Consider the following 72089-nt stretch of genomic DNA (forward strand, 5'->3'; position numbering starts at 1 on the left):
TGTGTCCTTTTCTAAGATTTAAATGGTATGTCATCTTAAAAGCAGTAACTTTTTATACATTACTGTTAAGTGGATCGCTTACATGTTTACTTTTCCTATTAGAGCTGGCTCTACCTATACACTACTGGCCAATAAAATTGCTACACCAAGAAGAAATGCAGATGATAAACGGGTATTCATTGACAAATATATTATACTAGAACTGACATGGGATTACATTTTCACGCAATTTGGGTGCATAGATCCTGAGAAATCAGTACCCAGAACAACCACCTCCGGCCGTAATAACGGCCTTTATACGCCTGGGCATTGAGTGAAACAGAGATTGCATGGCGTGTACAGGTACAGCTGCCCATGCAGCTTCAACACGATACCACAGTTCATCAAGAGTAGTGACTGGCGTATTGTGACGAGCCAGTTGCTCGACCACCATTGACCATACGTTTTCAATTGGTGAGAGATCTGGAGAATGTGCTGGCCAGGGCAGCAGTCGAACATTTTCTGTATCGAGAAAGGTCCGTACAGGACCTGCAACATGTGGTCGTGCATTATCATGCTGAAATGTAGGGTTTCGCAGGGATCGAATGAAGGGTAGACCCACGGGTCGTAACACATCTGAAATGTAACGTCCACTGTTCAAAGTGCCGTCAATGCGAATAAGAGGTGACCGAGACGTGTAACCAATGGCACCCCATACCATCACGCCGGGTTATACGCCAGTATGGCGATAACGAATACACGCTTCCAATGTGCGTTCACCGCGATGTCTCCAAACACCGATGCGACCATCATGATTCTGTAAACAGAACCTGGATTCATCCGGAAAAATGACGTTTTGTCGTTGAGTACACCATCGCAGGCGCTCCTGTCTGTGATGCAGCGTCAAGGGTAACCACAGCCATGGTGTCCGAGCTGATAGTCCATGCTGCTGCAAACGTCGTCGAACTGTTCGTGCAGATGGTTGTCGTCTTGCAAACGTCCCCATCTGTTGACTCAGGCATCGAGACGTGGCTGCACGATTCGTTACAGCCCTGCGGATAAGATGCCTGTCATCTCGACTGCAAGTGATACGAGGCCGTTGGGATCCAGCACGGCGTTTCGTATTACCCTCATGAACCCACCGATTCCATATTTTGCTAACAGTCTCGACCAACCGAGCAGCAGTGTCGTGATACGATAAACCGCAATCGCGATAGGCTACAATCCGACCTTTATCAAAGTCTGAAACGTGATGGTACGCATTTCTCCTGCTTACACGAGGCATCACATCAATGCTTCACCAGGGAACGCCGGTCAACTGCTGTTTGTGTATGAGAAACCGGTTGGAAACTTTCCTCATGTCAGCACGTTGTAAGTGTCGCCACCGGCGCCAACTTGTGTGAATGCTCTGAAAAGCTAATCACTTGCATATCACAGCATCTTCTTCCTATCGGTTAAATTTCGCGTCTGTAGCACATCATCTTCGTGGTGTAGTAATTTTAATGGCTAGTAGTGTATAATTTTTTCAGTGGTTATTCATTGTTTTGCATTCTACTTTATTCTACGTTATTTTCTTAGACTACTTTTCCTCCATTTGTTTACAGATCTGGAGATAGTTTTAAAAAATAACCGAAGCTAGTAGTAGTGTTGTAATTTTTTTCACTGAAAATTGCGGTTTTACATTTTTAAAAAAATTTGTCCAATAAATAAAAATGGATTCATTCATTTTCACATAGAAGGACTTGGCAGTACCTTTTGGGAAAGAGAACAAAGAGACAATAATAATGATTTCCTCCGCTCTTGTAGTGTGAGAAAAGTTTTTGGAGCAGTGTTATGTGAAATGTATGTAACAGTAGCAGTATTTGCTTCATATCCCTGTAAAATGCAGGATGGACCTGGATAACATATAAACTGCTACGAAGTTGGCTCCATAGAGGGACTATAGCATTGAAGAAGGAGGAGGAGAACGTAGATTGTTTCGTGGAAAGTTATGGCCAGAATAATAGGCACATTGCAGGAAGTCAGCATGCTTTTACTGCCTTTGGTGTTACCCAACTTCGAAATATGTGGCGTTTGCTTCATGTTAAGCACAGCCGTGACGTATATGTGGAATTGATGACGGTCTTTATTGTCACTGTTTAGAATGTTAAAAAAAAAGGGGGAGAGCGGAGTGACGAAAGGCGGACAATGAAACAACCCTCGCCGTGGCTCGTGATGCCGTTGTTGTTGCATCCAGCTCCCGGTTGTCGGTTGCTGGTTGTACCAGACAGGGAGGCAGTCAGCGAGCACAGAGTCCCGCCGTGTTTTGTTACGGGATAATGGCGCCGCCCCTGGACGTTGAGTGATGAACGCACTGCGTGCTCGCCGGGGCCATTCAAAGCCATTACGCGCGCGTTCGATACGGCGAGCTGCAGGCAAGGCGGATGGCGTAATATTACATCCCGGCGGGCGCTCGCTACGGGCCCAAAGCTCGCCGCCTATGTCTGCAGCTTTAATCCACTCTCGCCGAAATGAACCGAGCCGGGCGCGTGCACGTTTCAAATGCGCGTATTGAGACTACGACTCCCTCTGTCTCCGTTTGAGTCTTTTATGTGAGCGAATGTGTGTGTGTGTGTGTGTGTGTGTGTGTGTGTGTGTGGGAGGGAGGGGGGCGGGGGGTGGCGCCCGCGCTGGAATTAAAGCTCGGAGATGAACGCGTCTCATTCTCGAAAACTCTCCAAACGTTTTACCATTTTCTTCTATTTTTGTACACTATTAACTATTCCCAGTAAAAGGAAAAAGAAATACGAATGAAGTATACTTTTAACAATTACAAAAAAGACAATACTGTCTTAGCTATAATTTCAACTTCATCTTCTCTTTCAAATATTAGGGATGAAAGTATAGGATGCCTCAAAAGTCCGTTAACGTAAGTAGTAGGAGAAAGCTTCTGTCACCCCACATTGCTGGTTGCCAACATCAGGGGCAAGTATACATTCAGGGGCAAACCCTTTGTTCTCATCTGATTGACAGGTCCTTAACCTATCGTTCTGCTAAGAGGATTAAGACCACCCTGGGGATAATCCATCCTTTTGATTGACAGGTCCTTAATGTATTGTTCTGCTAAAAGGATTTAGACTCTCACATCTCAAATGAGAACAATAGGTTTGTCCCCTGTATGTATATGTGCCCCTGATGTAGGCAACCCGCATTGTGGTGTTACACAAAGTTTGTCCTACTACCAACATATTCACAGAATAATGTAGGTGGACATGTAAAACCTGACACACATGCCTGAAAACTGTGAGGGATTTTAGTGAAAAGAAAAATGGTTGCAAAAACCAGCCAACAGATAGGGTTGCACAGCATGTCAGTGACGTGCACAGAAACATGCACAACTACGGAATTTGAGCTACCGAAAATCCTATAACTGTCATACAAACCCCATTGCACGTCGAGAAAGTCACGGTGTTGTATGATTTACCACATCAGTTGTGATCGGACCCTTTTTCTTAGATGAAATATGAGGTGATGCCTTTCGAACTGTCAGGATGAGACGTGCAAGGTATGCTGATATGTTACAGAATCTCATCACCCCCAGGCCTGGTTGATAAACATGTGGTGGAAGGCACGACTTTTGTACATGATGGCACTCAACGCCATATTGCTACATGTGCGAAACAAGGAATGCAGCGGCTTTTGGAACAACAGAAGTGAAAATATTATACATTTAGTTTGTACCAAGGATGTGATTTTTCATAGTATGCTGACCTTACTTTTCCTCAGTTTCTCACTTAATAAACTTAATCAACCACTGTTTCAGAATTATTTCAGGCTGCATCTACACAACATGTCAGTGAGGTGACACTGTGTAAACTTGGCTGTGTTTTCGGAAAAGAATCAACTTTTAATGTGGCAACATTAGAATTGAGTAAGTTTTTCTCAAAATTCGCCACTCGTGATCCTCCTCTGAAAGTTAAAAATAATTAACAAGCCAGGTGTAAGCAAATTGCTGCATTTTCGGCGGAATTCCTTTTAGATGCTAATCAAATCAGATCACCTTGCAAGGTGGAGGGGCTCCACTTAATATTTACAAGAAATGTGGATGTAGGTTTCAGTTTGGAGCAGCACTTCCCCTCTAGCGCTTGGCATTTCCCCTACATTGCCTGCTCATAACCCCACTACTACCGCTCTCCCCACGCATGCCCTGCCGCCTGTGCATCTGCTGGCCACGGTGTTTTGTGTGCTCTCTAACTCTTTACCTACATTATTTCGTGAAGTATTAAATTTCCGATTGTTAGCGGACTTTTGGGTCACCTTGTATACTTCGCTGTCCATATTGATAGAAACTGTACTCTTTGGGCGTTTGTTGTGAAGACAACGTACCATTCAGTTGATTTAGCTAGCGCCTGTTTCCTGAGCAAATCAGAAACCACCAAAAAAAAAAAAAAAAGTTTGTTAACATCAAATACACAACGCTCCTTTAGCCACCTAATCACCACGGAAGAAAGCTGGGCCTATTACCATGAACCCAAGGCAAGTGGGTAAATCAAGCAGTAGAAACATGTAACTGATGATGATAAACAGAAGGCCGAAATTCTAAACCTAGCTTTCAAAAACTCATTTACGATAGAGGACTGCAGCACTATTCCCACTTTCAACTATCGAACAAACGAAAGGATGGCTGACATAGTGTTTAGCGTATCTAGAATTGTAAAACAGTTAAGATCCTTAGACGCCAGAAAGGCGTCTGGCTCAGACGATATCCCCATAAGATTTTATGTTGACTATGTTGCAAATATAGCACCATTCTTATCCGTCATCTATCAGAGATCATTGGAACGGCGGGAAGTTCCGCGGGATTTGGAAGAAGGCCCAGGTCATAGAAATCTATAAAAAGGATAGAAAATCGGATGCACGTAATTACCGCTCAATTTCACTGACATCGATTTGTTGTAGAAACAAGAAACATATTTTGTGTTCAGACATAATGACCTTTCTAGACTCTGAGAAGCTCATCTGCAGAAACCAGCACGGTTTTAGGAAACAGCGGTCATGCGAGAGACAGCTGGCCCTCTTTGTGCATGATATACAACAGGCTCTAGATACCGGCTCCCAGGTTGATGCCATATTTCTCGACTTTCGAAAGGCGTTCGACTCAGTTCCGCACTGTCGATTGCTACAAAAAAAGCGCGCTTAAGGTCTATCCAATGACATATGCGGTTGCCTAAAATATTTTCCAATAGACAGGGAGCAGTATGTCGTCCTGAACTGGGTAACTTCAACAGAAAGAAGATTAAATTCAGGAGTGTTCCAGGGCAGCGTCATAGGTCCTCTGCTTTTTACGATTTACATAAATGATCTGGTTGATGGTACTGACAGCGGCCTTAGATTGTTTGCCGATGATGCTGTAGTCTATAGGAAAGAAGTATCACACGAAAGTTGTGAACAAATCAATGAGGATTTGCAGACAATAAATGCGTGGTGTAATGACTGGCAGTTATCTCTCAATATTAGTAAGTGTAATCTACTGCGTATAACAAGGCGAAAATCCCCATTAATGTATGAGTGCAAAATAAATGATCAGCCTTTGGAAACGGTAACATCTGTCAAGTATCTGGGTGTGACCATTCGAAATGATCTCAAATGGAATGATCAGATTACACAAGTAACGGGTAACGCGAACTTTAGATTGCGCTTTATTGGTAGAATCCTGAAGCGATGCAGTCCTTCAACAAAGGAAATAGCGTACAATACGTAGGTTCGTCTGTATGGGACCCTTACCAGTTGGGTCTGTTTCAAGAGATTGAGAAGGTCCAAATAACAGCGGCAAAATTCGTGACTGGTACATTTAGCCATCGCGAGAGCGTTACAAATCTCATAGAAAGTTTGGACACACTTGCAGACAGACGACGCGCTAAACAGAAGGGGCTGCTCTCTAAATTCCGAAATCCAATCTTCACCGAGGATGTAGAGCATATATTATTACCACCAACTTTCAGATCGCGTAATGATCATCATTCAAAGATAAGGGAAATAAGAGCTTGTACTGAGGCGTTCAGACAGTCGTTTTCCCTCCCGCGATCCGCGAGTGGAACAGAGGGGGGGTTAATAAGACTTTGGCGCGAATTGTGCCCTCCGCCACATACTGCTTGATGGCTAGAGGAGTATATATGTAGATATGTAGATCTGGATTCACCACCTCCGAAAGAACCGAAGGCGCAACCGACAACGACCAAGGTAACGCAGGAAGTTTTTTTGGGACTCCCGTAATGTGCTAACAGGACATGTGATGTAAAGGACATACCGTCGAAATGTACTGTCAAAGTTATGGCAAGCTGCCTAGACGAAGCTTAGCGAGAAGCTATCTAAAGCCATCCACTGACAGGGTGTCAAAAGGCACGTGGATGAGTAACTGGTGACATCACAGCGTGGAGACCCACGTTCCACTACACTGTGTGCTGTGTAATGAAGAGTCCAGTCTGTCAGATTTCTGCCTGTTGGAGAGCAACTTGGGCAATGAAATGTGACATCATTTTATGTTACAAGCAGAATATAGGAGCCGCCGTTCTGTACGGCGTTACACACCAAATACGGTTTGTTTTCTTTCTCGTAGAGTACATGCCATGAATATAATCTGTCTCAGGGCATCATCAAATTGAGCTCTCGAAAACTCATCATGTTATTTACGACTTGTTACAATACATTCCAGTGAACTACATATCTGTAGGGGAAGACTTCTTGTAGTTGATGTTTTTAGTGTTAAAACTTGTGTGCTACGAATATCGTTTCACTGCTTCAGCAACGCCTTTGTGGTACAATGTGCATATTAAATACCAAATAATGACAACTGCAGATGCAGTCTTTAGACATTGTATGCAGTACACGAAGACGCGATCGTCAGCTTGTGGTTTTAATGCAGTGGATTGTGTCGCGGGCTCTGAGTTATGGAAACCGAGATAGCTCTTTCGCGTTCGCTATCTTCCAAACATTTTTTTACTAAACTTTTTTTTCTAAGAGCTTCTCGGTCTGTCTTATTCATTTCATAGAAGTATTATCTCAAAAATCGATGGAATTTATTGTAAATAACGTATTTTCGGTAGTTTTGTTGCAAAGGCCAACGACCGGAATTTTTCCTCAGTGATCAGAAATCTTGTCGTGACTGCCAGTCTACGTCTGAAATAAACACAAGCTACACACTGGAAGTTTTTGCTGTTGTGAAACTTGCTGTAAAATATATGTACCTATCTCGGGGTCAATGGGCTGGCTAATGTTTGCATCTTGCCGGTAAATATCTGTTTCAATGTGGTGAGCAACTTCGAAAAAATCTCTTCTATTGGAATGAAATTACGAAATGAATCTTGAAACCTATGTGATGAAACACATTATTTCAGAGTGTTGGTAGTAAATGCAACGTCGAGAATACGAGGTGCGGCTAGAAAAAACCGGACTGATGCTGGAAAAAACATTTATTTACAATTATTTACAATTTCATGTTATCTCCTTCAATGTACTCTCCTCCTCGGTCTCTACACCGCTCCATACGAATTTTCCACTGTTCATAGCAATGCTGCAGATCATTTTCGGTAAGTCCATACATTACTTCCGTCGCTTTTTCTTTTATTGCTTCAACAGTCTCAAATCTAGTTCCTTTCAAAGCTGACTTGACTTTAGGGAAAAGAAAAAAGTCACAGGGGGCCAAATCAGGTGAGTAGGGTGGATGATCTAAGATGGGAATGTTGTGTTTTGCCAAAAACGTCTTCACTGACAACGCACTGTGAGCTGGGGCATTGTCTTGGTGAAGGATCCATGACTTTTTTCTCCACAAATCGTTCCGTTTTCTCCGTACTCGCTCACGTAGGGTAGCGAGGACGCTAATATAGTAATGCTGATTCACTGTTTGTCCCTCTGGTACCCAATCAATGTGCACAATCCCATTGATGTCAAAAAAAAAACAATCATCATTGCCTTGAATTTCGATTTTGACATTAGTGCTTTTTTTTGTCGTGGAGAACCAGGAGTTTTCCAATGCATCGATTGGCGTTTAGTTTCGGGATCGTAAGTAAAAAACCACGATTCATCGCAAGTGATTACATTTTGTAAAAAGGTGGGATCACTTTCAATGTTTTCCAGGATGTCAGAACAAATCATTCTTCGGCGTTCCTTCTGTTCAATTGTGAGACACTTTGGAACCATTTTTGAACACACTTTGTTCATGTTGAAACTTTCATGAAGAATCTGCCTAACACTTTCCTTGTCAACTCCTGTTAACTCAGACACTGCTCTGATTGTTAAACGGCGATCTTGTCGAACAAGTTTACCGATTTTTTCAATGTTTGCATCAGTTTTTGCTGACAATGGTCTGCCAGTGCGAGTGTCATCACTGGTGTCTTCGCGGCCATCTTTAAATCGTTTAAACCACTCAAACACTTGTGTTCGCGATAAACAATCATCGCCGTACACTTGTTGTAACATTACAAACGTTTCACTTGCAGATTTTCCTAGTTTGAAACAAAATTTGATGTTAACACGCTGTTCTTTCTTTTCCGACGCACAGACAAAACGTCAACTACTTAAAACAGACGCCACGGACAGACTGAGTGCAGGAGGCAGATGAAACTCGAGCAGTAGGCGGAGCGAGAGTCACGTGACAGGCCACGCGACTTTCAGCCATATTGCATTCGTTTTATTGTTTCACCAGTACTAGTCCGGTTTTTTTCTAGCCACACCTCGTATGAATACTATCCACGCGCTTACTGACATTAGACTCTGTATGTAACTCCAGGTTAGAGAAAAATTGAGTCACGAAATTTTAACCCTGGATAGCTGATTCCAGTAAGAGCCAAAATTACTAATGCTGTGTAGGTGGACAACGCACAGTTTTTAAACTACGGAAACTTGGCGCCACGCGCTTTAATTGGCCGTGGGATTGGCCTGTTGCCGTTCGTCGGTTGACGGACAGCGCTATGGTTGTGAGTTCACAAATACAGACGTCCCTCGCCCCGTCACTGCCCCAACATGATACGCACACGTGTCGAATTGGTCTCGCTGTTTGTTTCCACATCACGTCAGAGGCGTTCACACGTAAGCTTCGCTTCGGAGCACACACGCGTCACCAGAGATTTGGTCATACAGTAAGCATGGCGGCACAGTTTTCGTTTGAAGAACAACGAGATGAGGTTGTTGTTTACGGACTGGCCGACGGTAATGCGCAAGAAGGTCGACGGTTTTATGGAGAACGGCACCCAGCAAGACGCTACCCACACGCGCAAACGTTTACAGCAATTCACCAGCGGTGTTGGTGGTGGTGGTGGTTAGTGTTTAAAGTCCCGTCGACAACGAGGTCATTAGAGACGGAGCGCAAGCTCGGATTAGGGAAGGATTGGGAAGGAAATCGGCCGTGCCCTGTCAAAGGAACCATCCCGGCATTTGCCTGAAACGATTTAGGGAAATCACGGAAAATCTAAATCAGGATGGCCGGAGACGGGATTGAACCGTCGTCCTCCCGAATGCGAGTCCAGTGTGCTAACCACTGCGCCACCTCGCTCGGTTATTCACCAGCGATTTGGCGAAACAGGCTCGTTAGCGGGATATCATGGTGATGCCAAAAGACACGACGAGATGCTGCATTTGAAGAGACAGTTCTCGAGCGCTTCGAGGAAGCACCTACGACAAGTACTCCACCGGTTGGACAAGGTGATTCATCGGTTAGTCTGCTGCGTGGAGTGGTCGCGCTGTTTCAGGCTCCATGTAACGGAATGCGCAGCCCCTCCCACCGGAAGCTCGAATCCTCCCTCGGGTATGGGTGTGTGTGTTGTTGTTAACATAAGTTAGCTTAAGTAGGGTGTAAGTCTAGGGACCGATGACCTCAGCAGTTTGGTACCTTAGGAATTCACACACCTTTGAACATTTGAACATCGGTTACTCTGGGAGGTTTTGAGGGATGACCTCCAGCGTCCATTTACTTTCCACTCTGTCAAAGACCTAAATCCTGTGGGGGACAATGAACACAGGCTAGGGTTTTGCTGGTGGTTTCTGCGACGTGTTCCACGAGATTCCTAACTTCTCTGCCATTGTGTTGTTAACCGATGAGTACACTGTTGTGGATTGGCAAGACAGCCAACCCACTATGAGAGGAGGTTCCTAACTTCTCTGCCATTGTGTTGTTAACCGATGAGTACACTGTTGTGGATTGGCAAGACAGCCAACCCACTATGAGAGGAAGTCGAAAGGCACGCGTTTTAGGTCACGCAGGGTGGCCTGAGGTCTGGAACAGGACAAGGAAATGAGACTAACAAAAAACGTACGTAGCGGCTGGAATACTTAACTTTAATCCATAATTGGTGAACATCGCTCTTTTCTGTACATTATTTACAATATCAATAGCAACTGATAATGGCGCCTCGCGAGGTCGTGGCAAATGACGTAGCTGAAGGCAATTGAGAGCGTATTTTGTCAGTGAACCATCGCTAGCAAAGTCGGTTGTACAACTGGAGCGAGTGCTAGGACGTCTCTCTAGACCTGCCGTGTGGCGGCGCTCGGTCTGCAATCTCTGATAGTGGCGACACGCGGGTCCGACGTATACTAACGGACCGCGGCCGATTTAAAGGCTACCATCTAGCAAGTGTGGTGTCTGGCGGTGACACCACATACACCTACCATCGTGATGGCCTTTACGTTCATTACTGGGCAAGGGGAAATCTTCAAGTCACGTACTTCCACGGAGACCAGGAACGACTTACGTTCAACGTATGGGCAGGCATTGTGGGTGACCATCTGACTGGGCCGATCCGTCTACCTCCTCGACTTATCGGGGGAAATTACCTTCACTTTTTGCAAGAAACCTGCCTGCTGGAAGATGTTTCCTTGGACATACGGCTATGCATGTGCTTACAGCATGATGGGGCGCCCGCACGTAGCAGTCGTGCTGTGGGCGTATATTTGAATGACCTCTTCGACGGCCGGGTAATTGGCAGAGATGTTCGTCTGACATGGTCCCCGCAATCACCAGACCTCAGGCCACCGGACTTTTTCCTGTGGGAATTCTTCAAGTTTCTAGTTCACGCACGTGGACGCGAAGCGCCTAGAAACTTGGAGGAATTAATGTATAGCATTCAACTCGCCCCCAATCACATCAGGACAATGCCAGGCATCTTTGAAAGAGTTTGGAAAAACACCGTTCGACGTTACCAAGCTTGTGTCGCTTCAGATGGTCGCCAGTTCGAGCAGCTGCTTTAGGTCAACAATGTCCTAGCTACAAAAAAGGCCCTTTTCAGGGCCGACACAATTTGTAAAAGACTATCTGTGAGCAATCTAATAGACGTGGACAGGTTTGTTCCCTGTATGTCTTATTATGAAACTACAATGGATGTGTCGGGACTCCGGCGGATTCGCTCCCAGAGTGGAAGGCTGGCGCGCCACCACCGAGCGTGTGGGCCGCCTTGCATACATCGCGATCTTTGGCAGGCAAAAGCATTCGCAGTCATGCGTTGTCCAGAGTATCCGGCAAATGGGCAATCCCGCGGCCAATCGGAGCTCGTGGCACCAAGTTTCCGTAGTTTAAAAATTGTGCTTTGTCAAAGTACACAACATTAGTGATTCCAACTGGCATCAGCTATCCAGCGTTAAAAATCCGTGACACAGCTTTTCTCCACTCTGTATATAAAATTTAAAATCGAAAAGGGATGAAAATCCAACTGAGTCAACGAACAAATTCTACTAATATGTATTGCAAATAGCTATACGGCATTATGTCATGTTCCTCTACCAGCCATTTGCTGTTGAAGCCACCGACGAGTCAAGAATCTCATTCGCGATTTTCTACGCCCTTCTTCGACAGTAGCTAACAGAGTTAACACGTGATTTTTTTTTCATTACGCGTGTCCATTTTTGTAAGCAAACTGTGTGGTCTGCGAGCCAATTAAACACAGCAACGGCCGCTGGAGAGCGCTGAGAGCGCAAACCACGTTATCCAGCTCGTCCCAAGTGCTGCAGGCCGCTGTCTCTCGCGAGGTTGGATGTTCCGTCCACACGAGCGGTTCTAGGCGGTTCAGTCGCAGGTTCGAATCCTGCCTCGGGCATGGATGTGTGTGATGTCCTTAGGTTAGTTAGGTTTAAGTAGTTCCAAGTTCTAGGGGACTGATGACCTTAGATGTTAAATCCCATACTGCTCACAGCCATTTGAACCATTTTGTCCCGCCCACGTCAACGTTAGCTGTCTCGTCTGGTCTGAGGACGGCTTAAGGGGGGTGTTGCTTTTCGATTGCAGCGCTTCAGCTCATGTCATTGTGCACAGGACACAGTGGCACAGATTGAATCTTTGGGGTACCTCCTGACATAGCAACCGGGATTCCTTCCCTTTTCTCTGATTAAGACACCATTGAATGCCTGGCTTTTCCAGAACGACAACTAGGTGATATTCGAAATGTAACTTTTCCCTAACAGCCAGCATGCAGACTTCTGCAAGTAGTGTCTCCAAAAAGTGATTCATCACTCGGAACAAAAAGTGAGAATAAATATTTTCAACATTTTGCGGCCCTGTCTGCAACTGTATAAATATTAATTTTAATAATCAACAGCCTCAGTTGCACCTTTTACCTAGAATTTACCTAGGTTTCAGTCAGGATAACTCAACCTTCTTCAGAATAACAGTAACTACCGTTTGTCCATAGTGCTTGACGATATCCACTATGGACAAACGGTAGTTACTGTTATTCTAAAGAAGACTGGGTTATCCCGACTGAAACCTAGGTAAATTCTAGATAAAAGGTGCAACTCAGGCAGTACATTATTAAAATTAATAAAAAGTGAGGATCATCTATGTGTACAGGATTAATACCTTCACTATGTTCCACTGGAGTAGTTTAATTATTCGAGGTGGTGGGAAAAACTTTATGATGAACTGTCTTAGTACCGAAAACTGCTCAACGAGCAAGAAACACAAAGACCATTCGGAAGCAACAGAAATGAGGAGTCCCAGGAAAGTAGCGAAATGCCTCTGGACATTCAGAAATCCAGTGTAGAAACCTGTAAACAGACAGGAGAAAAAGAAGGAGCAGAGCAGTACAAAACTGATAGGCCATGCTGTCAAACCCAAAATCATCCATTCAGGCAAATTATGTACAAAACATCAGAAGATGATGAGATTGAGGATATACCAGGAAATGAAGTTTCAGTCAAAAGACAGAAGACAATGACTCGCTTTTGGAACATATTATGGCAAGTTGATTTTATTAATGTTTAAATTTTCCCATTTAGGTAATGGTACTTGTAGATGCATGATGCAGTCAGCCGTTTCATAACATACGGTCTACTTTTACATCTACGTTTACAAATATGTACGTACTCGAAAGTCACGGCGCGTGGAGGAGGTTACCCTGCACGAATACTAACCATTTCCTTCCCTTTTCAACACGCAAGTGCAGCCGGTCCCGGCGGAGGTTCGAGTCCTCCCTCGGGCATGGGTGTGTGGGTTTGTCCTTAGGATAATTGAGGTTAAGTAGTGTGTAAGCTTAGGGGCTGATGACCTTAGCAGTTAAGTCCCATAAGATTTCACACACATTTGAACTTTTTTTTCCACACGCAAATAGAACTAGGGAAAAACAAGTATCTGTATGCCTCTGTATGAGCCCTAATTTCTCATATATTATCTTCGTGGTTCTTATGTGAAATGTACGTTGGTGACAGCAGAATCGTCCTGCAGTCAGCTTGAAATGCCTGTTCTCTGAATTTTTTCAATAATGTTATTAAAATACAACTTCGCATTTCTTCCAGCGATTCAAATTTGTATTCCGCGAGCATCTACATAATACTTGCCCGGTGTTCGAACCAACTGGTAACAGACCTGGCTGCCCGCATCTGAATTGCTTCGATGTCTTCCTTTAATCCGACCTGGTGCGGATCCAAAACACTCGAACGGTACTCAGCGGTCTTCTTTATAGATGAACCACACTCTGCCGAAATTCTCCCAGTAATCCGAACTAGACCATTCGCCTTTCCTGTCACAATCCTCACATGCGTGTTCCATTTCATATTGCGTTGCAACGTTCCGCCAATATATGCAGCCAACGTGACTGTGTGAAGCAGGACATTACTAATTCTGCATCTTATCTTTATGGGATTGTTTTTCCTATTCATCCGCGTTACGTCACATTAAGAGCTAGCTGCGATTCATCCACTCCAATTAGAAATTTTAACTAAGTTATCTATCTTCCTACAGTCACTCAATTTAGACGCCTTCCCGCATACCACAGCATCATCAGCTAAAAGTCGCAATTTCTGCCCATCCTAACTGCCAGATCATTTATGTATAGCGAAAAAATGTCGGTCCTGCCACACTTCCCTCATGGCCTACTCATGATACTCTTGTCTCTGATGAACACTCGCCGTCGAGGACAACATACTGGCTTCTATCGCTTAAGAAGTCTTTGAGCCACTCACATTTCTCGCACCCTGATCCATACTCTCGTACCGTAACAGCCTGCAGTGAGACACCGTGTCGCTCTTAGGAAATCTAAAAATATGGAACCTGCCTGTTGCCCTTCATGCGTAGCTCGCAGTATATCATGTAAGATAAGGGCAAGCTGAGTGAATGGTGAATACCGGGTTGGTTGACCTTTGGAACGATATACAGCAGCAATTCTGCACGGCACAAATGCGACAAGCCCTTAGTTAATTTCCGGTGGTGTTTTCTACCACGTCTACATACAAGTCACGCAGTTCCCGTAAATTACGGGCAGGTGTTTTGCAGGCGCGGAGCTGTGCGCCTGATATCGTCCCAGATGTGTTGTATCGGCTTCACATCAGGCCGATTTTGTATCCAAACTGTCACATTCAGCAAAACACCGTAGCACTGTTCCGGCCATGACACAAGGGCAGTTATCCTCATAGACGACGCCATCGTCGTTGGGGAAGATTTCAAGCATCAAGCAATGTAGGTAGTCCACAGTTATAATCGTGTAGTCGATAAATGTCGTAGTGCCTCACATTACTAACATAGGTCCGACGAAAGCTAAGGTGAATGTTCCTGTACCATAATACTGCCTCCACAGAATGACGACGTATCTGGACATAACTATCGACCTAGTGTAACAAGAAACGTGGTTCAACCGACCAGGCGATATGATTCACTGGTCTGCAGTCCAGTCTCCACGATCTAATGTCCGTAGAAATCAGAATGGACAGTGTCGTTGGGTCAACATAGGAATAGATTGCGAGTGCTATGCCATCAAAACTTGTGCCAAAGACAGGGAATCGTGTGGCATTGATCTGGATGTCATGTCCGAAAATTACCTTGAGCAGATAGTTAGAGACCCAACTCGTGAGGGTAACGTATTAGACCTCCTGGCAACAAACAGACCTGAACTTACCTAATCAGTTAACGTAGAGGAAGGTATCAGTGATCCTAAGGCTGTAACAGCACCTATGACGAGAGGTCCTACAAGGAACGTTAAGAAAGGTAGGAAAATATATTTGCTCAGCAGGGGTGACAGGACACAAATTTTCAGAATATTTAGCAGTCAGCATCAAATATTCGGTGATGAGGACGAAGATGTGGAGAACAAATGGAAAAAATTCAAAGGCATCGTTCAATATGCCCTGGGCAAGTATGTTCCGAGTAAGGTTTTAAGGGATGGGAAAGATCCAGCATGGTTTAATAGCCATGTTAGAAAAGCGCTACGTAAACAAAGAGCACTACATCTCAGATTCAAGAGAAGTAAAAACCTAGCTGGCAAACAAAAGCTGAACGAAGTGAAAATGAGCTTAAGGAGAGCAGTGAGACAAGCGTTCAATGATTTTGAAAGTAAGACGTTGTCAAACGACCTGAGTAAAAACCCTAAGAGATTGTGGTCGTATGTAAAATCAGTAAGTGGGTCAAAATCATCTATTCACTCTCTCAGCAACCACATCGGCACCGAAACGGAAGATAACAGAGAGAAGGCCGAAATACTGAATTCGGTCTTCCGAAGTTGTTTCACTGCGGAAGATTGTAACACTGTCCCTCCTTCCAATCGTTGCGCAAACGTCGAAATGGCAGATATTGAGATAACTGAAAAGCAGCTACAATCGCTTAATAGTGGAAAGGCTTCAGGACCGAATGAGATACTTGTAAGATTCTATAAAGATTATGCGAAAGCACTTGATTCCATTCTAGCAGTAATTTATCGTAGATCGCTTGAGCAACGAAAGGTACCTAATGACTGCCAAAGAGCGCAGATTATTCCCGTTTTTAAGAAAGGCCGTAAGACAGATCCACACAGTTATAGACAATTATAGACCTGTATCGTTGACGTCAATCTGTTGTAAAATTATGGAACATGTTCTATGCTCAAGAACTATGACGTTCTTGGCAAAATGAACAGCTCCTATATAAAAATCAACATGAATTCCATAAACAGAGATCGTGCGAAATTCAGCACGCTCTGTTCCTCCATGAGATCCACAGCGCAGTGGACAACGGCGCTCAGGTTGATGCCGTGTTCCTTGGTTTCAGTGAGGCATCTGACACCGTCCCGCATTGCCGTGTAATGAAAAAAATTCGAGCTTACGAGTATCGGAGCAGACCTGCGATTGGATTCAAGACTTTCTTGCAGGTAGAACTCAACATGTCACTCTTAACGTAACTAAATCGACAGATGTAAGGGCAATATCAGTAGTACCACAGGGAAGTGTGATAGGACCGTTGCTGTTTACAATATATATAAATGATCTAGCAGAAAGCGTCGGACACTCTTTAAGGCTATTCGCAGATGATGCTGTTGTCTATACCAAAATAGTAACGCCAGAAGATATTAAGAATTTGCAGAACAACCTGCAGAGAATTGATGAATGGTGCAGGCTCTGGCAATTGACCCTGAACGTAAATAAATGTAACACATTTCGCGTACATAGGAAAAGAAACCCACTACTGTACAACTACACTATTGATGACAAACAGCTGGAGACAGCGTCCGCCGTAACTATCCAGAGAGACCTTGAGTGGAATGACCGTATAAAACAGATAGTGGAAGCAACAGACACCAGACTCAGCTTCATCGGAAGAATTTTAAGGAAATGTTACTCATCCACGAAAGACGTGGCTTATAAGACGCTTGTTCGCCCGATTCTTGAGTATTTTTCATCTATCTGGGATTCCTATCAGATAGGACTGACAGAGGAGATACAGAAGATTCAACGAAGAGCGGCGCCTTTCGTCACGGAGTAGTTTAGCTAGCGTGATAATGTTACGGAGATGCTAAACAAAAGTCCACTGGCAGGCGTTACAAGAGAGGCGTTGTGCATCACGGAGAGATTTAGTACTGAAATTTCGGGGCAGCACTTTTCAGGAGGAGTCGGGAAACATATTACTTCTCCCCACGTACATCTCTCGTATTGACCACTAGGAGAAAATTCGAGAAACTAGAGCCACTACAGAGGCTTACCGACAATCATTCTTCCCACGCACTATTCGCGAGTGGAACATGGTTGGAGGGATCAGATAGTGATACTGAATGTACCCTCCTCCACACGCCATTAGATGGCTTGCGGAGTATGATGTAGATGAACACGTAGGGGGTACCAGCTGCTGAGTCCCATGTTCAACATTGTGCTCGGAACAGCGAGCGACGGAACGTTTGTGCATTCACTGCAATTGTATTCTGACATCACATATGCTACAAATCACAGCCTATCCTGGTTCACTAGTAGACTTCTACGTTTAGTGACCTACCACAGCTTTCCACACATATTTAGGCCACTAGCTCGCGAACACCCACCAGCTTCTACGTTCGCTAGATGCTTGTTGCGTGGCCACAGCAATCTGCCCTTTGTCAAAGTCGCTTACGCCAGTGAATTTCGCATTTTAGACTTTCCTTACTAGGATGCTTGCCCAAAGCGCCACCATGTTGCTCCCAATCTCGCAGCGGGCTGTGGTTGTATTGTTTTGGCTCGATGGTAAATTTTGAGATGGAGTGACGAAACTTCCGTAGCCTAGAAACGATCTGCTTGATGGCTTGTATGCTCCCTGCACTCAGACGATAGTTACATTGTTCTAGATACAGCCTCTCGAATTTCCATTGTCATTTCTATTTCCATTCCAAAATAGTTTAACGGCTTGGATGAGCAAATCAGTGGACTAAAAAAACTGACAGGATTCGCATAACTAGATTGAGATCGTAACCCAAGTTTCTCTACAATTCCGAAATTAAGGGCAGTACCAGATGAAGAACTTCGTCCTGAAAAACTTCGTTCGGAAGCCGCTTTGAACATATTAACTTTTTGCACAGGTCCCCCAATAGCGGGACCCAACCCAGTGAAGCATGTAGGTTTTAGAGCCCTAAATCAGAAAGGATCACAGTATTACACCCTAAGACACAAAAGACAGGCATCACGAAGAATGGTCAATGGGTTAATAATCCCATTTGCACATGCACGATTTTTTCGCTAACCTGACCCCAGGATTTTATTCGCTTCTTGTAATTTTTCCTAACAGCTTCTGGCTCTCTCCTCTTTCGTCACCCCATTGTTGATATGGATATAACCATTCCGCTCTGCCATACCTTTGCCCTTTTTCCTCGTTTCATTTAGGGCTGGTATGTCCGTATTACATTTCATGAAATACGTTCTAAGACAAAAATGATGTACGACGAAGGAATTATCTGATTGGAACGGAAATCGTTACATACGATGTACATGTACAGACCAACAAATGATTACAGTTTTAGAAAAATTGGATGTTTTGTTCAAGAGAAAGAGCTTCACAAATTTAGCAAGTTAATAACGCGTTGATCCACCTCTGGTGCTTATTCAGTCCTCCCTACGGCACCGTGCCAAATATTGTCCAATTGGCGCGTAAGATCGTCAGAATCCCGAGCTGGTTTGAAGACTCTGCTCATAAAGCTCCTAATGTTGTTCAAATGGGGAGAGATCCGGCGCCCTTGTTGGCCATGGAAGGTTTTGGCAAGCACAAAGACAAACAGCAGAAACTGTCGCCGTATATAGGTGGGCATTATCATGCTGTAATTTATGTCCAGAATGGCTAGCCATGCCGGTAAACATAATGGGGTGTACAGTTTCGTCGCCGTACCATTGTGTCGTAAGAGTGTCGTGAACGACAACCAAAGTAGTCCTCGTATGCGATAAAAGGACACCACAGACCATCACTCTTGGCTGTCGGGCAGTATAGCGGACGACAGTCAAGTTCGTATCCCACAGCCGTCTAGAGCGTCTTCAGATACGTCTCTGGCCTGGAATCTCACTGAGTGGAGTATAATACTCTCAATGGAGAGTTCGACTTCGAACTGAACCCTTTGACCAGCAGACATGTTTGAAGCTATCCTGGAGAGTGTTTGGATACCAGCCTGTCACCCTCCATACTGTCCATCAACCAGGAATAGTCTGGAGTGCCATAGCAGGACTCCTATGGTTTCGGAGGAAGACAATGACAAACGACCTCCACTAGGACCTTGCCTAGTACAGCGGTGCAGGTCTGCCGCATCGTCCCCTACGCCCCTCGGAGTATGGGACCTCACCATCATCATCACTCCTTTGGCTATCATACGCGGCACTCTTACGATAGAGCGGTGCGTCGATGATACTCTACGCCCCGTTTTGTTGCCCTTCATGGCAAGCCATCTTGGGCTTACTTTTCAGCAAGGTAATTCCCGCTCGCACACGGTGAGAGTTTCTACTGCTTGCCTTCGTGTTTGCCAAAACCTATCATAGCCATCAGGGTTGCCAGCTATCTTCCCAATTGAGGAAGTTTTGGAAGATTGAGGGCAGGGCGCCTCAACAAGGTCAGGATTTTGACGATCTAGCGCACCAGTCGAACAGAATATGGAAAGATATCCCTGAGCAGGACATCCAATAACTCTTTCATTATACGAATCTGAATAACTGCTTTAATAGGGGCCGAAGGTGATCACATATTGTAATCATTTGTCTCTACATGTACATCGCATCCATCAATTTCCGTCCCATTCGCATAATTCCTTCGTGGTTCGTCTTTGTTTCTGTCTTAGACTGTGTGTATATAGTTTCCTTACCATAAGAAAGCCTTATGGTTAAAGCAACAGGTCACGATAAAAAGGAGAGTCAGGTCCGAACCTGCTCTGTCAGAAACATATTTACATTTATTCTGGTTTAGGAACTCTCGTTGTGCTCTTTTTTCCGGTAATCCGTTCAGCAAATTTTCATTTCATACTTTACATACCTATTTCAGTTTGGCCGGCCGGGGTGGCCGATCAGTTCTAGGCGCTACAGTCTGGAACCGCGCGACCGCTACGGTGCAGGTTCGAATCCTCCCTCGGGCATGGATCTGTGTGGTGTCCTTATGGTAGTTAGGTTTAAGTAGTTCTAAGTTCTAGGGGACTAATGACCACAGCAGTTAAGTCCCATAGTGCTCAGAGCGATTTGAACCATTTGATCCTATTTCAGTTTTCATGTCTTCTTTACCATTTATTCAAAAAAAAAAAAAAAAAAAAAAAAGGTTCAAATGGCTCTGAGCACTATGGGACTCAACATCTTAGGTCATAAGTCCCCTAGAACTTAGAACTACTTAAACCTAACTAACCTAAGGACATCACACACACCCATGCCCGAGGCAGGATTCGAACCTGCGACCGTAGCAGTCCCGCGGTTCCGGACTGCAGCGCCAGAACCGCACGGCCACCGCGGCCGACACCATTTATTCCATCTCACACATTAATATACAAATAATTCGGACTTAGTTCAAGCAATCTACTCCCAAATGCAGACCAATGTTGTTAGAATATTATCTCTTAAACTGCTCACTTCTCTGCACTAGCCAACATTCTACACATTTTCTCTTGTATGTCATTTCGCTTGGTTCTCTTTCTAAATCTAGGTTTAATTTATACTATATGCTAGTCTTCTTGTTGCTGTTGTAATTATTATCATTTCCTTTAATTCCATTCGTAATCGTAATTTTGGGGCTTCGAAACATACTTTTAACGTTAATATTTATGTCTATGTACCTTAAAATTTCATTGTTACGTAGTATGTTTTTTAAAAAAAATGCTTATAGTTGCTTGAACGACAAATTAGATGATTTAAAAACTATCCATTTCACACACCAGCTCCAATACAAATGAACATTGGAAAGGTAACCCTGGTGGGAATATTTAAATAAATGTGAATGTAGGCAAAAGTTAGTGTACTAACAACATTTATTTTCCCAAAACAGATATAAATTATGCTGAACAAGTTATTGATTGAATACTGTAAACAACTAACAGGTGATTTAAGACTACACTGGACAAGGATCCTGGGTGGCAGAGACAGTTTAACTAGGTGATCAGTGAGTCAAATACTCTGGCCCTAAAAATGTGGATCACCCACGCTGAATTGATCGGACGCCGAGAAGACTTTGATTGATCAAATCTACTGACGTTTCTCTACGTAGGTGCAGCTGGGAGCAAGTGGTGATTCAGATCTGTACGCTCTGACTGTGCCAGAGCGGCAGTACGTTACCCTGTCTGGTTCATGGGTACCACGTGACTTGCAGCTGGCGAGAAGTGTGCGGCGGAGGAGGTGAGACATGGAGGCGGCACCTGTGAATCGATCTCGGCCACGAAATAAAAGCAAAAATCTCATGGTATAGCGATCAGTCAGACAGATCGCAATTTACTGTCTACCAGAGCCCTAAAATTGCAGTACATTTCAATGTGTGATACACCCATTTCCTAGTCATATCGCCTGCCGGGGTGGCCGAGCGGTTCTAAGCGCTACAGTCTGGAACCGCACGACCGCTACGGACGCAGGTTCGAATCCTGCCTCGGGCATGGATGTGCGTGACGTCCTTAGGTTAGTTAGGTTTAAGTAGTTCTAAGTTCTAGGGGACTGATGACCTCAGCAGTTAAGTCCCATAGTGCTCAGAGGCATTTGAGCCTAGTCATATCAAGGACCAATATGGCTCACATATACGACAGAGCGCACAAGGATACCAAACGTCAAGACTGGTAAACCAAAAATGAATAAGTGTGCCCTCGGCAAACGAGTAGTCTGAGACGTTTGAAGCCACACTGTCGGTAGAGTAAGAACTTCACCACAGGCTCCCCAGTCTAAACTACTCACAAGTGAAATCAGTCTCAGGACAGGCCCCACATAGCAACCAGACATGCCATAGCTTCGAACAGAAGTGCTTGCCAGACCAAAGCCCCACACCTGAGTGCTTCGCACCTCCCCAGGAAAAAAAGCCACCATCCTGCAAAGTACACCAACGACACTGACTTCACGCCGTCTTGAGCCAATCACAGAGCTCTAGAGGCGCTAAATCTCCCCTCGCACACGACAGCACAAACTCATGTCAAACCAGGGCAAGAGTTAAGAAACCTGCATCTCTGACAAAAAAGAAAAAAAGGCTCTTTTAAGCTTTTACTGAGGGGAACGAGATGAAGTTTTTCCAAAGTCGTATCTCTTCCCATGGCAACAAGCAAACAGTTAACAATCTCAAAGATCTTTATCTAAATCGCCTCTGACTTGGAGCTTGTTAGTCCTAGCTATGAGATGTAATAAGATTCTGTCTCTAAACCTTTCTCAGACGCCGGATTTTTCTTATACAACTGAGGCAGCTGGGCGAAGTGGTTCACTGGCCTATTTGCACTGTTGGCGAACACAAACACTTGTGAATTTTTATTAGCCGTGGCTCTGCACACAATGCCCGGTTTACTACTCCACTGTGTAGACCCGTTCCTTTAGACTGTCGCCCCCAGCCCAGGCCTCTTCTGGGGCTGTGACAGGTAGTGGGGCATTGTTCTGCTGGAATTCTGCCTCAACAACGGGCTGCCCTGTCTGCCATGTATGGTTGTTGGCGTGTCCTGCAAGATTTACTATGGGCTCGCTGCCAGTTGCTTTCAACTCCCAACATCCCATTTCTATGAGCTAAGAATCATAAAAATACCTGATGCTTTTAGCGCGCTACCAGGCTCCATTAACGTCTGCTCAGGCTGTTAACTTTCTAGAGTCTCGCTCAAGGTGCGTCAGGTTGTAATGAAATCTCTAGTAATTGTCCATGTGCGAAAAATAGGTGAGAGAGTAATTTGTTCTCTCTCACATTGGCTGATTGTACATTAGTATTGCACCCTTGTTTTTATAAATGATTTAAAATAGTCACCTCAATTTATTTTTGGATTTGTCCTTTACCATTAGTCAGCATAACGTGTTATCCTGTGCACCTTTAATTTTATTAATGTATCAGTGGTAATTCAGCTCAAGAGTACCATGTAACAACGGAAGGCCGACGATCAAATGCGTAATTTAAGTTAAGGTCTGGCTGGTAAATTTTTTAACTGGCATACCATGATAATGTCTACAGTTTACACAATCGCAGCACAGTTAGGTTGAGCTCAGTGGATGTGAACGAAAGAAAGAACATTTTCAGGAATGTAAAATGCACATGTGTAAAAATATAATATCGAATATTCTCAATGAATGGTACTACAAGAATTAAATTTTGTTCACATACTATAAGTACAGTGAAGTATATGTTATTCGGGTAACAGGGTCACACAAATTATTTTCGACAAGAAGTCAGTGCCATGTTGAGTGACCAGGAGCAATATTGTGCTTCTTCAGTAGGGCACGGAGATGGTCTAACGTGTCGCGAATACCAGCCCGTTAGCACTCGCCAAGAGCAGAGGTCACATCCTCCGCTGGCCATCAAAATTTAGATATTCCGTGATTTTCCGAAACTGCTTAAGACGAACGGTTTCTTTCAACAAAAAACGAGACAGATTTACTTCTCAATAGTTCACCTGCCATGGTCTGTGCTATATGTCTAAAGACAGATTTGATATCGACCAGTCATGAGCCTTTAATCTTGCTTCATTTCTCGAGTTTCCAAACGCATATACTCGTTTTTCCCTCACAATTTTTGTACTTGCTGAGCTACACGGTCACGTTCCGCGACTTACCTCACACTCTTGATCAGTCGGTATCCTACAGCTTGATGGAAGTATTGGAAGATGTGAGGTGTGCATGACGCTCACTGAGAAGATCAGTAGCTAGAGCCTTGTCTGCAGAAGACGATGGCTTGACTTCGAGTTCCGACCTGGCACATCATATGATCTTTCTGTTAGTTTCATTACTTAGTAAGCCCAACTTCAGCTACAGAGTGAAAGATTTTGATTCTGAAAAGAATGCCAGACTCAGAAGGCAATACCGTATTCGTTCACGAATGTTCAAAAATGTCCAAATGTGTGTGAAATCTCATGGGAATTAACTGCTAAGGTCATCAGTCCCTAAGCTTACACACTACTTAACCTAAATTATCCTAAGGACAAACACACACACCCATGCCCGAGGGAGGACTCGAACCTCCGCCGGGACCAGCCGCATAGTCTATGACTGAAGTGCCTTAGACCGCTCGGCTAACGTTCACGAATCGAGCAACTTTATACTATTGGATAATTCGTTTCGTATTTATGTTTTAGAATGGATGCACACTGAAGTGACAAAAGTCATGTGGTACCTCCTAATATCTTGTTGGACCTCCTCTTGCCCGGCGTAGTGCAGCAACTCGACGTCCATTGTACCCAAAAAGTCTTTGGAAGTCCCCTGCACAAATACTTATCCACGCTTCCTCTGCAGCCGTTCACATTTGCGACAGTATTGTCAGTGCAGGCTTGTGTGCACGAACTGACATCTAGACTGAATAAAATGTTCTCGGGTTTCCAACAGTGTCAATTGCTTAAAACTACACGAGCTTTCGGCCAAGCACTCCTTGGCAATTTTCAAGTGATATGACTGCCAGTGGACTGTTAGTGCGCCCTTATATACGCTAGCTGCCGGCTGTGACGTCACTAGCGCCCGTGACGTTGCCATATATGGGCATGTTTTGAATCGGCGTTCGATGTGCCGTCTTCAACCGCGCGATCGCTGGATCCCACGCAGCGCTGAGCTGCAAGCCACCGTCCCTATTCAGGGTATTTGCGGTAATCTTCAGGCCTCCAACGAAAATCCGTCAATTACTGAAACCAATTAAAGACGCAGTATGTCTCAGAACACCTGCAGTCTACGAAATACCTTGTGAGTGTGGCCAGAAGTACATCGGACAAAGAGTGCGCACTGCGGAACAACGCAGGAAAGAACATTAGAGGTATTATTGTCTACGCCATCCAGAGAAATCTGTGTTAGCTGAGCATGCGTTAGAAAACGGTCACCACATAGAATTTGACGATACCTCTGTCATGGCTCGCACTAACGGCTTCTGGGACAGTTTAATAAAGGAAGCTATTGAAATAAAACTTACCACAAACACCCTTGAATAGAGCCGGTGCCTTGCAGTTCAGCGCTGCGTGGGATCCAGCGATCGTGCGGTTGAAGAGGGCACATCGAACGCCGACTCAAAACATGCCCATATATGGAAATGTCACGGCCACTAGTGACGTCAGAGCCGGCATCTAGCGTATATAAGGGTGCACCAGCAGCCCACTGGCATTCATCCCACTTGTCAATGGCCAAGGAGTGCTTGGCCGAAAGCTCGTTACTTCTAAGCAATTGACGCGGTTGGAAACCCGAGAACATATTCAATGTTATCGCCACGAGACTCTGCATTCATACATGCCATCTAGATTATGTCCTATAAATGTTCGATGGAATTCACGCCGAGCGATGTGGGTGGCGAAATCATTCGCTCGAATTGCCCAGAATGTGCTTCAAACCGGTCGCAAACAGTTGTCGCCCGGTGACATGGCGCATTGTCATCCATAAGCATTCCATAGTCGTTTGGGAACATGACGTCCAAGAATGGCTGCAAATGGTCTCCAAGTAGCCGAACATGCAGAGGACCCAGTCAGTACATGTAAACAGAGAAGACACCATTATGAAGCCACCACCAGCTTGCACAGTACTGCCACGCGCGATTAGCCGAGCGGTCTAGGGGCGCTGAAGTCATGGACAGTGCGGCTGGTCCCGGCGGAGGTTCGTGTCCTCCCTAAATTGTCCTTAGGATAATTTAGGTTAAGTAGTGTGTAAGCTTAGGGACTGATGACCTTAGCAGTTAAGTTCCATAAGATTTCACACACATTTGAACATTTTTTGCACAGCACTTTGTTGACAACTTGTGTCTGTGGCGTCGTGTGGTCTCCGTCACCCTCGAACACTATCATCAGCTCTTACCAACTGAAATCGTAACTCATTTGACCAGACCACAGTTTTCCAATCGTCTAGGTTCCGACCGATATGGTCGCGTACCCGGGAGAGGCGCTGCATGCGATATCGTGTTGTTAGCAAAGGCACTCGCGTCGGTCGTCTGCTGCCATAGACCATTAACGCCAAATTTCGCCGCTCTCTCAAACGGATACTCTCCTCATTCGGCCGACATTCATTTCTAGCCGGATGGATTGGTCGCCCGGTTTGAGGCGGCACATCACGGATTGCGCGATCCCTCTCGCCCGAGGTTCCAGTCCTCCCTCGGGCATGGGTGTGTGTGTTGTTCTTAGCATTAGTTAGTTTTAAGTTGTATGTTGTATGTTGACTGGGGACCTAGAAACGACGGATAGGCTCCGTACTCGCCGCAGTCGCAGCGGTCCCCAACCCCAGAACGACTACAGCAGTCCACTCCCCCCCCCCTCCCCCACCGCCGCCCCACACCGAACCCATGGTTATTGTGCGGTCCCCCCCCCCCCCCTCCCTTTCCAGGGAACATCTCACATGAGACGAGTGTTTGCATGGTAGAGTAATGGTGGTGTACGCGTGCGTGGAGACCCTGTTTGCGCAGCAATCGCCGACATAGTGTAGCTGAGGCGGAATAAGGGGAACTAGCCCGCATTCGCCGAGGCAGATGGAAAACCGCCTAAAAACCATCCACAAACTGGCCGGCTCACCGGACTTCGACACAAGTCCGCCGGGCGGATTCCTGCCGGGGACCAGGCACTCCTTCCCGCTCTGGAAAGCCGTACGTTAGACCGCTCGGCTAACCGGGCGACCTCAGCAGTTTGGTCCCTTAGCAATTCCCACACACTTTTTCATTCCTACTGTTATTTCACTTGGTGTTGGTTGTCTGTTAGCACTGACAACTTTACGCAAAAGCCGCTGCTCTCGGTCATTAATTGAAACGATCCGACCGCTGCTTTGTCCCAGGTGAGAGGCAATGCCTGAAATGTGGTAGGTTGGCACACTCTTGACACCGTGGATCGGCGGAATATTAAGTTCTACGATGATTTCCGAAATGAAATTCCCATGTGCCCACCTGCAGTGCCAAGTCTGTTAAATTCCCGTCGTGCGGCCGTATCACGCCGTCAGCCTTCCCATGTGAATCAGCCGCCTACATATGACAGCTCCGCCAATATACTGCTGCTTCATACCCTGTGTACGCGATACCTAGCACAATCTGTATATGTGCATATCGTTATCCCACGGCTTTTTGGTTCAAATGGCTCTGAGCACTATGGGACTTAACTTCTGAGGTCATCAGTCCCCTAGAATTTAGAACTACTTAAACCTAACTAACCTAAGGACATCACACACATCCATGCCCGAGGCAGGATTCGAACCTGCGACCGTAGCGGTTGCCCCGTTCCAGACTGAAACACCTAGAACCGCTCGGCCGCCACGGCCGGCCCCACGGCTTTAATCACCACCTAGAAAATGACGTGTCATAAATCAGCACAATCTGCGTAAGTGCTCATCGTTGCGGTATAGAGAAAAAATTATGCAACAGTTTCTTTAGAGCTTTCCAGGAAGCTATTCGTTAATGCAGGATACTTTAAGTAGTAACATCAAGGGACTGAGTACTGATAAGTGAGAGGCGTCAAGTATAGTTACGGCATAACTGATATCGTGCGGCTGTGTACACACATGATCACTTACACTAGAGAGACGTAAACAATGTGATCAAAAGTATCCGGACACCTGGCTGAAAACGACTTAGAAGTTAGTGACGTCCTAAATCGGTTATTTTGCAACTCAATATGAAATCAAAGTTTTCTCAACTCCCGCCTAACTGTCATAGTACTTGGAGTGGATCCTGATGCAGTTTGGAATTCCTGGGTGAAGGTCTGGATAGATGTCTGCCTATTAGACATTACGACCCTCTTCAACTGTCGGCGGTGTCTGTCAGTCAACAGATGAGGTCTGCCTGTACGCTTTTGTGCTGTACATGTCCCTTCACGCTTCCACTTCACTATCACATCGGAAACAGTAGACCTAGGGATGTTTAGGAGTGTGGAAATCAGAAGTATGACACAGGTAACACCCAATGACCTGACCACATTCGAAGACCGTGAGTTCTGTGGAGCGCCCAATTCTGCTCTCTCACGACGTCTATTGACATCTGAGCTCACTGATATGGAGTACCTGCCAGTAGGTGTCAGTAAAATCAACCTAACATGAAAAACGTATGTTTTGGCGGTGTCCGGATACTTTTGATCACATAGTGTAGCTACAGTGTGGCTAAAATAAAACTGATCCAGGAATTTCACAGCAAGCAATTAACTTTACATCGTCGAACGGCTGTTCATCATATTGGCGATGTTTGCAGCAGGAAAATAAAGTCCACCATGTTATAAGCACTCCGTCTTCAGACCACAAGTGGCCCATCGGGACCATCCGACCGCCATGTCATCGTGAATTGAGGATGCGGGTAGGAGGGCCGTGTGGTCAGCACACCTCTCTCCCGTTCGTGATGATAGGTTTCGTCGACTGGAGCCGATACCATTCGGTCGACTAGATCCTCAATTGGGATCATGAAGATGAGTGCACCTCGAAAGATCACAACAGCCCATGGCGGCTGGATGGTCACCCATCCAAGTGTCGGCCACACCCGACAGCGCTTAACTTCACTGATCTCACGGGAACTGGTGTATCCACTGCGAAAAGGCCGTTGCCATGTTATAAACTAGTTTCAAAATATTAGACGGTCATTTGATGTGCAATAAATTCATATATTCTTCTATCAAAATCATCTTGGCAGCCTTTAGCGGACAGTAATAACGAATGACGAGATACGTTTGAAGTTCTCTAACGCTATAGATACAGCAATAAGGAATAGCGCAGTAGGCAGTACGGTTGAAGAGGAGTGGACATCTCTAAAAAGGGCCATCACAGAAGTTGGGAAGGAAAACATAGGTACAAAGAAGGTAGCTGCGAAGAAACCATGGGTAACAGAAGAAATACTTCAGTTGATTGATGAAAGGAGGAAGTACACACATGTTCGGGGAAAATCAGGAATACAGAAATACAAGTCGCTGAGGAATGAAATAAATAGGAAGTGCAGGGAAGCTAAGACGAAATGGCTGCAGGAAAAATGTGAAGACATCGAAAAAGATATGATTGTCGGAAGAACAGACTCAGCATACAGGAAAGTCAAAACAACCTTTTGTGACATTAAAAGCAACGGTGGTAACATTAAGAGTGCAACTGGAATTCCACTGTTAAATGCAGAGGAGAGAGCAGATAGGTGGAAAGAATACATTGAAAGCCTCTATGAGGGTGAAGATTTGTCTGATGTGATAGAAGAAGAAACAGGAGTCGATTTAGAAGAGATAGGGGATCCACTATTAGAATCGGAATTTAAAAGAGCTTTGGAGGACTTACGGTCAAATAAGGCAGAAGGGATAGATAACATTCCATTAGAATTTCTAAAATCATTGGGGGAAGTGGCACCAAAACGACTATTCACGTTGGTGTGTAGAATATATGAGTCTGGCGATATACCATCTGACTTTCGGAAAAGCATCATCCACACAATTCCGAAGACGGCAAGAGCTGACAAGTGCGAGAATTATCGCACAATCAGCTTAACAGCTCATGCATCGAAGCTGCTTACAAGAATAATATACAGAAGAATGGAAAAGAAAATTGAGAATGCGCTAGGTGACGATCAGTTTGGCTTTAGGAAAAGTAAAGGGACGAGAGAGGCAATTCTGACGTTACGGCTAATAATGGAAGCAAGGCTAAAGAAAAGTCAAGACACTTTCATAGGATTTGTCGACCTGGAGAAAGCGTTCGACAATATAAAATGGTGCAAGCTGTTTGAGATTCTGAAAAAAGTAGGGGTAAGCTATAGGGAGAAACGGGCCATATACAATATATACAACAACCGAGAGGGAATAATAAGAGTGGACGATCAAGAATGAAGTGCTCGTATTAAGAAGGGTGTAAGACAAGGCTGCAGCCTTTCGCCCCTACTCTTCAATCTGTACATCGAGGAAGCAATGATGGAAATAAAAGAAAGGTTCAGGAGTGGAATTAAAATACAAGGTGAAAGGATATCAATGATACGATTCGCTGATGACATTGCTATCCTGAGTGAAAGTGAAGAAGAATTAAATGATCTACTGAACGGAATGAACAGTCTAATGAGTACACAGTATGGTTTGAGAGTAAATCGGAGAAAGACGAAGGTAATGAGAAGTAGTAGAAACGAGGACAGCGTGAAACTTAACATCAGGATTGATTGTCACGAAGTCAATGAAGTTAAGGAATTCTGCTACCTAGGCAGTAAAATAACAAATGACGGACGGAGCAAGGAGGACATCAAAAGCAGACTCGCTATGGCAAAAATGGCATTTCTGGCCAAGATAAGTTTACTAATATCAAATACCGGCCTTAATTTGAGGAAGAAATTTCTGAGGATGTACGTTTGGAGTACAGCATTGTATGGTAGTGAAACATGGACTGTGGGAAAACCGGAACAGAAGAGAATCGAAGCATTTGAGATGTGGTGCTATAGACGAATGTTGAAAATTAGGTGGACTGATAAGGTAAGGAATGAGGAGGTTCTACGCAGAATCGGAGAGGAAAGGAATATGTGGAAAACACTGATAAGGAGAAGGGACAGGATGACAGGACATCTGCTAAGACGTGAGGGAATGACTTCCATGGTATTACAGGGAGCTGTAGAGGGCAAAAACTGTAGAGGAAGACAGAGATTGGAATACGTCAAGCAAATAATTGATGACGTAGGTTGCAAGTGCTACTCTGAGATGAAGAGGTTAGCACAGAAAAGGAATTCGTGGCGGGCCGCATCAAACCAGTCAGTAGACTGATGACAAAAAAAAAAAAAAAAAACCAAACAAAAGAGTCTATTCACTCTTCTCCTTTATGACGGCTTGACCTGTGTTCGGTATTCTTTTAGTGAGGTGGGTGAGTGTCTGTGAAAGGACGGCAGCCCTTTATTCCTCAATAGCGCAAGCTAAAGAGGGTTTTGAGGGTGGACGTCGGCATGTGAAGGAAAGTCGGCATTCTAACTCACCCCAAGGGTGTTCCGTTGTGTCCAGTTTAATACTCTTGGCAGAACAGTCCATTTCGCAGATGTTACTGTCCACAAAGGACTGTCTAAACAGCTGCTTTACGGCGGAATGCTTGTCATTTGCATGCAGTAATTGTTTCCAAACTGTTCGTCTGCTGCACGCGTGGACAATGTCGTGAAATGTGATTATATCCTTCTACATTTTGTGTATCCTGAAGCGCAGGAAGCGGGCCACCGAAAACGCCCGCATATCGTAAAACCACCTCATTTGCACTGCCCCTGATGACACGTAACGTTCTCGAGGCACGGGACAAACCCAAAAACTTCCATTCGATTGTCTTAGGGTACAACTTGACTCACCACTCCAAGCCATTCGTTTCTAATCATCCGCCGTCCATTGGCGTCACTGAGCCTGATTACAGAAATGTTTGGCGTATGATAGGCTGCTCAACCGTTGTACTCCAATCCTTTTAACTCCGTAAGCACAATCATTGTTCCAGCTGGATTGCTGGTAACAATTTCGAACTCACGAGGAACCTCTTCCGCTCACTTCATGCTATTTATTACAACCACCCTCCGGATTGCTCGATTGTCCTTGTCCGTCAGTATACGAAGTTCGATTTCCTTTAATTTAGCTATCGTTGTTCCTTCGCGTCTCCACTTGGCAGTCACAACATTCGGCTTGGGAAGCTTTAGAAGGTTGAAATGTCGCTGATGGATTTGTAACTCTGGATCCTTTTACCGACCTCCCAATTCAGATACTACCACTGCTGAAAGTTTCAAAGGAAACTTGAGTTTAATCTCAAACATGAGCCCTACTCGTGCAGTTGTAGTTGCTGGTCACTTTAATTTACCCTCGATATTTTGTCGAAAACACATGTTTAAATCCGAAGGTACGCATCATCCGAAATTCTGCTAAATACATTCTCTGTAAATTATTTGGAGCAGTTAGTCCATGAGCCCACACGAATCATAATCGGTTCTGAAAACACACTTGACATCCTCTTAGCAACAAATAATCCTGAGCTAATAACAAGCATCAAAACGGATGCAGGGATTAGTGTGTATGTGTGTGTGTGTGTGTGTGTGTGTATGTGTGTGTGTGTGTGTGTGTGTGTGAAATCTTATGGGTTTTAACTGCTAAGGTCATCAGTCCCTGCAGGGATTAGTGAACACACGGTTGTCGTAGCGAGATTGAATACTGTAACCCCCAAATCCTCCAAAAATAAACGAAAAGTACATCTATTCAAAAAAAGCGGATAAAAATTCGCTTGACGCCTTTCTCAAAGACAATCTGCGCTCCTTCCTAATTCATAATATAAGTGTAGACCAGGTGTGGCTTGAATTCAAAGAAACAGTATAGGCAGCAATTGAGTGACTTACGCCAAATAAATTAACAAACGACGGAGCTGATCTTCCCTGGTACACTAAGCGGGTCAGAACACTCTTGGACCAACAATGAAAAAAGCATCCCAAATTTAAATGAACACAGAATCTCCACGATTGCTCGAATTTTAGGGCGGACTTCATGCGAGATACTTATAATACTTTTCGCAACGAAGCTTAGTATCAAAACCTGTCAGAAAATCCAGATTCTGGTTGTACGCGACATATGCTAGCGGCTAGACACAATCAGTGTCATATCTGCACGACAACAATGGAATTACTACCGACGACAGTGCTGCAAAAGCAGAGTTACTAAGCACAGCCTTCCGAAATTCCTTCACCAAAGAAGACGAAGTAAATATTCCAGAATTCTAATCAAGAAAAACTGCCAACATGAGTCACGTAGAAGTAGATATCCTCGTAGTAGTGAAGCAACTTAAATCACTTAAAGAAAGCAAGTCTTCCGGTCCAGACTGCATACCAATTGGGTTCCCTTCGGAGTATGCTGATGCAATAGCTCCATACTTAACAATCATATACGACCGTTCGCTCGACGAAAGATCCGTACCCAAAAACTGGAAAGTTGCACAGGTTACACCAACATTTAAGAAAGGTAGTAGGAGTAATCCAATTAATTACAAGCCCATATCGTTAACATCGACATGCAGCAGAATTTTGGAACATATATTGTCTTCAAACATTATGAATTACCTAGAAGACGCCGATTTATTGACAAACAGTCAACACGACCTTAGAAAACACCGTTCTTGTGTCGAGTGCTGTTGACAAGGGATTTCAGATCGATTCCGTATTTCTAGGTCTCCAGATGGCTATTGACGCTGTACCACACAAGCGGTTTGTAGTGAAATTGCATTTGTATGGAACATCGTCTCAGTTGTCGGACTGGATTCGTGATTTCCTGTCAGAGAAGTCACAGTTCGTAGCAATTGACGGAAAGTCGTCGAGTAAAACAGAAGCGCTTTCTGGCGTTCCCCAAGGTACGCTTATAGGCCTTTTGGTGTTTCTCATCTACATAAATGATTACGGAAACAATCTGAACAGTCGTCTTCGGCTGTTTGCAGATAGCGCTGTCGTTTATCGACTAGTAAAGTCATCAGAAGATCAAAACGAATTGCAAAACGGTTTAGGAAAGATATCTGATGGTGCAAAAACTAGCAATTGATCCTAAATAACGAAAATCGTGAGGTCATAAGCGCTAAAAGAAATCTGTTAAGCTTTAGTTACACATTTAAGGAGATTCCGATTCGCCGTGTGTATAACCTTAATCTTCATTCTGCGACAGATGCTATCAGATAAACTGGGCGAAGAACACACGTGAGTAAATTTCAAGGATTCCGCTTTCTGATCCTAATTTGTGTCTCGGTTCTATTCTGCCAAGTTTCATTCAGGCATTATGCAAAAAATTTGAACTAATGGGTGCGTAACAACCTATAGCTCATATATAAATGTTTTCTTTCCTTCCGGCAGTCAGTGTATGTGCATTAATAACTGTGAGAAACTAGCACAATATGATTTATCAGTTTTCATGCTTCATCTTGTTTACTCTTACATATGTGTCAGGGATAGAGGATTTATTGACGGCTCAGTTCTTCTAATAATAGATACACCTTAGCGGTGTTCTTCTCTAACGTTTGTTCTGTTTGTCGTTCAAGAAGTAAATGATGAGGAAAGAACAGTGCTTGGTGCTGGGGAGGAAGCAATGACGGTTCTTGATGGGAAATCTAAAGCATGCTGCTCCGAGAGTATAATGAACCTAAAGCGGTCTTAATTAGTCAGCCTTCTAACTGACCACCACGATTTTTGCCAGATAGTTTAAGACGCTTTGATGAAAGGTTGTGGAGCCTGTAGCTCTTTGATGTTCTCCACAACACCTTCGATTTTAGCCAACAAGCATGAGGCAAACCAATATCATTCCCCACTGTATATTTAAACTCTGACAGCAGAACTCTCGCAAAAACGCAATGACTTCGAATACAACGCGGCCACAACGACACCTAGATGACTAAATATAACGTAGGGTGCCATGCTATTTCTGTCAAAATCCACTTAATTTGGAAAGCTTGCAATCTGAACGAATGAATGAAAATATCTGGCAGTTAGGTTTTTTCTTACTTCTGACTGAAGTGATCAACACTGCACACATTCACACCCAAATCACGGTTACAAAACGATGAATACAACGAAACACATAAATAGTAATAATTGAATAAATACAGGTATAATAGGTGCTGATGTAGTGGTATTCGCTGTCAGATAACTGTTAGCTATGGAAAGTGAATATCTGGGCAACTTTCTCAAATAAGTGTTGCACAGGATAAGTGAATAGAGTAGATTTTCTAACACTTGTTAACAGACCAGTGTAGCAAAAGCTAGATCGATCGTAAAGAGCAAATGTCGCTCTCAGCATGCGAACCGTAACTGACTAGTACGTGCATAGAATGTTTAACAATGATACTACTGTATGAAGTCTCTTATGATTGTAGCTGAATGCAGACTATTGTAATGGTTCACAACAGACGCTCTTTTTAACTCACAAGTTACAGTAGATTAATATCGTTTGTAGTCATGTTTACAAATTCATTCAAAAGAAACACCTAACAAACTGTAATCCCGTGATGATTATCGTCGCTACAAGTGAGCAAACAGAAGTTACTCAAAGCATAAATTCTAGCGCTCAAAACGTTCTGTTATGCCTTCTTATTACAGAATTACCACTGAGAGAGAATGCTAATTACAGTTATCGTAGTTAACGTTCTGCACAAAAGTTGTAAGTTATTTGTCGCAATACACATTATGAAAGTGAATTAATGACTATGGGAATCGTTATCTTTGCTCTTTGAATGTGTCCACGTTAACATAATACTAGGTCTGCTGTTTGTTCATAGAGCATTCAGATGCGCAAAATTGATTTTCTGTCCTCATCATACATTACCACTAAGATCACGTAATCTCGGGGCAGCATATGGTTGCCCCTAATGCCTCTATAAATTTTGAATGTCGTCATATCGCTAATACAGGCAGATTCCCTTCGTAGATGCAGCGGATTTGGTATGGGCCTTTTGTAAACGTCGTAACAATTCGCATTTGATACCTGGAATAAACTGAGCTCTTATCTTTGATGTGCAAAATGAACGGGCATCACATCAGGCTCCGTTACGTCGGCGTGTATAGGCACTATAACTCGCGTTATGTCACGTCCGTTCGCTCGACCTATGTCACAGCATAGTATCTGAGTGGAAGAATTAAAACTAAAAAGGTTATTAATGGCCATAGCAACTTCACGGAGAATGTTCATCAGTGTTTTTTGGTAAAGTTCTGAGAAATGAAACAACATTTCAAAACATAAATATTTATTGCTAGGGGAAAAATATGTAGAAACACGTCAAACCATAGCTACAAGGTTGAACAATAACTATAAGGGAATAAATGGAGCTTGTTTATCTTAGCCATTATTGTTTCCTTATGTAACTAATAACGACATAAATAACTGTATTTTTCTCCTTCATTAAAGAGGACCTTTTCACTTAAAATGTTACATAATGGAAATAGCATCGTCTATTTATATTCCTATTTATGTACATTTGAGGCATCAACTCTTCTCAGTTACTGTCAAACATAAATAATTTTTGTATTTCATATATCTGAACTCACAAAAGTCATCATGGAACATTTACAGCTTGCCACAAAAAATGAACATAATAAAAATAATTAAGATTATGAAGACTGAAAAGCACAAAATCCACTACTATAACACGAGCGAGCGCTGCAAAAGTACGTTAACTTACAGTGTTAGCAGACGACGATACCGACAAAACTTTGATTTCAGGAAACCTTGACGTGGCGTGGCGAAGCGTGGCCTGGTGTGATGGTCCGTTGACGACCTGTGTCAATGCCGCCTTTTGAAATGCATTGTGGAATTTTTGATGTGACGTGACGACCAATGTGAATTGTCCGTAAACAGACAATGTCGTCCCGAGATCTCGAGATCACGTGACGAATTCCAACTTAATATTCACAACATGCACAAAATGCAGTACTCAGTCCAGAGATATTTTTACTCTATAAGTTTCTTTCAAGATGGCGTAAAAGGAAATCACAGGTTCTGATTGATAGTTGATTGCTGGATCACAGAAGTGGGGTACCTCTTGATGTCTGCGGTGTGGTTCTCTGGTACCGATACACTGCTGTTTCGAAATATTGCAGACCTAGAGTAAGAGGACGATGCGTATCTCGTTAATTAAGGAAGATAAAACTATAACTGAAATAAAAAATCTTAAGCTGCTCTGACAATATGGATACTTGCACTGTAAAGAAATTTAACACGTTCCAAATGGTGTTGGATGGGATACGTCTGATTAATATGGCCAACACGGATTTTTCACCTTCAACAATGACAACGGCTTAACTGCGTATTTGAAAAGCAAGTCGACGATCTTTTACTCTCATTAAAAAATGACAGCCGAAAGGTAGGTTCTCAAATACTATTAAAGACAGTTTAGAAACAAATCAATTCACAGTTCGATGCCTGAAACGTCATTAGGCACTTAACACTCTAAATGCTGTAGAATCATAAAATTTACAGTCCCCCCCTACCTCAAATATCACATTAGTTAGTTTGATCGGCTGCTTGGAATACGTCACGATATAACAACACCCTCGTAGCTTGTTCGACAAGGTTCTATGGCTCAATAATATCTTCTGCTTAGCGTCTTCTGCGATAATATTCTAAATTTTCTTAATTGTGAATTCTTCTTTCTTCTCAGGACGTCTTTTAGTATTGCGCTTCCTCTTCTGTGTCGACTCAAAAATACATTCTTTCTCTTTAAAGTTTTAGCAAATGTAGCAATAATAATGCAGAAGTTTTCTTCTACAACGTTCCAAGGCTGACTCTCATATGCTCTCAGATAACGAAATTCTCCGCTCTCCTTAACGTTGCTAGTTCCTTCCATGAAGTAAGTCGATCGCCAATTCTCCTTCTCGCGTTCGTAAAACTCTTACACAGATAGCATTTTGCCTACTGCGTCAAAGCTTCCAGAAATACATAGAGAACACATACAGGTACACTGAAATAATATTACACTCAAAATAACATACTAACTTACATGATAATTTCTCATACATGTTCGCCTACACAAGATCACAAAATCACTGCAGGAAATTTAAAAGAAAGAAGATATGTACAGCTTTATAATGATTCCTATGACATCAAATTAGTGGGGAGGGATAAACATCAAAGGGAACTAAAATATCTCCGTCTCAAGTCCACTCACGTCTCGGAGGAAATTGTGCAACTCTATTCTTTACACGACTGTCAAAGATACAGTATTTTTTCCTTTAAAATTAATAAAATAATCGCGCTAACGTTAATACTTTTACAATTTAAATAAATCAGAACAATAATGGTTTCTAAACTGAAAGTTTGCCAGAATTTCGTCACTCTGTCTTTACAAATATGAGACTCAGCAATGCTCTATACGTATTAAGCATTTCAGAAATATTTTGTATGAAGTCTGATAATAGACCATAACGATCAATCGCGTTTTTCAACCAGCAGACAAATAGCAGCACATACCGTTTACTTGTGAAAACTTGTGACGTTTCTTAAACATCTACTTCTGGATAATTCGAGTTTCTTTAAGCTACAAATAAATCAAATAAAGTGGATAACTCATTTCTCTCTATACTTTAACGAAAGACCTCTTATACCAGAGTGCCAAAATGGTGCCAAAACTGGCTCAACTGACAGTCACAAAACTATGCTACACATATACGTACCAGAAATGCAGCAAAGTGGTGCTGTAATTGCTAAAATATGTATACTACGGTACCTGATTGTAGGCGACAAGCAGTGTGTTGAACCAGGATCGAAGGCAGATCCCTCTGTCATGGGTAGCGCGCTATCAGTTATGTCTGTGAAACGATTTATCTTTGAGTTGTTAGCTGTGCCTCTGAAAGAAGAGACTTGAGTTTTAAACTCAGTCCTGCATACAGTTATAATTTTTTTAAATACGATCGTAGAAGTAAATGTTCTGTTTATTCGGAAAGAATTACTTGCCAAGACATACAAGAGACCATCAAAAGTTTCAGTTCGAAGGCATTATAGTCCAGAATCGGTTTGCTAATCAGGCAAAATCGCCGTGAGCATAGATGCTATCATCCCAGCGATGTACCAGGTAGAAAATACACTGTGTCCTGCTGCGTGAAGGAGTCCGTAACTGCTTGCTGGACATCTTCGTCGACCCTTCGAGGCCTTTTTCAAGGGACCGAAGGCGTGATAATTGCGAGGCGAGAGCTCAAGACTGTTGGGCGGTTGCTCGAGTGCCTCCCACTTGACCTGGCATACCTTTCATGTTATATTTGAGATATGGGTACACCCGTTATCAAGAAGCAGTTTTCCTGACATTTCGGCTAAGCTGCACGCCTCATACACATTCTCCGATGGATGTTTACTGCTGTTTCTCCTCCGTCAGCGAAGAATGCAATAACATCACGTTCGTCCTCCGTGGACGCATTTAGTAATAACGTCGCCATATTTCACATCTTTACATTTATCATACGCATGTCAGAAAGACACGAATGCTACACTAATCCCTTTCCTTCATGTCGGTGCTTACATTCTCACGCTGCGTCGCATATACTCTGCAGCAACGCACTCAGACCGAAATTGTCTTGTCCTCCCTTATATTTATGATCTATGCAAGGCAAGGTGTATTGATGTGGCCGTACCAAATTACTAACTCTGAACTGTTCGTATTGCTTAAGGGGCTCCGGAACGCCCTATACTTGCAATGTTAAAGTAACGCTTATAAATTACATCTTTCCTCACAAAGTATTTGAGGTAGGTAGTTGAACTTTTTACAGATTATTTATTGGAATATGGGCTACAACTTAACACAGGGATTTTACAAAATTTTAGTTCAGTTATTAAAGATGATTTTTTTCAATTGTAATGAAAATTCACAACATTTTTTTGCAATTTTTTATTTATATATTCAAAAATATACAGTTTTATGGAAAAAGGCTGTGCTAAATTATGCAGAAGGTACTGTGTAACATTTACTGAAAGTTTGAAACAAATATGTTTGGAAGATCCTTAGAACACATGTAATTAGTATGAGAAAATAAAAGTTTTGGGAATCGAGCGACAAAGATTGGATTAACTTTTTAGTGCATTCCAGGTCCATAGGATGGATTATCTGTATCCTCTGCAAACTCCTCCTCCAGCTTCCTCTTGTTCCTCCTCCTGTTTACTCTTGCTTGTATTTCTAGACTCTTTACAGCCCTGTCTGCAGCCCGAAGGCGTTCCTTGTCTAAAGCAAGCATCGCTCGTTGTTGTGTTCGTAGATTTTGCTACCATTTTCTTCAGTTGCAGTTACTGCAACACGTTCCAAAAGGTGGTCATGTATGAACACTTATCACATTTCAGTTGTATTTCACTAGCAAGTCCTACGTGCTTTATTATGGAAAGTTCCAGACCAACTTCACTACAATGAATACATCTTACACAGTTTGAAAAAATTCCTTTGAGAACCGACATATCAAATATTTCGTTCACATCCGATTCGCCCATAAAACATTCATAGTTTTCACTCATTGAACCAAGCTTCTTCTGTGAAGTATTTTCTTTCCCACTTTGACTGCTATGGGCAGGTGTACTTGAGAGGTTAGGTTCACTCACTTGGTTATCGTCTTTATTGTTTACAGTAATAACACATATCTTTGGCTTTCCAACATTTCTCCTTTTCTTAAAAGCCTTCAGAGGATTTCTAATAACTTTACTTTTACTCATTATTATACTTCAACAAAACAGAGACTCAAGAAACAGAATTAATTACGAATATTTTCGAGATAACGACAGAGTAAATAAACATGAAACAATCGACAATCACACCAGCGATATATATTGAACCATCACAGGTTAGCCACAACACATACTTTGTCTCACATCACTAAAATGTTCTTGATGAACACGGACGTTAATAATAACACCATTTGACAGCAGTTTAACTGCGCCACAGTGGGTCACGCCCATGTAGAACACATTTCAAAAAAAATTTAAAAATAGTTGTAGTCTTCGGAATTGAATAAATTATATATCTATTAAAAGGTAATAGTCTGCAGATTCAGAAAACGCAAGAAAGTAAAAATTGAACTTTTCATGATTTTGAGCCTTTCCGGAGCCCCTTAACGCACGGCGGGACGCGGAGAGGGGTCACGTCCAGATTCAGACCGCGCCCCAAATAAACGGCCGATCGTCTAGTACAGTGGCCAGACCAAGTATAGTCTTCAGAAAGTAGCAGAGAAGTACTGAGATAGTAAAGCCTGCGAGTGTTTGTCGTGTGTGGATAGCTCAGCCGGGTTGAGCATCCTCCGGCAATCGCTGGGTGTCTATATCGAATTTTTTCCTGTCCCACAGATCTGATCTGCCAGAAAGTTTTTAGTTTTTTAATTTTTTTATTTTGGGATATTTCGACGCTTTTGTAGGCAATTGCTAGACAGGTACACAATCTCTGTCTCGAAAATAGTGATAGACAGTCTGTTAAAACGGAATTAGACGCAAGTTTACGTGACTCACAGATAGATCCACCGAATACCTTTGGCTGGCTCTCTTTGCTTTGTTTTATTATTGCTCGCGTAACAACTAATATATGAGATAAAATATGTTGCTACGAAAAGAGCCCCGAAATACCTTTTAGTGATGCTGTGCTGTGACTTTCTTTGGATCATTAATTTTCAACAAAACAAAATATATTTATGTTCTTATTATTCTGGTTCTGGCTTTCTATTAAAGGAACATTTTTTTCGTTACTGTAACTCGCCATAAAGTTCAACATATCTTCCTTACTTTACAGTTGGTTGGTTGGTTGTTTTGGGGAAGGAGACCAGACAGCGAGGTCATCGGTCTAATCGGATTAGGGAAGGATGGGGAAGGAAGTCGGCCGTGCCCTTTCAAAGGAACCGGTTCAACATATCTTCCTTACTTTACAGTTGGTTGGTTGGTTGTTTTGGGGAAGGAGGCCAGACAGCGAGGTAATCGGTCTAATCCGATTAGGGAAGGATGAGGAAGGAAGTCGGCCGTGCCCTTTCAAAGGAACCGTCCCGGCATTTGCCTGGAACGATTTAGGGAAATCACGGAAAACCTAAATCAGGATGGCCGGATGCGGGATTGAACCGCCGTCCTCCCGAATGCGAATACAGTGTCTAACCACCGCGCCACCTCGCTCGGTACTTTACAATTATTGAAAAGGTTAATGAAAATTATTTCGTTATCAATACTGATGTTACAGTACGCAATGATCGTTCAACATCAAAAATTTGCAGTGGATTTTTGTTAACAGTAAAACACCAATAAGTACCACGACTAACACGAGAACATGAGACTGTTATCATAGAAAAAGATGTTTTTACTATAATGTTTGCCAGACCAGAACTACGCACAGCAGGATTCCTTTTATGTTATGAAGGTAAATTATCTTTTTGCACTGTTAATAATATATTATCAGCAGCCCGCGTCCACCTGTAAAACAAATCATAAAATCTGCTGCTCTGCCCTGCAATTCCGAAAGCTGAAAGAAATAATTTTAGTTCACTATTACCTGTCCGCTTCTTTGCGGTATGATTGGTTTCATTTACTGGAGTTTGAATGCGCCGCGGCAGCGGCTCGTTCGTTCGTAGCGCAGCTCTTTATAATGAGTACGTAATGGCGTACGTCTTTCAATCTTGACAAAAGAATGCTACGCAAGCGTACAATACAACGTCACAGGCCCTGCCTACTCACGTAACTCCAAGAAGACGACAGAGAACTTAATGTTCGGCCACTACTATTTATACTTGTCACATATTTTCATCTTTGTTTGATATTTAATATGTATCGTCTGTGGCGGTTTCAGTACTCGCCGACACAGATATTATCTTTAAAAAAAATTGGTACATAATTCTATACAAGAACAAAACATGACACATAATGCTTTCTCTTTATTACATAAAGTTCACACAATCGTTGTCCACGCAATTACAATCATCCAGTTCAATTATTCTTTTCTCCTTTTTTTACCACATATAATATGTGTGTTGCTAAGAGACGTTACATACCATTGCGCCATTTCCCTCTCTTAGGTTGAGTAACTACCACTGCAGAAAGGAGAGCCGCCAATAAGAATAAAACACATTAACAAATGCCAAATTATGTACAAAAGGCGAACTCGATAACACAAGGAACAACGCCATGGAGAAGAAAATCGAATTATTAGGTCTCTTGCATTGCCTATGCAGCTTCCATACGGAAGTTCACAAATTTATTTTCATAATACATTACAAACATGTTTTCTAAACCATTCAAACTGGATATTTTGAATAAAATAGGAACATATAACTATCGAACACTAGCAAGTTCGATGTGAAAAACGTAATGGAAATGTCAAAGGCTGTCTCTTCTCTCTCTCTCTCTCTCTCTCTCTCTCTCTCTCTTTCTCTCTCTATCTCTCTCTCTCACACACATACACAGTTGAGTAGTAATTTGATATCCGTATCTCCGAGTAATGTTACAGTACGAGATGGAATAATCTACCATGGCTGTTTATCTGTGACGTGTTGCTCTCTGTATTACACCTAATAGAGTATCAGAAAGGGGGGGGGGGGGGCTGATGAAGTTGGATACTGATGTAGCCCTCTCGTCGGGCCACTAACGCAATTTATATGGCTGAAAACAGCGATATTTGTAATTACATGTACATCTGCGTTTCATAGGCCGGCGTACTGCCTGGGTGCTAGCGCATTAGTACCATTAGCCACTGCTACAGTTCCATTTGCGGCTAGTTCACTCTGCAGCAAATACCTACACGCCTCTGAATGAGCAAGTATGTCTCAGAGTTTGCTGTATTGTTTATTAGCCAGTGTGCGGAGAGGAAGTTATGGAAATTCCTATGAAACGGCCTGTAACAGAATACCGAAAAATGGTTCAAATGGCTCTGAGCACTATGGGACTTAACTTCTGAGGTCATCAATCCTCTAGAACTTAGAACTACTTAAACCTAACTAACCTAAGGACGTCACACACATCCATGCCCGAGGCAGGATTCGAACCTGCGACCGTAGCGGTCGCGCGGTTCCAGACTGTAGCGCCTAGAACCGCTCGGCCACCCCGGCCGGCAGGATACCGAAATTCTTAATTATTCTGAATGATTTTGCCATAATTACAAAACACGTTTAGCTCCTTAAGTATACAGGGTACTTTTCCTGCTCAATATTATATAAAAATCAACATCTATTTCTTTCAGACACTGTTTATAATGTATATGTTTTAGAGATTTTTTGTTGATATCAAGTAATGCAGCACACCTTCTAAACAAATTAGAATTATTTTGAATGTTTTTGAACCTGCTCAGGGTTATTTTAAAAAATTACAAAGAAATTGGTGCAATTTTTTTTTCCAAAATGCTTCCTCAAATTGAAGTACCATTTAATCCAATGTTATACATTTGAAGGAGACCAAAATTTTACCATATATGCATGACATGATGGCTGAGATACTAGACATATTTAATTCCACCTGTTATGTATAGTACAAGAACAAAAAATATCACATCTTACATTTTAATTTTTATAATTTTTTCCTAATAAAAATAATAAACTCTGCAGTAAAGCTTACGTCTACTAAATAAGTATGGATTATTGCAAGTTCAGAAAAAAATGAGAACAATGCTTTATAAACTTTAGGAAATATTTGTACCTGAGTTCTGAAAAATACCAATTGCGGGAAATTGCGAATGGAGATATGAGTCCAATTAAAGTGTGCTTCAGAACATTCCTGAAGCACAGTCTTCATCCTGCAGCATTTCTTCATCTTCAAGCTTCCTCTTGTCATTCCTTTTAGCACTTCTTGCTTCATTGGTAGCTCGAAGAGCGAATCTTTCAGCTTCATGCACCCATTGTCTGTCACACGCAAGCAATTGATATTCCATATTAGAGCCACATTTTGTGCCTAAATTTCTCAGGACTTCCAACCTTCCTATTACCCCATCATTGAAACATATCACTGCATCTAGTACGCCAACTTTTACTGTCTTTAGTCCTACAAAAACATTCTTAGGTAATCTTTCCCATATGCAATGATAGAAACTTTCATTTGTATTCTGAATACCCCCATGAAGACAATCACTAAGCACAATAGGGTCACCCAGGTCTCTAAAAATTGGTTTTATTTTATTCATAACAGGCTCAGGAAGAAAATGCTTATGATGGTTTACTTGACCACTTTCTTTTGTTTTTTGGTAACCACACCAAGAATCTTCTCATTTAGGGCAAAGTCCATGAACAGTGTGGGTTGCTTTGTTTGTGAATTGGTTACCACGGAATTTCCTTTTATTGAATTTCTTAATACGTCGCATAGTTCGTATTTATTGCACACTACAGGATATATTCTTCCACAAATATATGTAGCACTTGGGCAACAAACATTCAGTAACACGTGAGCAAACTGCCTCAGCGAAACAAAAGTAAATACTAGCAAAGATAATCATTTACAGACACTAGAAACCTGCAATGTTACCAACATATTCAATTTATCATACGTATAGTCGCTGGAAACTGAAAGTTCAGTTCTTTTCGAAATACTACTAGTTTCTGTAACAGAAATGAAGGAGGGGTGGCGCGATACATGCCCTAACTTTAAAATTTGGTATATATAGGTCATTTTTCATTTGAAACCCTATAATGTATATATCAATGTAATCAGGAAATACAATAGAATTTAATAAAGTCATAAACATTTCTATTTTTCCACCATTTGTAAGTATCGTATATCCTTAAGAGGTAGGTTTGCCATACAGCAGTCGAGATAATTTATATGGACGATGCTATCCAAGTGATACTGTGAACGCTTTTTATTGCTAGACGCGTCTAGAAGCAAGAGCTGTCCTTACACGTTCACAAGAATTGCAGTCACTCCAGGATGATCGGTGCTTTTCTGCTCACGACCACAAACTTATTCTAATATCTAACAATGTAGACTTTCTCAGCGCATTAACAGATTAAGTTCTTGTCGGGTCTTCAGCCGGATCGAAGTGTCATCTCCACACAATATTTCCGCAGTCCACCTGGCCGCCATCATCAGGTGAGAAGGGCTAAGCTGCTCTCGCCAATAACTGATTCATACCGTGACCGACGGAACCTTTATATGCTGCAAAAAATCGAAAGCGCATTCGCTAAAGAAAAATGCGCAAGAGCTTAATCATTGTTGATGCCCCCTTGCGCAAGAAGAGTTGCAGCGCGTCCAGTTGTGAATACCGTCGGAAAACGATATATCGTTAAAGATCATTACTCATAGCCCATCGATTCAGAAGCCGTTGTTTCTTCACATCTTACAAGACAGGATTCCACGTTTTTTTTAGCGGGTGTCCATTATCAAGGTTAATGATATTATCTGTTTTTCTAATATCTACAGATTCTTTTAAAACACAATCCCAGTAACGCGAGGCGTTTGCAACCACATGTATCTCATTGCGTAGCATCCTATGTCGCTCTGTAAGACAGTGCTCAGACACCACAGAGTTGCCAGGTTGTAACAATCGCCTATGGCGGTGATGTTCAAAACATCCGTCATTGACGGTACGAATAGTCTGGCGAATGAATATTTTGCCGCACTCGCATGGTACTTGCGCAGGCTTCATAAAACCTAAATCGTCTTCAGCAGGGCCAAGAACTGCTCGAATCTTACTTGGTGGACGGAATACACATCTGATTTCACGTTTCTTCAAAACCCTAAATATCTAGGTAGTCTCGTTCTCAGTATATGGAAGGAAAGCCGCAGAACTAAAAGTGTTTTCAGCTGGTTTAGTTACTGATCCAAACTCAAAATCATGTCGAACCTGTCTGCCCGTATGCCGTTACCATTAAACACTTCCCTAAGATGTAGCAGCTCTTGCGGTAAATTCTCGGCATCGAAGAAAGGATATGCTGTTTTAGCCAAGGTCGGTATCACTCCTGTACGTTCAAACGGTGGATGACAGCTGGTATCATGTAAATACCTATCAGTATGAGTCGGTTTGTTATGAACTCTGTGCCCAAGAGTTCCGTCACCTTTTTAATTAACATCCAAAGAGGGTAACCCACACCTTTTCAGTTTCCATCGTGAATTTGATGTTAGGAAGGAGACAATTAAAATGGTCCAATAACCGGGGCAAAGAATCTATTCCATGTGGCCAAACAAGAAATGTGTGCTTCAGAACATTCCTGAAGCACAATCTTCATCCTGCAGCATTTCTTAATCTTCAAGCTTCCTCTTGTCATTCCTATTAGCACTCCTTGCTTCATTGGTAACTCGAAGAGCGAATCTTTCAGCTTCATGCACCTATTGTCTGTCACACGCAAGCAATTGATATTCCATATTAGAGCCACATTTTGTGCCTAAATTTCTCAGTACTTCCAACCTTCCTATTACCCCATCACTGAAACATATCACTGCATCTAGTACGCCAACTTTTACTGTCTTTAGTCCTACAAAAAAATTCTTGGTTAATCTTTCCCATATGCAATGATTGAAACTTTCATTTGTATTCTGAATACCCCCATGAAGACAATCACTAAGCAGCAAGAGTTCCGTCACCTTTTTAATTAACATCCAAAGAGGGTAACCCACACCTTTTCAGTTTCCATCGTGAATTTGATGTTAGGAAGGAGACAATTAAAATGGTCCAATAACCGGGGCAAAGAATCTATTCCATGTGGCCAAACAAGAAATGTGTCGTTAGCATACCTAAAAAAATATGGATCCAAAAATGATATCTTCAGGGCCATATCCTCAAAGTGTTCCTGCGTAACGACAAGCGCCGTCACGAAGATCAAGAAAGATAAAGCAGAGAGGGCTGTGATACGCCATTAGCACGCTGTCTAGGACGTCACCACGGCAGAAGCGACCACTACCCGAAGAAAATAAAAACGACGCGCAGCATAGCCTCGCCCGCACTAGAAGAGAGGCACTAGAAGAGTGCACTAGAAGAGCCGCTGTGATACTAAAGATAGCAGTGACTTATGAACTTGCGTGATTAGCCCACATGGAAATTGTATATATCAAAGTACACTGATTATTTGCACGTCGCCAATTGCTCGCGACCCATCATGTAGAAACTAAAGTTAATTACTGTCAATTTAACTACTGTAATAAACTCCATTAAAATAATTTGCTTGTATGTTGTCCAGCTATACGAGAAAACAGCTTCCTAAGCACCCTATAAGAGACGAGAGGGCAGGATCTCACGCAAAATCATCCATAAAAATATTATTCCCCATAGTTGCTAATCTTATCATGTTGGACGTTGAGGATATGTGCCTGAAAACATCTTTATTGAAATTTTCTCAATTCAGGAGAGATCCGTCGACCTTGTGGGGCAAGGTAGGGTTTTGCAAGCACGAAGATATGTAGTTGAAACTCTCGCCGTGTGCGGGCGGGCATTATCTTGCTGAAATGTGCACCCCAGGTTGGCTTGCCACGAAGGGCAACAAAAAAGACGTAGAATATTGCCAACGAACCGCCATGGTGTAACGGCGCCGCGTATGACAACCAAAGGGGTCATGCTATGAAAAGAAGTAGCACCCCAGATAACTATAGTGATTGAGATTCCAGACCGCTGACGTGTTGGGAGACGCTTGTGACAATGGTGGGAAAGTAACGCGAGTGTCGCCCACTATACACCCTGAGAATCAGAAGCGATGGTGAGGGTGCCATTTCATTTCATTTCGTTGTGGGACCCCTTTGGTTGTCATCTGTGGGACCCTCACAGTAAAGCGGTACGAGGACGATATTCCAAGACTACTTTGTTGCCCTTCGTGTTAAGCCAACCTGCGCTTACATCTCAGCAAGATAATACCCGCCCGCACTGTTACTTGTCTCCATCCTTGCCAATACCCGCCCGCACTGTTACTTGTCTCCATGCTTGACAAACCCTACCTCGGCCAGCAAGTTGGTCCTTTTCCTTATAGTAACAGTATTGTATCTGGCAGCGTTTCCTGCTTCTGGCTGATTATTACACTAGTTTGTAACATCTATCTGAATTCTCCCTTTCCCTCTGCTGAGCAATTATCGCTGGTCACAGCTTTTTCTTTTTTCTTTTTTTTTTTTCTTGTTTGTTTTTTACCGCTGCTGCCGACTTCAAGTCAGCGTGGAGAAACGAAGCTATAAAGCAGAGGTTTCCAGATTTCTGCTGTGGCTGAACACTTTGAGAATCCCGGTCATTTTATGAAACACCCTCCTTATTTTTAAATTTAACGACTTTACTAAAAAATGAGAAAAATTGTATTATTCAGTGATTACTTCAATTTTAAATCATAATAACAAAGAATTCGTAATAGTGTTTTGAAAGAAGTAGTATCGCCAAATCCTCGGAAAAAAACCGCCATGTTATTAATAGCTTTTCTCTGGGCCCTTACTCACTTCCCACAGAACGCTAGTGTGTTTCGTGGAACACAGTTTGGGAAACCATGCTGTGGAGGTATGTGTCAGGCTATGGAGCCTCTGGCCCTCGCCCCTGGAAAGATAAGGGCTCTGATCATCGCCACACCCCACCACGCCAGGCGTTCACATTTGCAGACGACCCTATTTTTACAATCTATTGTAGAGACAAACCCACGTGATAATAATTAACCTCCAAATTTTCGAATAAATATAAAGGCCCATATGTCGTATTTCTCGTACAAGCATACTGTATCAACGATTGTAAGCTGCAAATAAATGAAACAGTTATAACGAATTATTTCGTTAAGTTAAAATACTGCGAACGTTTAATATTTTCACAAACTGCAGCATTGTCCGACATAGTCAACACTTAACATACTCCCACCGCATTTTTTCAACATACGATTCCAGTAGTCACTCCGCTGATTAATTCATGTCGGTAAATGTATAATTGCATAAAGTGAAATAAACGAGGCAAGATAGAGAAAGTCAGAAACCAGTGCAAGTTACGGGTCTTTTTACAAATTCTAAAATTCATTTAAGTTTCCGCCGGAGGCATTCAGCCTAAAATTAGTAACGTATAGAAATTTATTGGTAACACGGAGAACCCACTCGTTTTCGGGCAATTAGTCCATTGTCAAGCATTACTTAACTGACTAATAACCCGAAAACTCGATCGCAAAAGTAAATAATTAATGAAACAAGTGGTGAATCATGCAATCCATTTCATTTACTACCAACAGTGGTCAACGGGGATTACCTGCATTTTTTTCTCTGATTCCAAAAGTATTTAACACTTGTCGATGCAGATGCTCTAAAATTAACTCATTTTTTGCGGGAGCCTACAAAAATAGTCACCCGGCGGAATAAAACTTCGACTGATATTTTTTTTCCTTCGACATCTCTTCCCGCGCGTGCTTAAACCTTCTTGTAATTCTGCAGAAACAATAAAGGCTGAAAGGCTGATTCTACCAAATAAATGAAAGCTTTCACAGCAGAAAGGAACCATTTACATAATTGCTTTACGCAGCACATTTAGCAGAACAGCGGTCCCTCGCCAATTAAATTTAATCCGCGGCCGCAATTAAGATTCCAGGGCGGCTTTTCGGATGGATCTCTCCTGTCTTGCTTTCGCTCATTCAACAAGTTCACTTTCTGTGTAGAATGAGCTCAGAAATAACGAAAAATTTGGCACTTTTTCTTGTCGTACAGGTAAGCCACAAACGGATTCAAAATGAAACGAAATCGACTCTCTTTGTTTAGTTACTAATCACACTTGCAATATTGGTTTTATTATTATTATTATTATTATTATCCGTCCAATGACGAGGCTTACAGGATTGCTCGTGTTTTTTTTTAATTATTATTTTTAGTGGTTTGGCCACAACACGTAACATTTCACTAGTAGCGAAAATGTAAACATAACTGATAAATAAGACACTTTTTCCGAGTGTAATGCTGCAAGTGTTACGTAGACAGACGACGTTCGTTCAATTCATAAGACCAGCACAGACTAGGTGTACTGCCTTACGGCAAGACAGTGACAGTTTTGGAATATATATATATATATATATATATATATATATATATATATATATATATATCCGAAACATCCCCCCCCCCCCCCAAAAAAAAAAACTGCGCGATCGCCCAATCATCATTCGGGAGGATTTCGGATTGGTCATGTTGCAATATCATACCACAACCATAAGAAATTCACAATATGCAGGTACGCAGAGGTGAGCCCCGCCCGGCTAGCCGCGCGGTCTAATGCGCAGCTTCCTGAGCGGGAAGACGTGCCGATCCCCGGCACGAATCTGCACGGCGGATTAGTGTCGAGGTCCCGTGTTTTTACGGCGATTTTCCACCTGCATTGACGAACGCGGTCTCGTTCACCTTATTCCGCCTTAGTTACACCATGTCTGCGGCTGCTGTGCAAACACTGTCACCACGTACGCGTACACCATAATTACTCTACCACGAAAGCATTTGATGTTACACTCGTTTGGTATGAGATGTTCCCAGGGGGGTCCAATGGGGGCCGAATCGCACAATAACCCTGGGTTCGGTCAGGGGCGGCGGTGGGGTGAGTAGACTGCTGTAGCCTGTTGTGGGGTTGTAAACCACTGAGGGTGTAACGTTGCTCTCGGAGGGCGAGAATAAAAAGAATTGTTTTTTTTTCTAATGTCGAAAAAGCGAATATTTTGGTGGGCCACTTGCCAACAGAATCAGGGATTGATTACACTATTATAATAACATAGGTTGAGCATTAAATACCTGAATAAGAGCAGCATGTTGATATATTTGAGATCGTTCGGAAGAAACATTATCATTTCTGTGCTTTTTTATAGTCGCGTCAGACATACCCGGATCAACACTAAGGGACCAGAAGATTTATAGACTTTTAAAGAAATGCAACACTACACAATTAAAAAAGAGCTGATTCAGAAATAATAGGAAAACGATAATGTTCCTTCTGCCTCATGCTGCGTTCGGCCCATCAGCGTGATAGTAATTTCTGGGGATGAAGTAACACAAAATAATTTTCATTCAGGTAAATAACGAGTTGGAAATCATCAAGGTTAATTTACTAAAATAGCACACTTATCTATAACACATGTTTTTTTTAATGCTGCGTACCTTTTCATATTAAATTACAATAGATGACCATTGTGGTTAAATACTTTATATATAACAGTCAAAATGTCCTCTTGATGCTGTCTGTTCGTAATCACTTACAAGAAACTACATGTTTTCTGATTGGAAAAATAACAATTAGCATATTCACTCAATATTTTCACATAAAATATAAAATACAGTTGCGGAACGCAGCAAGTCCGCGTCCGCCTTTCATGAAATACCAACGTAAAAGGTGAGGCGCCAAATGCCTCATTTGTTTTGAAACAACAGAATTCTTTTTTATACCATTAATCGATACATGTACATAGAGATTTACAGGCACCGCGCAAGAACGGCAAAGATAAAGAATAATAGACTCTGTCGCTGCTATGCGATGGTTCATTTCTTTTACTTCATAGTTGTTCGATAGCTTTAGGCGATCAGGCGTTTACTATTGAGCGTATATTAATTTTTGTGAGGCGAAAATTACTAATATTACAAGGGCTATGGCAGGGACGAAGCCTCTCCGTCGTTTCTAGCTCCCCAGTTCAATACATACAATACACACACATACGCTGAGATGCAAATATCGATTCCGATCACAATTTAACCAGAATAACTGGTTCTAATGGCTCTGAGCACTATGAGACTTAACTTCTTAGGTCATCAGTCCCCTATAACTTAGAACTACTTAAACCTAACTAACCTAAGGACATCATACACATCCATGCCCGAGGTAGGATTCGAACCTGCGACCGTAGCGGTCGCGCGGTTCCAGACTGTAGCGCCTAGAACCGCTCGGCCACTCCGGTCGGCCCAGAATAAAGATTAAATTAACACCCAAGAGAAAATGAGAAAATTCAAAAGAAAAACACCGCTGATTCCAAAATTTGATCTACACAAAATGAAAGACCAAAAACACTGAAAAGTGGGAACAACAACACGCAGAGGATTGGGAGAATTTTCAAACTGAAATCATCAGGACAGCGAAAGATCTGACCCTCTTCACAAAAAACCAAAACACCCTTGGTGGAATCAAGACTGTGAGAACGCACTAGAAGAAAGAAGAAAGGCATTTAAAAATTAGAGTTGCAACAAATCCGAAGAAACACAGCAGAAATTTTTCGAAATGCGCAAGAGGATTTCACGATTTTAAGGCAAGTTAAACGAAAATATATCAGTGAAGCAACTGCAGTCAATCGAAGAAAACTTCAAAACCTACAATACACATGATTCCTCTAAGAGCTTCGCAACTCACCACAAAACCTTTGCTTTCGAAAACAAGATGGTAAATTGGCCCTGACAAAGAAAATTGCCAAAAACTAGCCACATATTTTTCACAGCTTTCAAATTGTTCACGACTCAAAGAGAGATTCCCGAAAGTGCAGCCAGAAATCTCACCACAGAACTCGTCACTGCCAACACAAGAAAAAATTTATGCGCACATCAGGGGATGACGGACTGATACAGATGGACTACCTGACTAATCACAAACTTTAGAACTGAATATAACGTTCAAAGATCTTACCTGTCGCCTTGCATGTGATATAGATTGTACAAGACCATGGCTCCATAGCTTAACACTTCAAGGTATTGTACCATGAATTTAATGGCTGACTTCATTGTAACAAGGAAGAACATGGCATTCCCCACAGATCAAATCATGCTACCGACTGCTGGCTATCGGCTCACCAAAGATTAAATTTCGATTCAGTGGGTGAGCTAATAGTTCGCGGAAGTATTTCAGAGACTTGTAAAATAAATAATACAGATTAGGTTACCTTCCATTAGGAAAGCGAGTGCACTCAGCGTCTGTTATGTGATACATAAATTATAGAGAAATCAATCTTCTTTTTTTTGCAGTTTTTATTAAGCAAATCCAGATTTCGGCTAGTGCCTAACCATTACCAATGCACTATTTGCTAGTCTCGATACATGTCAGTTCCCTGTTGTTCGGGCGTCACTCACAGATCTTTTAATACTAGCAAATATTGCACAGATAATGGCTAGGTACTAGCCGAAATCTGAATTTGGGTAGTAAAACCAGAACGACTGATTGCTGCGCCTGTAATTTATAACCATGTACGTATCTTGAAAAAGTTAAGATAAGTGGTGAGCAAATCCCGGCCGCTGTGGACGAGCGGTTTTAGTCGCTTCAGTCCGGAACCGCGTTGCTAATATGGTAGCAGTTTCGAATGCTGCCTCGGACATAGATCTGTGTGATGTCCTTAGGTTTGTTAGGTTTAAGTAGTTCTAAGTCTGGGAGACTGATGACCTCAGACAATAAGTCCCATGTTGGTTGGAGCCATTTGGATTTGGTGAGCAAATGAAAGACCAAACAAACAGGCACCTTTCAAGTGTAAATATGGTGCTGATTAGTTCCGTATATGTAGTTATGACCGCCAGATTTTCAGTCTACGTTACCATCTTTAAAAATATGATGTGCATAATAATTAGGACGGTTCTTACTGTCATGCTTTCGTGCGAGTTATTCATACCAATAAAACGAATCCATCGCTTGTTGTTGATCCACGCATTACTTTTGGCCAGAATGGTGAAGTAGCGTGAGTTGGAGCGCTGGATTGCCGTACTCTACTCGTTGTGCAGTAAGAAATCAGCACTGGCGCCAGGCACTGCATCGCACTGTCACCAGTGTTCACCGGGAGGCTGCGTGTAGCACCGTGATTTTTGGACATGTGAGTTTAAGTGTGCCTTGGTGTTCTGTTTCAGACGAACTGGCGTGCAACGTGTGTGACCGCACCTTCTGCAACGCCCGCCAGCTGGCGCACCACCAGGAGAAGAAGCGCCACTTCGCGTGAGTACAGATCAACTGCACTCCTCTTGCACTGTGCCACGACAGAGCCAATAATTGTGTACTTGGTGCATGTCCGACATTAGTACCCTCACACGCAGCTGTGCCGTTCATTCTGAAATAAACTTAGGTTCGTAAAAAAGCAGAACACCTTGAACGACTAGGGATGGGACGTTCATGTTTACAGGACATGTACATTAGTATATTCTGTAGAAATAATTAGAGTTTCTGTCACCTTGGTTAAGCAAGTTTCCTGTTGGCTAATAGGCACAACGTCCGTCATGGGCCCTGATAGCTTGTCCCACGCGTGCTGGCTTCGGCGCTTATAAGGCGCGAATGGCGTCCTGTGGTGTGCCGACATACACTCCTGGAAATGGAAAAAAGAACACATTGACACCGGCGTGTCAGACCCACCATACTTGCTCCGGACACTGCGAGAGGGCTGCACAAGCAATGATCACACGCACGGCACAGCGGACACACCAGGAACCGCGGTGTTGGCCGTCGAATGGCGCTAGCTACGCAGCACTTGTGCACCGCCGCCGTCAGTGTCAGCCAGTTTGCCGTGGCATACGGAGCTCCATCGCAGTCTTTAACACTGGTAGCATGCCGCGACAGCGTGGACGTGAACCGTATGTGCAGTTGACGGACTTTGAGCGAGGGCGTATAAATGGTTCAAATGGCTCTGAGCACTATGGGACTTAACATCTGTGGTCATCAGTCCCCTAGAACTTAGAACTACTTAAACCTAACTAACCTAAGGACATCACACACATCCATGCCCGAGGCAGGATTCGAACCTGCGACCGTAGCAGTCGCGCGGTTCCGGACTGCGCGCCTAGAACCGCTAGACCACCGCGGCCGGCGAGGGCGTATAGTGGGCATGCGGGAGGCCGGGTGGACGTACCGCCGAATTGCTCAACACGTGGGGCGTGAGGTCTCCACAGTACATCGATGTTGTCGCCAGTGGTCGGCGGAAGGTGCACGTGCCCGTCGACCTGGGACCGGACCGCAGCGACGCACGGATGCACGCCAAGACCGTAGGATCCTACGCAGTGCCGTAGGGGACCGCACCGCCACTTCCCAGCAAATTAGGGACACTCTTGCTCCTGGGGTATCGGCGAGGACCATTCGCAACCGTCTCCATGAAGCTGGGCTACGGTCCCGCACACCGTTAGGCCGTCTTCCGCTCACGCCCCAACATCGTGCAGCCCGCCTCCAGTGGTGTCGCGACAGGCGTGAATGGAGGGACGAATGGAGACGTGTCGTCTTCAGCGATGAGAGTCGCTTCTGCCTTGGTGCCAATGATGGTCGTATGCGTGTTTGGCGCCGTTCAGGTGAGCGCCACAATCAGGACTGCATACGACCGTGGCACACAGGGCCAACACCCGGCATCATGGTGTGGGGAGCGATCTCCTACACTGGCCGTACACCACTGGTGATCGTCGAGGGGACACTGAATAGTGCACGGTACATCCAAACCGTCATCGAACCCATCGTTCTACCATTCCTAGACCGGCAAGGGAACTTGCTGTTCCAACAGGACAATGCACGTCCGCATGTATCCCGTGCCACCCAACGTGCTCTAGAAGGTGTAAGTCAACTACCCTGGCCAGCAAGATCTCCGGATCTGTCCCCCATTGAGCATGTTTGGGACTGGATGAAGCGTCGTCTCACGCGGTCTGCACGTCCAGCACGAACGCTGGTCCAACTGAGGCGCCAGGTGGAAATGGCATGGCAAGCCGTTCCACAGGACTACATCCAGCATCTCTACGATCGTCTCCATGGGAGAATAGCAGCCTGCATTGCTGCGAAAGGTGGATATACACTGTACTAATGCCGACATTGTGCATGCTGTGTTGCCTGTGTCTATGTGCCTGTGGTTCTGTCAGTGTGATCATGTGATGTATGTGACCCCAGGAATGTGTCAATAAAGTTTCCCCTTCCTGGGACAATGAATTCACGGTGTTCTTATTTCAATTTCCAGGAGTGTATTTCCGAGTGGCGACAAGTCTGGTGAGATGGCGGGCCAGGGCAAAAGGCTGACATACTGACACCAAGAAGGCATGTATTCATGCAGCACCATGGGGTCCTGCTTTATCTTGCTGAAAAATGGCGTGTTGGGTGTTGTGCAGAAAGGGTGTGGCTACTGGTCGCAGGATGTCATTGACGTAGGTCACACTGGCCACAGTGCTCTGCGCGCGTATCAGCTGTGATTTGTGGTTGTACCCAGTAACACCGCGTACCATAAGGCCTTGAGTTGGAACTTTTCGTCTTTGTCGAATGGAGTCACTGTGATGTCGCTCCCCCCTGTCTGCGGCGAATCAAAATGCGGCCATCATTTTCAAACAAACAGAGCCTGGATTAGTCCAAAAACACTATCAGATGCCATTCCTGTCCTCGGCGACGTCGTTCCACACACTGTTGCCGTCTAGCCTGTTTCTGCACACTCATCAAAGGTAGGAGGAGAAGTGGAGGACGCGCGCGTAACCCAAGTCGTAACAAACGGCGACAGACTGTCAAACCTGATACTGTACGATGCGTTCCACTGTTGCGACAGAGCTGAGGAGCATGCAGATCTGACCTGCAATGCCATTCGCATGAGGTGCCGATTTTCTCTTCTCTTGGGGGGGAGACTGATGTGAGTGGTACAATGGTACATCCTGACCTATTTTGTCGTGTTCTATGGGCTTCCGTGAACCATTCTGCCGACACCTGTTGCACCGCCGAAACAATTTGCCCCACACTAGCGGCAATTTTGTAGATGGAAGCATCACATTCTCTCATGCGCCCTCTTTGAAACTCACTGATTTGACGGTACGGTTCGCACAGACGTCTGCAAGGTATCCTGCGCGTCTGCACAAGTCACACTGTTCCCTTACCTTCGGTTTTTAGCGACAACGAGAGGGGCAGGCACATTTTACCAGTACGTGGTGGTGCGCCGAGATATCAGTGTTGACGTCGAATCCACGGGCCCATGTGGCTCAGGTGCTAATCATTTCTCCAGAGTATACTAATGTACATCTCCTGTTATCATGAACATCCTGTCTCTAGTTGTTCGAGGTGTTCTTTTTTTCTGAAGACGACTGTGGGTGATAATATCACGTTGTCATGGTGAGCGTTGTGTACAAGTGTCTGATTCTGGTATTTTGGGGTCCGCGAAGGATTAGCCGAGCGTTCTAAGGCGCTGCAGTCATGGACTGTGCGGCTGGTCCCGGCGGAGGTTCGAGTCCTCCCTCGGGCATGGGTCTATGTCCTTAGGATAATTTAGGTTAAGTACTGTGTAAGCTTAGGGACTGATGACGTTAGCAGTTAAGTGCCATAAGATTTCACATACATTTGAAGATTTTTTGCTGTTTTGTGGTTCCACAAGCAGTGATAATCATATAAAGTTAAATTACTTACAGCTAAAGAAGTCTCTTTCACCTAAGGGATCTTACCTGAGCTTCAGACTCTTGTTGCCTCGCTACAGTCAAGAGCGCGGCAGCAGTATCTTACTCAATATGATTTGGGTTTTAGGGGAAAGATTGGTACCGCCTACAGGAAAATTAAAGAGATCCTCGGAGAAAAGGGAGGTAGATGACGTAGATGAGACACGATAATGCGAGAGGAAACAAGACCGTAGGAGCAGACGACGTTCCGTCAGGACTACTGATAGCCTTGAGGGAGCCAGCCGTAACAAAACTCTTCCGTCAGGTGTGCAACATGTGTGAGACACGTGATTTCAGGAAGAATATCGATGAAAAGAACAATCCATTAGAACTACTGATAGCCTTGGGAGAGCCAGCGCTGACAAAACTCTACCATCAGGTGAGCAAGATGTATGAGACAGGCGCAATACCCTCAGACTTCAAGAAGAATATAGTAATTCCAATCCCAACAGACGAATGGAAAAACCGGTAAAGCCGACCTTGGGGAAGATTTGTTAGGATTCCGTAGAAATGATGGAACACGTGAGGCCATACTGACCCTACGACCTATCTTAGAACATAGATTAAGGAAGGGCAAACATACGTTTGTAGCATTTGTAGACTTAGAAAAAGCTTTTGACAATGTTTACTGGAATACTCTCTTTCAAATTCTGAAGGTGGCAGGGGTAAAACACAGGGAGCGAAAGGCTATTTACAATTTGTACAGAAACCAGATGGCAGTTATAAGAGTTGAGGGGATTGAAAAGGAAGCAGTGGTTGGGAAGGGAGTGAGACAGGGTTGTATCCTAACCCTGATGAGGGATCACCAGTTTAGTATTGGAGGGCAGAGTGGAGGGTAAAAATCGCAGAGGGAGACCAAGAGATGAATACGCTAAGCAGATTCAGAAGGATGTAGGTTGCAGTAAGTACTGGGAGATGAAGAAGCTTGCACAGGATAGAGTAGCATGGAGAGCTGCATCAAACCAGTCTCTGGACTGAAGGACACAACAACAACAACATCGATGAAAACCTCGTGACCCCATTTGTCTTTGAAAACCTCGTAGTTTCAGTGGCCATAAATTCCATTACCAAAGAGACATTTAATAGTGCATGGATTTTTATAATCTGTCAATAACTAGGGTTCTAGCATATGGTTAGACTTGTAGCAAATTTGTCTGTATCTGTTTATATTATTTTTAAGAAGCTGTTTTTGTTTCTCCCGTAAAATCCAACAAAGAGGACTTGTGAGGTTTTCATTGCCTATCATAGATATAATAACTCAAATTCGAAAGAAAGGAGGTGCTTACAGGTGTTAATGTTACCGAACTATCTGTTTAATAAGTCATGCTTGCAAAATACTGAGACGAATTCCTTGTACAAGAATGGAAAAGCTGGTAGAAGCCGACCTCGGGAAAGATCAGTTTGGATTCCGCAGAAATTTAGGAACATGTAAGATAATACTGATCCTACGTCTGCTTTTCGAAGATAGGTTAAGGAAAGGCAAACCTACGTTTATGGCATTTGTAGACTTAGAGAAAGCTTGTGACAATGTTGACTGAAATTCTGAAGATAACAGGGGTAAAATACAGGGAGCGAAAAGCTATTTGCAACTTGTACAAAAGCCAAAAGAGTCGAGGGGCATGAAAAGGAAGCACTGGTTGAGAAGGGATGAAACAGAGTGGTAGCCAATCCCCCATGTTGCTCAATCTGTACAGTAAGCAAGCAGTAAAGAAAACCATAGAAAAATTTGCAATAGAAATTAAAGTCCGGGGAGAAGAAATAAAAAGTTTGAGGTCTGCCGATGACATTGTAAATCTGTCAGAGACAGCAAAGGACTTGTAACAGTAGTTGTACGGAATGAAGAGGGTCTTGAAAGCAGGATATAAGATAAACTTCAACAAAAGCAAAACAAGGATAATGGAATGTAGTCGAATTAAATCTACTGTGCTGAAGGAATTAGATTAGTAAACGAGACACTTAAAGTAGTAGATGAGGTTTGCTATTTAGGCAGCAAAATAACTGATTACGGCCGAAGTGGAGATGATGTAAATGTATACTGTAAATGGGCAGAAAAGGGTTTCAGAAGAAGAGAAGTTTGTTAATATCGAATATAGGATTAAGTCCGCCCTGTTTAGCTGAGTGGGTCCGCAGCTCGTGGTCGTGCGGTAGCGTTCTCGCTTCCCGCGCCCGGGTTCCCGAGTTCGATTCCCGGCAGGGTCAGTGATTTTCTCTGCCTCGTGATGACTGGGTGTTCTGTGATGTCCTTAGGTTAGTTAGGTTTAAGTAGTTCTAGGGAACTGATGACCATAGATGTTAAGTCCCATAGTGCTCAGAGCCATTTGAACCATTTTTTTTAGCTGAGTGGTTACATGCTTGCCTACCACGCAGCTTGCCCGAGTTAGAGATTTTTTCCCCTCGTGGACTGCGTGTTGTATTGTCCTCATCATCATCGACGTGCAAATCGTCCAGTGTGGCGTCACTCGAAATAAAACTTGCACCCGGCTGCCGAACTTCCCCAGACGGGGCCTCCCGGCCAACAATGCCACACGATTCTTCTTTTCATGGATTTAAATGTCAAAAAGACTTTTCTGAATGTATTTGTATGGAGTGCTGCCACGTATGAAAGTGAAACATTGACTATATAATTTAGACTATAAGAGAATAGAAGCTTTTGAAATGTGGTGTTGCAGATGAACACTGAACATTAGTTGGGTAGATCACGTAACTAATCGGCAGGTACTGTACGGAATTGGGGAGAATAGAAACTTGGCTCACAGCCTTACTAGAAGAAGGGATCGGTCGACAGGTCACATTGTGAGACATCAAGGGATCAACACTTTAGTGCTGGAGGGAAGGGTAAGAGGATAAGAACGTAGAAGGAGATCAAAAGATGAATACAGCAACAGATTCAGAAGGATGTAGGTTGAAGTAGCTATTCGGAGGCTTGCACAATACAGAGTAGCAGTCTTCGGACAGAAAGCGACAACAGCAACATTGGGTTTACAAATATGTGGCAGATAATGGATGTGAGACATAAATATGAAACCTGCTAATACTGATCAAGGCAAATACTTCTGTCAATCATGTAAGTAGTGTTCAGTTTACGTGGAAAGGTACCCTATTCACAGGACAATGTGAACGCTAACTGCTCCATAAGGGTGCGTTCTCGAGAATGTAAGCCTTTATGTTCTCAAAATGACCTTTATATTTTTCTCGTTTTACGAACTTCCAAATTTCTGGAGAAATTACAGGCCAGCAACTTGTGTTAATCAGTAAAACGGGAAAACAGCCAAAGTTGCAAATTTCAGTTTCTATTTACTTGATAACTGGTTTTAGGTCGGACCCCAATTCAAGTCATCCCTCAAGAGAGAAAACTAAAATTACAATCATGTACAATACAACTATTAGCAAATTGTTAAGCACATACAAAAAAGGAGAGAACGTTTCGCCTCAAGATATAAGTACCAGATAATCAAACTGATATTTCCCAGAATATAAGAGGCATATTTAGATAACAAGCATACACGCATAACAGAGTGCAAATGAACAGTTACAGTGCACACAGATAACTGGCAGTCCACTCTTCCCACTGCCGTAAGGAACCCGCAGGGAGGGGACGCCCTATCAGGATATAGGAAATATCTTTTTATTTATTACAGTATTCTCCAAACACCAAAAATACAACAATTAATACAATAAAAGTTCAAATCAACAATAAAATTAATACTTTTAAAATTTTACGAAAAATAGTTAAATACGTAACATCACGCCGCGATGATACGTAAGAATCATTAAAGAGAACTAGAACATTAGTATTAAAAGAAAACAAATAACAGGACATTAAAAGACTTCATCACTTCCAACCCTTTACAGCCATAAAAACATTACCATAACCTTACAGAATTATATGAAAATGAAACAATTTTTGACATTTCCCATGTCATGTACGTATATGTTGTTATCTTGACATGGTCCTCGTATTTTTGTGAATACCATTTTGACTATCTGGTACATATATATTGAAATGATACGCTCTGTATTTTTTTTACGTGCGCTTAATAATTTGGTAACAGCTGTACTGTACAAGACTAAGTTTGGTTTTCTGTCTTGTGGGATTATCTGAAAATGAGTTCCTACCCGAAACTAGTGATCATGTAAATGGACTTTGGCTGTTTTTCTGTTTTAGTGGGTTCTCATTTTCCCCAAATGCTTTTCATTGCATTGTATTTTACCCTTTCCTTATATTTCCTCTCTTTTGTCACTAATATTTTGGCGTAGATGATTCTATGTCAATGTTGATAACGACTGCCACCATGAAAACGTTTTGCTGTTGGTGTGCGTGGTGACTGAGATATCTCACATGTTTTGGAAAAGCTTTAGTAAGTTGTTTTTGCATTACTTCTTCCCATCTGTCACCTGTGCCTTTTTGGTAAACTTCTGTGTGTAAGTCTGTGCTGAATGTATGTTTTTTATAATACTGTGCTCGTGCCATAATGGAGACTTTTAAATGTTGGGAGAAGGTAAACTTGTTGGCTATTGCTCTTCCACAGCAGCAGAGTAAAACATAGCTCAGCTTCCCAACCGACTTATCCACCACCATCAACCGTGTCGCGCTCAATAAGAAAAATGGTTCAAATGGATCTAAGCACTATGGGAGTTAACATCTGAGGTCATCAGTCCCCTAGACTTAGAACTACTTAAACCTAACTAACCTAAGGACATCACACACATCCAGGATTCGAACCTGCGACCGTAGCAGCAGTACTGTGCCGGACTGAGGGGCCTAGAACCGTTCGGCCATGCGGCCGGCTGCTCAATAAGACACCGCAGGAAACCATCGGATTTAAATCTGAAAACAGTCTGGTAAACAGAAACTGTATACCACCACCAGCATTCTTTCCTGAAGTTCCTTCCAGCATATGGACTCGTACTCCCTATCTTACTTTCCGGCCTTATGTCATTAGCCTGTCTTCGCAGCCTCAGCTGTAGAGAGAACTACAATAGTAACAGTAATAATAATCTTTCGTAATAAATAAATGTAACGCACCAGCATCCACATCTGGCTGCCTGTGAGTGAAAGTTCCTCTGCGTTTTCTGTTATACGAAGGGAGTTTTATTGAGACAGATTTAGATACTCTGGTTGTTAGGAGGTTGAGAAGCGGAGAAGCCGCCGCTGTGTCGATCACTCCTTCTGTATTTAAATGTTGGCTTCGCGCATTTCATTGAGCAACATGTTGAAATTTTCAGCGTCTGTTCAGAAACGTTTGGCAAAAATTCAGGATTGCTTTCAGAAGTTCTTGAGTGTTTTGCTAATTCCTGCACGGTTCTCGAACCTCTGGAATCAGGAATCTAATGTCCTGTTAAAACGAAGTTAAAGAGGAGAATGTTACGAACTTTCTTTGTCAACGAGTTTATAAGACGAAGTTGAAAGCTGAAATCGAACTAACTAGTGAAGACTTTCAGTGATCAGTGCCTGAACGTAAATGGATATTTATCCTACAGCGAGAGAAAGCATAGGTATGGAGAAGTCGGCACAGAAAAAACAAATAAAACAAAAACTTCAGTAGTGGTAGATAAAGAAAGAAATAAAATAGTAGCCGTTTCTCCCTTCCCTTATGATATAAAAGCTAGATATACTAGGAGAAATAACCCGTTGAGAGGGGTCAGTGGCAAGTAATAATATTTGTGAAATAAAATACACGTACCTCCGAAAGCTGGCTAATGATCCATATACATTCTTTGGACAATGAGGAGAACAAGAGCTTAGGTAATGGGGAGGTGAAGTTTCCAAACTTTTGGTCTCAGAAAATATAATGTAAAGCGCTTCCTACCAGTGTAGGGAAAACAGTACATCAAGAACTTGGCAAGTACCTGGCAGAGTTCCATAGAGGTAGATCGTACTCTGAACTTATCTTCGGCGTTACGAAGACCTTATACGGCTAGATGATAGGAGTAAGGAACTATATACACGTTCTCTTCAATTCTACGCCTGATTTTAATGGAACTCTTCACACAAGTCTATTCTGTGCCTCTTGGTCTCTACAACCTATCATACATCCATTAAGACCTTTGGTTTGATTGTTAGCTGGTGATAGTATAATAAGCGGCAAAACGGTTTATAATAAGAAAAAATTTACGGCACAAAATTTAATGTGTTCGATTTCCCCATTAAGTAAGAAATAGTTCTATCAATGGTGGGTAAGTACGCTTACCCTTGTGAAAAATATTGCATCAGTGAGGACGCAAGGGAATCAAACGAAATATGTTACACGTATTAAAATATTGATAACAAACAATTGCAATAAGAAAACAGTGCTCGATCTCTGACTCTGAGAGTCCTATATGGCTTGGAAACCCTAGTGTGCTAAATGCTGCTGTTGGTGATCTCATGTATCCGCTATTTGTTTCTGGAGACTCTCCTCCCACGGCATGATTCCGGTTTTCCACGATCATCGTGCCACGCAAACTTGTAACTAGGTAACAGTGATTTCTGTCGTTGCTCGAAGAAGGCTTGCCTCTTGCTCACATGTGGTCAGGTTTTGTTGAGCTGAAAGGTGACCTTTGGAGATGCCTGAAAGAGGTACTGTTCCTCGCGCTCTAACGCTTTCTTGATAACACTTCACATTCTTTAGAGTGACTACAATTAGCAGTGTAATGATGTGGATACAACACAATTTACTTCCATAGTTCTCACAATACAAGAAACTGATGAGGAGAACACGATACGTTCCGTAACCCGATTTTTCGAAACTTCGCTCAGTGGAAGAAGAGCCAAAATAAGCGAACATGTGCCTAAGTTTATCCGTAGAAACTCTTCTGAGAAAACAAGCGCCAAAGTTTACGACGTACGTATGTAGATGCCTTTAATCGTAGGATAAGCCCAGATCAGCTGGTGCCGTAAAGGTTACGTTCGTGGTCCTCTCAGTTCTGCGTCCAGTGTTCGAAACACGATCATTGTTTTTGTTTATTTTTTCTTATTTTTTCGTTTATCTACGCATGTCCGTAGGAGATTACTACAAGAATGTTTCCTGTAAATTAGGAGATACAACGGCGTTATATTAATTGTAAAATTACAACTGGGTTCCACAATAAATGTCATACCTTTATTATGGAGTACATATGCACATGGTTTTTTCAGGGGTTGCATCTTTCTAAATTTCCGTATTGACACATATCTTATATTTTAGTCTTATGTTTATTCTTCAGGAACAGTTAGTGCGTTCCCTAGGATGATACCGATCGTAGAAATATTCTAAACATAGTAATTCCGAGCACGACAAACATCATGCAAGACCAGTTTAGCCACAGTGATATTTCTTCGTATAAGTCTCATTCGGGAAAGAAGCGTCCTTAACGTTGCTGGAGACTTCACGCGTTAACAATTTCTCGTCAAACCACGCATAACGGATTACTTTTCGGAAAACTGGCACTTTCAGTTGATTATGAGTCAATATACACTACAGGAATTTTACCGAAAACAATTTCAAATATTTTTCACAATTGTTTATTATTTTTCTATGGTTTATTCATCACACATTCAATTAGCAGACGAATAAGGACAACGTAATTTCAATATACAGAGGAAAACTATCATATAGTAATCTTCTACGGACATGGATAGATAACTGGAAAAAAATGACCATCGGGTTTCGAACACGAAGAGCAAAAGTGAGCAACTGTGACGGTAGCCATGTTGCCACTACTTCGAGTGAATTGTTTCCTGACTAAAATGCACATAAAGTACCAAGAAAACTTTGAGTGTCGTTTTCTCAGAACGGTCAGACGTCTGCGGATAAGCCGAGACGCATGTACGCTTATTCTGACTACTCTTCTATTGAGCGGAGTTTCTGGGAAATCAGGTTATAGCATTTGTCGTGTTCTCATGAGTTTCAAGACCGAAATGGTAATCAAGTGCAGTCCAAACGCCACGTACACAGAGTAACACGAAAACCACTTATAACCCAAGTCCGGCGCAACATCTGTTGTCTTACAGGCGACAGGAAGTAGACGCACACACACACACACACACACACACACACACACACACACACACACACGCATACTGTCGCTATGATGGTGTCTCTTTCTCTTATACACCCCAAGAAACCAGAGGGACAAGCCATGTGAATAACGCCGCGGCCTGAGGAATATGTGTTGGTTGCAGCACCGCGTCTGTGGGAAACTGCCTACTTAAATGTCGACGGCGGTTGAGAAAGGCAGATCATCTTTCCCTCGCTGGCGACCGTTTCGCTGTGGGTTGCAACATGTACACTCGCATCTTGTGCCGATGGAACTGCGAACGATCACATTTTGCATTTATCCACTAGGTTGTCGATCAACGGAAGTACCGATATTACAGACACTACAATAAGAACCGACACGAATAATGCAGACTCGGTGGGACAGGGTGAAGTAGGACTCGTTCGATATCACTACAATCCACTCAGCAAGCGAAAAACTGCGTCTCCAGGTCCATTATAGTCTCTGGCGTTTGTAATTTGTGGGGAACTGCAAAATGGAAATTTGTGGTAAGGTCTCTTGGGACCAAACCGCTGAGGTCATCGATCCCTAAACCTACACACTATTTAACCTAACTTAAATCAACCTACGCTAAGGGCGACACACACGCCTTTGCCCGAGGGAGGACTCTAACCTCCGACGGGGGGAGACACGCGGACCGTGACAAGATGCCTAAGACCGCACGGCTACCCGGTGCGGCAACTTGTGGGGAATAGAATCTGATACTATGTAATGCCACGCCAAACTGATTTGGGAGAAGATTATATTTAACTTAGTTTGGTCCTTTTTTATATTGTAAAAACGTTGAAATTTTCGACGAGTACAGCACGATGTTGTTCGCGTCATATTAAATCCTACAAAATATGTTTACTTTTCAATTTTTTTATTATTTTGAAACGATATGTTTAACATGCATTAGCAGTCTTTCGTACGAAATTAAGGGTGTAGAATAACTACCACTGTTACGAAAATATTGGATATTTAGGATTATTAAATCCACTGTAAAAGATGAAAAAGCGTTACGAATACAAATTTAAATGGAAGATTTTAAAAAGTTAAACGAAGAGCCTGTTAAGGACAGAACACACCTACTTTCACTTGTACACTCCTGGAAATGGAAAAAAGAACACATTGACACCGGTGTGTCAGACCCACCATACTTGGTCCGGACACTGCGAGAGGGCTGTACAAGCAATGATCACACGCACGGCACAGCGGACACACCAGGAACTGCGGTGTTGGCCGTCGAATGGCGCTAGCTGCGCAGCACTTGTGCACCGCCGCCGTCAGTGTCAGCCAGTTTGCCGTGGCATACGGAGCTCCATCGCAGTCTTTAACACTGGTAGCATGCCGCGACAGCGTGGACGTGAACCGTATGTGCAGTTGACGGACTTTGAGCGAGGGCGTATAGTGGGCATGCGGGAGGCCGGGTGGACGTACCGCCGAATTGCTCAACACGTGGGGCGTGAGGTCTCCATAGTACATCGATGTTGTCGCCAGTGGTCGGCGGAAGGTGCACGTGCCCGTCGACCTGGGACCGGACCGCAGCGACGCACAGATGCACGCCAAGACCGTAGGATCCTACGCAGTGCCGTAGGGGACCGCACCGCCACTTCCCAGCAAATTAGGGACACTGTTGCTCCTGGGGTATCGGCGAGGACCATTCGCAACCGTCTCCATGAAGCTGGGCTACGGTCCCGCACACCGTTAGGCCGTCTTCCGCTCACGCCCCAACATCGTGCAGCCCGCCTCCAGTGGTGTCGTGACAGGCGTGAATGGAGGGACGAATGGAGACGTGTCGTCTTCAGCGATGAGAATCGCTTCTGTCTTGGTGCCAATGATGGTCGTATGCGTGTTTGGCGCCGTGCAGGTGAGCGCCACAATCAGGACTGCATACGACCGAGGCACACAGGGCCAACACCCGGCATCATGGTGTGGGGAGCGATCTCCTACATTGGCCGTACACCACTGGTGATCGTCGAGGGGACACTGAATAGTGCACGGTACATCCAAACCGTCATCGAACCCATCGTTCTACTATTCCTAGACCGGCAAGGGAACTTGCTGTTCCAACAGGACAATGCACGTCCGCATGTATCCCGTGCCACCCAACGTGCTCTAGAAGGTGTAAGTCAACTACTCTGGCCAGCAAGATGTCCGGATCTGTCCCCCATTGAGCATGTTTGGGACTGGATGAAGCGTCGTCTCACGCGGTCTGCACGTCCAGCACGAACGCTGGTCCAACTGAGGCGCCAGGTGGAAATGGCATGGCAAGCCGTTCCACAGGACTACATCCAGCATCTCTACGATCGAGAATAGCAGCCTGCATTGCTGCGAAAGGTGGATATACACTGTACTAGTGCCGACATTGTGCATGCTCTGTTGCCTGTGTCTATGTGCCTGTGGTTCTGTCAGTGTGATCATGTGATGTATCTGACCCCAGGAATGTGTCAATAAAGATTCCCCTTCCTGGGACAATGAATTCACGGTGTTCTTATTTCAATTTCCAGGAGTGTATAATGGAATGGAAACTCGGACAAGTTACACATGAAACTTGTAGCTTTCGCAATTAACAGCTTTACTAACGACTGTGCGAAAGCATGGAAACGCCCTTAGGCGTGGGTGTATGGTATATTACAATACAAAACTGTTTTTCACGGGAAATGGCCGTGACAGAACAACGAAGCTTTAGAACTGCCTCACGCGTTCTATGCGCTGCACTGTATGGAAACAGCGCTGTTGCATTGACCTTTCTGTAACAGGCAACTGCGTTCGAAGTTTTGAAAAACTCTCACGTCACGCTCCAGCTCAGATGTGGAGTTTCACCTCACGAAATCTCACCTCACTTACCAACGAGCTGTCGTAATAAAGATCACCTCCTGTTGGTTGCTTGATAGTGACTGAGCAATATTTTGACAAACTTATCTATTCTTCGATCAGAAAGTTCGATAATTTTAGGCCCTTTCCACACTACCTAAAAATCGCATTGTCAGCCGTCCTGGTGGTCTTCTTCGTTCTGGGGATTCTTCTGTCGCGATCTTGATGAATGTCTTTCGTTCTGATTCTGTTGCATGAACAATACACATTGTTAAAATATCAGCTTCTTTAAATGTCTCATATAGCTCTGCACATCGAAGAAGCAATGATGGAAATAAAAGAAAGGTTCCGGAGTGGAATTAAAATTCAAGAAGATTCGCTGATGACATTGTTGTCCTGAGTGAAAGTGAAGAAGAATTACATGATACGCTGAACGGAGTGAACAATCTAATGAATACGGAATTTGGATTGAGAGTAAATTGAATAAGGGGAAATTAATGAGTAGTAGTAGAAATGAGAAAAGCAAGAAACTTCAACATCAGGATTGATGGTCAAGAAGTATTTGAAGTTAAGGAATTCTGCTACCTAGGCACCAAAATAACCAATGAAGGACGGAGCAAGGAGGAGATCAAAAGTAGGCTAGCACTGGCAAAAAGGGCATTTCTGGCCAAGGAAAATCTACTAATATCAAACATAGATTTTAATTTGAGGAAGAAATTTCTGAGAATGTACGTCCGAGCATCGCATTGTATGGTAGTGAAACATAGACTGTGGGAAAACCGGAACAGAAGAGAATTGAAGCATTTGAGATGTGGTTCTACAGAGGAATGTTCTGTGCGGAATCGGAGAGGATAGGAGTATGTGGAAAACAGTGATAAGGAGAAGGGACAGCATGATAGGACATCTGCTAAGACATGAGGGAATGACTTCCATGGTACTAGAGACAGCTGTAGAGAGCAAAAACTGTTGAGGAAAACAGAGATTGGAATACGTCAAGCAAATAATTGAGGACGTAGGTTGCAAGTGCTACTCTGAGATAAAGAGGTTAGCACAGGAGAGGAATTCGTGGCAGTCCGCATCAAACATCAAACCAGTCAGAAGACTGATGAGAACAAAAAAAGTTCTGCGTTCTTTTAGGATTCGCCACGATCCACTACGGAGGCTTTTACTGATTTAAAAATGTTGAATAGTATATGGCTGCTATTAATGATGCATTCGTTTTCAAAGTTCTACATTTTCCAAAGCGTTGCATGTACAAAAATGAATATAACCGTAAACTCCCTGAGTTTTCAGTGTACACACGTACTGGCGATAAGAGGGCAGTATCTTAACAAATTGACGACAAATGAAGGAAAGAGCTTTTTGTATCGGATTATGCGAGGTACATACACCACTGGTCATTAAAATTGCTACACCAAGAAGAAATGTAGATGGTAACGGGTATTCATTGGACAAATATATTATGCTAGAGCTGACTTTTTCACGCAGTTTGGGTGCTTAGATCTTGAGAAATCAGTACCGAGAACAACCACCTCTGGCCGTAATAACGGCCTTGATACGCCTGGGCATTGAGTCAAACAGAGCTTGGATGGCGTGTACAGTTACAGCTGCCCACGCAGCTTCAACATGATACTACAGTTCATCAAGATCTGGAGAATGTGCTGGCCAGGGCAGCAGTCGAACATTTTCTGTATCCAGAAAGGCCCGTACAAGACCTGCAACATGCAGTCGTGCATTATCCTGCTGAAATGTAGGGTTTCGCAGGGATCGAATGAAGGGAAGAGCCACGGGTCGTAACACATCTGAAACGTAACGTACACTGTTCAAAGTGCCGTCAATGCGAACAAGAGGTGACCGAGACATGTAACCAATGGCACCCCATACCATCACGCAGGGTGATACGTCAGTATGGCGATGACGAATACACCCTTCCAATTTGTGTTCACCGCGATGTCGCCAAACACGGATGCGACCATCATGATGCTGTAAACAGAACCTGGATTCATCCGAAGAAATGACGTTTTGCCATTCGTGCACCCAGATTCGTCGTTGAGTACACCATCGCAGGCGCTCCTGTCTGTCATGCAGCGTCAAGGGTAGCCGCAGCCATGGTCTCCGACCTGGTAGAACATGCTGCTGCAAACGTCGTCGATCTGTTTGTGCAGATGGTTGTTGTTTTGCAAACGTCCCCATCTGTTGACTCAGGGATCGAGACGTGGCTGCACATTCCGTTACAGTGATGCGGATAAGATCCCTGTCATCTCTACTGCTAGTGATACGAGGCCGGTGGAATCCAGCACGGCGTTCCGTATTACCCTCCTGAACCCACCGATTCCAGATCCTGCTACCAGTCATTGGATCTAGACCAACGCGAGCAGCAATGTCGCGATACGATGAACCGCAATCGCGATAGGCTACAATCCGACCTTTATCAAAGTCGGAAACGTGATGGGAAGCATTTCTCCTCCTTACAAGAGGCATCACAACGTTTCACCAGGCAACGCCGGTCAACTGGTGTTCGTGTATGAGTAATCGGTTGGAAAGTTGTCAGCAAGTTGTAAGTGTCGCCACCTTGTGTGAAAGCTCTGAAAAGCTAATAATTTGCATATCACACAATCTTCTTCCTGTCGGTTAAATTTCGCGTCTGTAGCGCGTCATCTTCGTGGTGTAGCAATTTTAATGGCCAGTAGTGTATATCTGTTACAACAGTGCAGCAATGTAAACTGTACAGTTCTCAAGCATCGACTGCACACCGAACAGCGCAGCGCCGCGAAACGGCATCGAGAAGGCGGTGACCCGCCCGCTAATGGAAAGTGCGGGCAGCACCACACCTCCGGGAAGACAGAATTCAGCGCCCCCTGTCAGCGCTGACTGAACCAGCCGCCCAACGCTGGTCAGCGAGTCGCAGTCTTCGAGAGCCTCAGTAGTGAATAGTAGGAAGACGTTAATTAGCCTACGATCTGCGAATAGTAACATACTGTCAATGTACATGTATGTACGAGGCACAGGAAGAACACGAATCAAGAGAAGTCTATGTTCTTTTTTGAAATAAAGAGTTCAATTAATCTTCATGTGATACTTAACAGATCATAAGAGGTTCCTGCTACCGGCCATCGTAACTTCTTTCCTTCCTTGTTTGTATCGGTTCTCATTCCCAGAGGGGCTGATATAACATAAACAAATCATTGTGCCATGGGATCGACAGTTTAAAGCACACTGGTTGTTTCTGTGAAGTTTCGATGAAGTGTGACAGATACAACAGTGGAGATGGTGGAGGGAAGTCTGGAGCGCAGCTCGAAATAAATAAACGGTCCGCGGAAGCCACGAACTTCCAATATTGCAACAAACTGTGTAGAAGATTTTGCGACGGTGGTTACATTTAAACAGTGCTGCCTGCAGCCCATGCAACAA

Source organism: Schistocerca serialis, chromosome 4, assembly GCF_023864345.2.
Source record: "Schistocerca serialis cubense isolate TAMUIC-IGC-003099 chromosome 4, iqSchSeri2.2, whole genome shotgun sequence".
In the NCBI taxonomy this organism is placed as follows: Eukaryota; Metazoa; Arthropoda; class Insecta; order Orthoptera; family Acrididae; genus Schistocerca; species Schistocerca serialis.